Raw genomic sequence first — 71927 nt, forward strand, 5'->3', positions numbered from 1 at the left:
GAAGTTTTGTTGGGGGTGGGGAAAGAGGTGAAAAAATGAACCTAGAGAATCTGGCTATAAAACACATTACCTGCATTTATGGTTCTCGTGCCCCAAGGCCTGGGATAAAATGAAGAAGGAAAAACATTCCACTCTGGCTCTCAGTGACCCCTAAAAGAAGCCCCCCATGGAGTCGTTTAGGATAGTAATTTGAGTATGAACTCCAGTGTACGTTCCTAGCCTTCCCTCCATAAACTCAGGAGCCTCGTGGTGATCGGTACCAAATTGCTTGAAAATGTGGCCCAGAACCCTTCCAGATGAGGGCTAGGCTCAAAGAAATAAAAAGTTAAGGGCATGTTGCTATGGCATGAACATTAAGGGAGCATGCACGAACCTCAAACTGTGCACAGAAAATACGTTCTTTCTGTATGCCCTGCCCATGAAAAGAGAGCCAGCGAAAGTCATTAAAATGTCAGACAGAGAGCCAGGTGGGAAAAATGTGTGTTTAAAAGTAAACATGTAGCCTGTGATAATTGTGTTCCCTGAAAAGCTAAAGATGAGGGAGGGAAAGAAAAAGCATTGGGAATAAAGAGAAAGGCAGGGAGAACATGGGGCTGCAGGGGTCCTTCCTCGCCTGGTCTTCGCAGTCTGAACAAATGTCGTCATCGTAGTATCTCCCTGCATCTAATCAACCAGCAATTCCTGAGTCCCGCCTCACCCCTAAAATATTAGCTTGAACCATACAAAGTTGACAGTAGTATAGCTTCTTTGACCTTCCAAGAAAGGCAATTCCATATAGTTCAACCCATTTAAATCTCAAACCAGCCCTTTTATCCATCTCCACTGCCACTGTCCTGGTTCAAGCCACCATCAACACGTGCTTGGACTAGGCAGCGATCTCCTAACTGGTCTCCCTGCTCCTGCTTTTGATCTCTTTCAGCTCTTTATTCTTACTTTAGAAATTAAAGCAGATAATGTCCATCCCTTGCTTAAAATATCTGTGTTAAATCTGCAATATTTACAAAAATTACTGAGAAATTTCAATACCACTGAAAATTACAAAGCATTACTGAAAAAATTAAAAGAGCTCTAAAGAAATGGAGAGATATACCATGTTCATGGGTCAGAAATCTCAATACTCTTCTCTTCAAGTTGATCTCTACATATAAATTTAATGCAATGCCAGTCAAAACTCCAGCAGGCTTTTGTTTTGTAGAAGTTGACAAGCTGATTTTAAAATTCATATAGAAATAAAAAGGGCCTAGAAAAGCCATAACAACTTTGTAAAAGGACAGAGTGGAGGACTAACACGACTTGATTTCAAGACTTCTTAGAAAGCTGCAGTAACCAAGAGAGCATGGTATTGATGTGACGGTAAACAAATAGATGAATGGAACAGAATAGAGACTCCAGAAATATACCCACACATAAAAGGACAACTGATTTTTTGACAAAGATGCAAAGGCCATTCAGTGGAGAAAGTATCGTCTTATTAACAAATGGTGGTGGAACCATTGGACAGCTATATACAAAAATATAGACTCTGATTCCTACCTATAAAAATTTCACTTAAAATGAATTCCAGGCCAAATGTAAAATGTGAAACTATAAAGCTTCTAAAAAAATAGAAGGAAAAGCTTTTGATCTTAGGTTAGTCAAAGATTTCTTAGATATAATACCAAAATCATGATCCATAAAATAACAAACTGGATTTCATTAAAATTGAAAACTTCTGCTTTTCAAAAGCCACACAGTGGGAACAAATATTTGCAAATTGTATATCTGATAAAGAACTTCTATCCAGAATACATTCCCCCAAAACTCAATAATAAAAAAATGAAAACAAAAACAAGCATTCCAATAAAACATGGATCAAAGATTTGAACAGACACTTAGTTAAAGAAGACATAGGAAAGGCAAATAAACCCATGAAAGGGTGCTCAACATTATTTGAGAAATGCAAATTATCGGGAAATGCAGATTAAAATCATGAGATGCTACTACACATCTATTAGAATGGCTAAAATTAGAAAGACTGAAGCCATGAAGTGTTGGTAAGAATGCTGAAGAATTAGAACTCTCATTCATTGTTGGTGAGAATATCAGATAGGATAAGTTCTCAGGAAGACAGTTTGGCAGTTTCTGAAATGTTAAACACATACTCACTACATGGCCTAGCCAGTCTACTCTTAGCTATTTACCTAAAATAAACGAAATCTTATGTCCACATAAAATTGTGTACCTGAATGCTCATTGCAGCTTTATTTGTACTAGTTCAAAACTAGATACAAGTCAAATGTCCATCAACAGGCAAATAGATAAAAACAGTGCCATCTCTGTACAGTGGAATCCTACTCAGCAAGAAAAATGAATTGTTATTGGTACATGCCGCAGTATAGATGAATCTCAGAGTAATTACGCTGAGGGAAAGAAAACAGAAAGGACACATCTGCATGATTCCATTTATGTGGCATTCTGGAAAAGGGCAGCCAATCTATTGGGAGAGAAGCAGATTAGTGGTTTTCTGGGGACGGTGGGAGTGAGGGAGGGTAGGAAAAAGACAGGATGGATTTCAAAGAGCCAGGAGGAAACACTGGGTATGAAGCATATGTTCATTATCTTGATTGTGGTGATGATTTCACAGGTATATCAAATGTGTCAAAGGTATCATATCATACACTTTAAATAAGCGGCTTATTATAGGTCAATTATACCTCAAGAAAGCTGTCTAAGAATGCTTCAGCGGCCCATGGAGCAAACAGTCTCCTGGGACAAACCAATCCCTTCTGTGCCTTATCCCTGCCCCTCTTCTTTGCTTTCTGGTTGGTGCTAACCATTCATTTGGATGGATGCTTTGAGGCTCAAGTTCAAATCAACCCATGCAGCCTTTCTATTCTGTGTCTTCCCGAGATGTCTGTGCTTTTCTGGGGGGAAAGAGTGGTTCACAAAATCTAGCCTATGAGGGTGACATCAGCAAAAGGGCAGGCTAGGAAGCACCAAGCCTTCCTCCCTCATGGAGATAGCGAACAACAAACACAAACTGGCTAAAGTAACCTTATAGGAGCTTTGGAAAACAGTCAAAGGTCTATAGTAATCAAAAAAATTCCAATCAAGGGGGAAAAAAACCCTCATTCAAAATCATAGGAAATTTTACAGCATTTTTGCTTGCCCAGTGCAGTGCAATCTTGGTTGGGAGGAGATGGCCTCCCAGTTCCCAGTTCCCTCCCTCAACTGGAGGGAGCAGAGCAGTCCTTAGAAGCAACGTTCTAACCTGCCTGGTGGTTGCCTGAAAAATGGGTCTTTGTTTCTTCTAACACTGAGATGGGGACAAGCAGTGAATGCTGCTGGGAAAGCTGCAGGGAGACTAAGATTCTCAGATGCCTGGGGCAAGAGATCACAGATGGAGACATACGCCATCTAAGGAGAGATGGCTGAGACTCTTTTGTAAATTAAGACATTTAAAAGGAAAAGTGTATATAGGGAATTCAAAAAAGTCACACACACAGTTCTAGATAAAACTCCTGTTCAGAAAAGACCTGAGAAGACCTTAAGTTTTTTCCCTAGACTGATCCCAAGGTTCAGAAAATTCCCAGCTAATGAATGAAGGACCTTCTTGGCACAGCTCATTTGCAAAGACTTGGAGAGATAGCTGTTTTTTCAAACATCCAATTTCCAACAGAAATCACAAGTCAGACAAAGCAAGAGGAAAACATGGCCCATCAAAGGAAAAAAATAAAATGGCAGAAACTGTCCCTGAAGAAAGACAGACATTGACTTCACTAGACAATGACTTTAAAAGAACTGCCTTAAATATGCACACAGAGCTAAAGAAAACTGTGGACAAAGAAATAGAGAAAATCAGGAAAAAATATGTCAACAAAATGAGAATATCATCAAAGAGAAGGAAATTGTTAAAGGGAAACAAGTAGAAATTCTGGAGCTGAAAAATAGAATAACTGAATTGAAACATTTACTAGAGGGCTCAACAGCAGACTTGAGCAAGCAGAAGAAAGGATCAATGAACTTAAAGATAGAACATTTGAAATTACTGGGTCTGAGGAGGAGAAAGATACAAGAATGAAGATAAGTGAACAGAGCCTAAGTACATTGTGGTACATCATCAAACACACCAATATATGTATTATGGGAGTCCTAGAAGTAGAAGAGAGAGAGAAGGGAACAAAGAGCTTATTTGATGAAATAATGGCTGAACTCTTCCCAAATTTGAGGAAATAAATGGACATACAAAGTTAAAAACCCCAATGAACTCCAAGTAGAACAAACCCAGAGACTCACACCTAGATACAATGAAACTGTTCAAAGCTAAAGAGAAATAGAGAATATTGAAAGCAACAAGAGAAGAGTGATTTGCCATATACAAGGGATCCTCAACAAAATTATTAACCAGTTTCTCAGCAGAAAACTTGGAGGCCAAAAGGCAGTGAGATCATATATTTAAAGCACTGGAAGAAAAATAATCCCTGTTAATCAAGAGTTGTATATCTCGTTAAACTGTCTTTCAAAAATGAGGGAGAAATGAAGACATTCCAAGATAAACAGAAGCTGATAGAACTCATTACTAATAGATCTTCCCAACAAGAAATGCTAATGGGAGTCCTTCAGGTTAAAATGAAAGAATGCTAGATAGTAACTCAAAGCCGTATAAAGATATAAAGATCTCTCATGAAGGTAAACACACGGGCAAATAGAAAAACAACTATTATTGTTTTTCATTTGTAATTCCACTTTTTGTGTTTTTATAGGATTTAAAAGATAAATGCAGAAAATAATTATATTATGTTAATGAGTATCCAATATATAAAGATGCAATTTGTGAGATCAATAATATAAAGTAGGCCAGGGATAGAGCTGTAGAGTTTTTGTATGCGATTGAAGGCAAACTGGTGTCAATTCAGAATAGATTGTTATAACTTTAGGATGTAATTATAATCTCTATGGTAATCATAAAGAAAATATTTATAGAATATACATAAAAGGACATAAGAAAATAAAAATATATCACTACAAAATGTCAAGTAAACACAAGGAAAGCAGTAAAGAAGACAATGAGGGAAAAAAAGCTATAAGATGGGAAGAAAGCCAATAACAAAATGGCAAAAGAAAGTCCTTTCTTATCAGTAATTACATTAAATGTAAATGGATTAAATTCTTCAGTCAAAGGCATACGTTGGCAAAATGGATACAAAAACATGGTGAAATTATATACTGCCTAGAAGCGACTCACTTTAGATCTAAAAACACAAATTGATTGAAAGTAAAGGGATGGAAAAAGATATTCCATGTCAGTAGTAACCAAAAGTGAGCTGGGGTGGTTATACTAATATTAAACAAAATAGGAAAAAAAATCAAGGAAACCAAAAGTTGGTTCTTTGAAAATATCAACAAAATTGACAAACTTTTTGCTAGATTAATTAAGACAAAAAGAGAGAAGACTCAAATTACTAAAATCAGAAATGAAAGTGGACATTGGACATATTACCACTGATTTTATAGAAATAAAAAAGACTATAAGACAATACTATTAACAGTTTTATGCCAACAAATTGGATAACCTAAATAAAATGGACAAACTGAGAAATACTCAACCTACCAATACTGAATCATGAAGAAATAGAAAATCTGAATAGACCTATAACTAGGGAAGAGATTAAATTAATAATCAAAAACTTCCCCCCAAAGAAAAGTTCCAGACCAAATGACCTCACTGGTGAATTCTATCAAATATTAAAAGATGAATTAATACCAATCATTCTCAAATTTTCCAAAAATTTGAAGAGAGGAAAACACTCCCAAACTCATTCAATGAGGCCAGAATTACACAGATAAATAATGAGGCTAGAATAAAAAATTACAAGAAAAGTACAGATCAATATTTCTTATGGTTGTTGGTGCCAAAATCTTCAACAAAATAGTGGCAAACACAATTCAACAGCATATGAAAATGATTATACACCATGACCAAGTGGGAGTTATTCTTGGTTCAGCATATGAAAATCAATGTAATATACCACATTGACAGAATGATGGCAAAAAGCCACAGTATCATCTCAATTGATGAGGAAAAAGCATTTGACAAAATTCAACACCATTTCACTCAACAAACTAGAAATAGAAGGAAGCTACCTCTACATAATGAGGGCCACATATGAAAAACCCACAGCTAATGCCATACTCAACAGTGAAAGATGGAAAGCTTTACCTATAAATCAGGAACAGGACAAGGATGCCCACTTTTATCACTTGTATTCAGCATAATATTGCAAAGTATAGCCTGAGCAAATAGGCAAGAAAAAGAAATAAAAGGGATACAAATCAGACAGGAAGAAATAAAATTATCTCCGTTTTCAGGTGCGAAGATTTTATGTGTAGAAAACAGAAAAAATCCACAAAAAACTGTTAGAGCTAATAAGTGAATTCAGCAAAATAGCAGGATAAAAAGTTAACACATAAAAAGTAGTTGCATTTTTATATACTAACAATGAACAATTTGAAAAGGACTTACGAGAACAATTTTTTTATAATAGTGTCAAAAACAATAAATACTTAGCAATTAACTTAAACAAGATGACAAACTTCAAAACTATAAAACATTGCTGAAAGAAATTAAAGAAGACATAAATAAGTGGAAATACAGCCCATGTTTCATGGATTGTAAGACTTAATTTTGTTAAGATGTCAATAATACAGACAGCAATCTACAGATACAATGCAATCCCTATCAAAATTTCAATGATATTTTTTTCAAAAATGAAAAAACCCATTCTAGAATCTATATGAGATCTCAAGGGACTCTGAATAGCTAACACAATCTTGACAAAGAAGAACAAAGCTGGCAGACTCATACTTCCTGATTTCAAAACTTACTATAATACAAGCTACAGTAATCAAAACAGTCTGGTATTGGCATAAAGGCAGACATACAGACGGATGAATAGAATAGAGAACCTAGAAATAAACCTTGGCATGTATCATCAAATGATTTCTGATAGGGCGTTAAAATAGGCAGTGGAGAAATGATAGTCTTTTCACAAAATGGTGCTGGGAGAACTGGATATCCACATGCAAAAGAATAGAGTTGTACCTTTCCTTTATACTATATACAAAAATTAACTCAAAATGGATCAAAGATCTAAATGTAAGAGCTAAAACTATATAACTATTAGAAGAAAACATAGGGGAAAGCTTAAGGACATTGCATTTGACAATGATTTCCTTGATATGATACCAAAAGCAGAGGCAACAAAGGAAAAAAATAGATAAATTGGACTTCACCAAAATTAAAACTTGTGCATCAAAGGCTACTATCAACAGGATAAAAAGGCAGCCCACACATCAGAGAAAACATTTTCATATAATATAAATGATGAGGTATTAATATTCAACACATATAAAGAACTACAACTCAACAACAACAGCAACAACAACAACAACAACAACAACAAAAACTAGTTGGAAAGTGAGCAAAAGACTTGACTAGCCATTTCTCCAGAGAAGATATACAAAGGCCAATAAATCCATGAAAAGATGCTTAACATCATTAACTAGTAGGAAAATGCAAATTAAAACCATGAGATTCCACTTCACACCCTTTAGGATAGCTACTATAAAAAAAAAGAGAGAAAAATAGAAAAAATAAGTTTTGGGGAGAAAGTAGAGAAATGAGACTTTTCCTATGTTGCTGGTGGTAATGTAAAACCCACCCACTGTGGAAAACATCAGGGCACATCCTCACAAAATTAAATATAGGATTGACGTATGATCCAGCAATACCACTCCTGGGTATACGCCCAAAAGAATTGAAAGCAGGTCTCAAGGAGACATTTGTACTCCCCCGTTCATAGCAGTATTATTCACAATGGCCAGAGGAAGGAAGCAACCCAAGTGTCCATCAAGGATGAATGAATATACAAACTGTGGTGGATACATACAATAGAATGTTATTTAGCCTTGAAAAGGAAGGAAATTCTTCCTTGAACCTGGAAGACATGGTCAGTGAAATAAGCCAGTCACAAAAGGACAGACACTGTGTGACTCCACTTATATGAGGTATCTAGAGTAGCTAAATTCACAGACAGAAAGTAGAATGCTGGTTGGCAGGGAGGAAGGTGGGGAGGAGGATGAGGAGTTATTATTAAATGGGAACAGAGTTTTGGCTGGGATGATGGAAAAATTCTTGAGATGGATAATGGTGATGCTGTACAACAATATGAATGCACTCAATACTACTGTACTATAGCAAGGATTAACATAGTGTTTTATATTATGTATATTTCACCATAATTAAAAAAACTATCTTACAAAGAAAAAATTGTTTCAGTGGCTTCCCATCACACTCAGAATAAATCCCAGTTTTCTTATGTCAACTCTGAGGTCCCCTAGGACTTGGTCCCCACTGGCCTTTCTGACCCCACCTGGGACTATGCCCACCTTTCACACACTATCCTTCAGCCACATTGGTTTTTTTTTTTTTTTCCTGTTCTCCCAACACATGAAAATTATTCCTGCCTCAGGGCCTTTGCACTTGCTATTTCCCCTGCCTGGAATACTCTTCTTCCAGAAGGCTCCAGGGAGATCTCCTTGTCCTTCAGGTGTCAATTCAAACGTCATCTTATGATATTAAAAAAAAAAAAACACTTTTCTGAACAACTAATTTAAAATCACTCACCCCAAGTTACTTTATCTTTTTTCTCTATAAGTGTTTTCTACATTTCATCACAGTCTGCTCTTTCTTTCCTCTAAAGCATTTGTCACAATAAAAAATAGCCTGTTAATTTTTTGTTGACTTTGATTCATTTTGCACAGATATTGGTGATTATCCTGCACCAGGTATTATTCTAGGCTCAGGGTTAATCAATAGAATCCATACTACAGAGCTCCTATTCCAGTGGGTGGAGGGACACAGGCCTGTGGGATGAAGCAGTGAAATATGCACTGTGTTTGATTGTGGTAAGTAGTAAGGATGAACATAAGACAGGGCCAAAGTAGAGCCTGTTGGGGGTGCAGGTTTGCAATTTACTTATTTCTTGTCTGATCTAAAATGTAAGCCCCTGAGAACAGGAACCTTCTGCCTGTTTACCTGCATGTTCCCAGTGCCTGGAGCAGCGTGGGAACACGTCATTCATTTTTAATGTTTAATTTACTTTAAGACATGGTTTTGCCACATTGCTTAGGCAGGACTTGAACTCCTGGGCTCAAAACGTCCTCCTGCCTCAGCGTCCTGAGTAGCTGGGACTGCAGGCAGGTGCCACCATGCCCGGCTAATGTTTTTGAGTGAATGCTGTGTAGACCAATGAGAGTTCAACTAAAATAGGGGACTTACAGCTGGGGTGGATAGTGGGGAGAAGTATTTATGGAGAAAGCTTTTTTTTTTAATAGTGGTAAAACATACGTAACATAAAATTTACCATTTTAACCATTTTTAGGTGTACAATTCAGTGGTACTAATAATGTCCACATTGCTATGCAACCATTACCTTCATCTGTCTCTAGAACTTTTTCATCATCCCAAACTGAAAAACTCTTGTGCTCACTAAACACTAACCTCCCACTCACCCCTCCCCAGCCCCCATAATCAGCATTCCACTTTCTACGTCTGTGTCTTTGAGTCCTCTGGGCGCCCCCTGTAAATGCATCCTGCAGTATTCGTCCCCTTGTGTGTGGCTCATTTCACTCAGCACAGCGTTTTCCAGGTTCACCTGCAGTGTAGCATGTGTCAGAATGTCACTCCTTTTCAAGGCTGAATAGCATTCCATCGTGTGTTTGTTCCCAAGGCAGCTTCTTGCCTGTGTTAATATCCTTGGTCTGGTTTGTGATCAGCGACGCTGGCACAGCTAGGTCTCACACTCCTCGAGGGTGAAGGTCACGCTTACCTTGCTTGTTGCAGCACCCCCGGGCTCAGCACGGCATGGGGCACTTGTCCAACACCTTGACAGAGAGGCAACATATTGCTCCTTGACCTTTTGTTGACTTTCTAGGAATTGCCCACTTCAATCCTGGTTAATCCCTGCATGTCCCTGTAAGTGGAGGCCACAGAAGGGGAGGGTCTCCCCAGCAGCGTGATTCTATCAGGGAGAGACAAACTGGGTGACACTGATGGATCTTGATTTATTTCCATTCTGTCACCATCCCAAATGAGATGAAACTGGGAGGGATTGATCAGTCTTTGCTCATCATGGAGGCAAAAGAGCACCAGGGTTGGGATGAGAAAGAAAAGTGGAAACGAGGCTGCTGGGAGGTGCATATGGGATGCTCCTGGCACTGAATTTTGGGAAACTTTTTTGCTCATCACCTGTGCATTAGAGATGGCTCTGTTCTTTCCTTGTCTCCCTGACTGTGTCTCTCACTCCAAGTTTCGGCTTCCTTCTTCCCTGGTGTTCAGGGATTCAGGTGAGGAAGCGTAACTGAGGCTGCCCCACGCCAGAGCAAAGAACAGGATCAGCAAACGCGGCGGAGACATCATTTCAGACCTAGCCGAGCACGGCTGTCCGGCCAGGAGGGCTGGGGACTGAACCAGCCCGGAGCCGCTTCCCCAAGTCATGTTTACACTGTCACGCTGCGCAAATTGGAGAGTTTGTTTCCAGGAACATCTGGGAGGACCAGCTGGACACGTGTTTCCCTTCTCATTAATTTAGGCTCCTAATTAATCGTGCAAAACCCAAACCAAATAAGCGGGAATCAGGACTGAAAATAATCATTAGGCCCCCCAAACACACACACATTTTAATGAGAACTTGGCCCAGGTGATTGGGCTTCTCTTGGCTCGGCTTGTGGCTCCAACCAGGGAGTTCACCAGGGAGAAATGCATGGCAGCGGGCAGACATTTAGCCTAGGCTGGGCATCACACACGGACCTGGGGCCAACTCCCTGACAGTTCACAAAGTTTGCATTCCCCCCTGGTCAAGTGTGCCAGGGGCAACGGAGTCAGATGGTCTGTGTGCACACCCTGCCTGCAGTACTAGCTACTGTTCACTTCTCTGAGCCTCAGTTTTCTCATCTGTAAAATAGGAATATAATATTATCTGTTTCAAAAGGTTCTTGTGAGGATTAAATGAGATAATTAATTTCAGATGTTTACAGTTCTGTGTCTGGCACGCTGTAGACTCAGCAAGTGATAGCTACTGACCATCATTCTTATCTGTAATCTTCTCTGGTTATGATGATTAGTCACATCAAAAAGAAAGTAGGAGAACTGTCAGACAGAAAAGGTGATTGTGTCAATAAAACCCCAAACATATTTCCACAAGTCAGCTCACGCAGATAAAAATCCATGTCCTGCTCTCTGTTGTCATCCGTCTTGGTCCATAAGAGCCCAGTCGAGCACATAGTTGTGCTCACCTCATGCAAGGTACATCTGTCCTTAGGCTTTCTAGGACCAGAAAAAGAGGCTATCCACGTGTCCCCGTGGGCCACGGCTCCCCAGTCAGAGGGAAGCGTGGTGTTTGGCGGTTGGGCGTTCCGTCATGCCTGATGAGTAGGGTCTGGAAAATGCCGGGTTTTACAACCTAATCACATGCTGAGGACAAAGCTTCCTGCTTTAAGGAGAACTAGAGTTAAAAGGATTTATTGAAAGTATTCCAAGGGCGGCTTGAACATCAAACAGCTGGGAGAAGGGGGCTGATGACTGAAGTACAAGTGCATCTGAAACCCATGGCTTGTTCGCTTCTGCAGCACGTAAGTTTATAGGAGAGTATGTCTGGGGGTTTATTAATACGGTCCCCTTCACTACATCCCCCCAAAGAAAAAACCTTTGAAAAGCAGTGTAGAGATGTGTTTGGAATGAAATACGGGTAATGGCCCCTAAAAGGCAAATCTGATCGTGTCATTCCGCTTGTTAAAAACTACCCCTGAGATAAAATGTAAACTCCCCGCCTGCTGCCAAGGCCCTGTCCCTCCCTGGTGTCCTCAGCAGCTGAGCGTCCCCCCAAGCTCCCCGGCCAATCCCTCAGTCCCTCTCTGCCAGCGTGGACAGGTGTGACTCTGGACTCCCGCTCTGACTTCACCAGACTCCCTCCTGTTCCTGGAAATCTGCATGTTCCCTCCTGTCTCCTGACAAACGCATTTTCCCGCCTGTTCATTCCTGGCCTAAGGTTTCCCATCCCTGAGGTTTCAGTGTAAATGCCATTTCCTGCAGGAAGTTGTCCTGGAACCTGAGTTTGGCTGGTTTCTCCTCTTGTGTCCCCCACCACCTCCTGACAAAGCCTTATACATTTCCTAGACTGGCGACATCCATGTTATATTGCAATCGCTTGTTGAATCGTCTCACTTGACTGACAAGAAGGATCAGGACAAAGGCTGCGTGGGGTGTCTGTACTTTAACTCCACATCTGGGACAGATGCAGGACTCTGCAGCGAGACACTGGGGAGCATACGTGGGGTGAATGAATGTCTATCCTGGTGCTGCTTCAAGCCTTGACTCCGGGGAGGATAACAGGAGTCTTGTTCAGGGTGACCCAGTGCATATTCTTCATCCGCCCAACGCACCTCACTCTGCCTCTCTGTCCCAATGCCTCTCTTGCCTTCTGCCACCATGCCTGTCCTTTGCTCTCTGCTTGTATAAGTCTGTTTGCTTCCTGTCACTGTCCTTGGATCCTCTCCATCCGGGCCCGTGACCTTGAGTAGCCTCAAGTAATATTCCAGCAGGCTGGACTCAGGGTCCTCCCACCAGACTTCCCCACAGGGAAAAGAGCAGGACCTTGGAAAGTTCCCTATCCCATCCCACCCCACCCATGGGTGAAGAGCGCTTCCTTTGCTTCTCCTTCCCCAGGATTGAGGCTGCCTGTCCCATACGAAGACACTGGGATGCCATCTCATGTCAGCATGGACAGCAATCAGTTTGTAAGCTTTAGAAATGACCAGCGGCTACATCAGAAATGAAGGCAGCATGCCTGTGTCCAGGCAGCGGTGCAGAAGGTTTCATGAAAGGAAAACCTGTAAGGGATTTTCTGTGGCAAGCCAGGTAGATAAATCTGGCAGCTTAACAAGTTGTTATGCTTCTAACTGTAAATAACAGAAACCCCAACTCTGGGTAGCACAGGCGATAAAGGGCATTTGTTCACTCGTGTGATGGGAGTCTGGAGAGACAGGTTTCAGGTAAAGCTGGATCCTGGGGCTCAATGATGTCACTAAAGACCCAGTTTCTTCCTACAGTTGCAGGATGGCTTCCAGCGGGGTGCTCGAGGCTTCAGAATTCACCATTCACATCATTTGCATTGAAGGGGGAAGAGAGAGTGCCTTGCTTCTGGCATTTCCAGAAAATGTTCTGCTCTAAGGTTGGTTTAAGCTGCTTAAGGCTTATGTTCAAACTTAAACCGATCACTGCAGCCAGGGGGAGGGGATATGCTGATTGCAAAGCTCACAAGTTTCACTCCTGGAAGTGGGGTGAAATTGGCTTCTTTAGAACAACAGTGATTTCCAGGTGGAAATGGGGAAGGGAAGGTAGGAAGGGGAATCAGATGTTGATCTGAGTAGCCGCCCTTGGTGCGATGACGGAGGAAAAATGCTGAACCACGGCACAGGTGGCCAACTGCACACACCAGAGAACTGCAGCAACGTTTTACTCCTGGGAGGGGTTTATTTGGTTAGTGGCTTGCAATCTCGGCTGCCAGCACATGGACAGGTACGTGGATAGATTCTTGCACATGACTCTGGAACACACTGTGTTGGAAGAACTGGACTCCAGGGCCAAGAGTTGGCACCTTGCTCAGCCACTCATGGGGCCTGTTCCCCATTGTCCCTGTGGCAGGCGTGGCAGCGTGAGCGTCTCTCCCATTACATTTCCTCATAATCTGGACATTAATCCATGCTCAGCGTGTATAATGCTAACCCACACAATGGACCTATAACAAACGTCAGGCCTTCTTGTCGTCACAGGTTACAGGGCACAATCCCATGTAAGAGCTTGTTTACTTATATGCAATACACAGGTTTTACTTGGTTCAATGTACTGTGTTACAACAACCTAGCAATTTGCATGTTCTTCCTGATTATCTGGTAATTAAACCCAGTAAGTACAAACATACTGTAATTATCGTGTAACCGACCATCTGGACGGAGAGATGGAAATAACTGTGTATTTACGCTATAGCTGTCTGATAATTATGACGCAATGGAACGATCAGCCACGAAGGAGAAAAAAGATTTGCAAGAGTCACCATCATGCTTGGACGTGTTTCTAGCATGAATTCTAAAATTAATTTTCTAGAAACAGCTGGAGATGTAAGGCGACTTGGTTGATGAATCCCATCCGGGTGGAGGCTTTCGGGGCATAAAGAGCAACCAACGAGGAGCTACGCTTGAGCAGAAAGTAAATGTGCCCAATGATTTATTTGCTCTTTTTTACACTCCATTGGACAACACCTAGCATTGGTTTATTTGAACAGTTCTCCCATTTGCAACAGTCGTCAGTTGCAAATCAGTGCCTATCAGTAAAGGATCACCCATTTGAGTTTGGTTAACATGTTTTGTTTTACAGATACTAGATTTTTGAAAGATGAAATAGGGTGTTTGACCCCAGAAAAAGTTTTAAGATAATGGCATTTGTGCTATTGTAACATTATTTGTAAAACACACATGCCCTTTTGGATAGAACCACAAATAACATGATGACCATTGAATGTGCCAAACTTTATGGCTCATGGTAGTTTAGTTCTGATGCATACATATGACAGGAAAAAAAAAAGAAAATAGTGTCTAGTGTATAGGAGAGTGGCCAGTAGCAGCCAAAAGTAACAGTAAGTACAATAATGTGCACTCTTAGGTTATGAGACTTGAACTATTGAGTTTCTATCAAAGCTAGGATGTTATTAATACCAAGGTAAGGTGATTATAAATATTTCATATACCACTTAGAAGGCAAAAATGCCATCAAATAAATACCATGCCACATTTTCCTATTATTAGAATTTAAAATTAAGTTTAATGAGTTTTTGTACATGCATTTATATATGTATCATATTTAGATATGTATTATATACCCCTCTTGTGCAAACATAAATGACAAATAAATTGATAAGTCACTCCAAAACATGGTCACATTAAGAAATTAAGAAGCCACCTCTTTCAAAACACTTTTTGACTCTGCATTTTCTATGTCTGTGTTCTTCATACAATATTGTCCCCTGTGGCATTGTACACGTTGGTGATTCAGCATTTCCTAAAAGGGTACTCGAGTATTGTCTGTGGCATTTTCTTCCCAAGAAAGTACACCCATCCTGCAAATTATACAGCGTTCTTTGTGGCTTAATCATTTGTGATGGCTCTGAAATGGTATTTGCCATTCTCATTAATAGGTTGAAAATGTTCCCTCTGCAAATATTTGTATGAATATTATATGAATATTTATATGAATAAAAGGAATCTAGCAAAACATAATCCTTTTTTGGGTCACAGTTACTCAAGTTAAGATTCCTTCAATATGAGTCAAGAAACAAAATCTTGATTGAAATAGATTATAAGTTAATGGGGCACTATGAAATATATAGGATCTGCATTTTAAATATTTTCCATTAATCCCAGCAATTTTACTCAGTATCATTCTTTTAGATCTTGTTTATAGCTTACCATTGGTCCCAATAACTGTATATCCATTAAATTTTTACAGAGACAAGGATCTTAACTGAGTCTGACTAATTGATTGAGACTTGGCCTTTCTTTGCTGCTTCTCCACTTAAATTGAGTAAGAGTATCCCAAGGGCTTCCCAGAAATGTTGAAGAATAAATTAATGAAAATGAGTGAGGAAGATCACATGTACCTATTTAATTAGGACTCCATGATTAAACCTTTTAAACTAACTCAAGAAAGATTAAGCAACGATTAAACATTCATTGGAGCTACAGGACAGTGGGCATGTATGTGTTGGTTGCTTTCCAGATATGTATCCTCTTCCTCCTGCTTCCATCAAAAATGCCTGATTGTCTTTTGGGGAATGTTTCTTTCTCTCATCTTTAATCCTATGGTGCGGGAGGGACAGACTCCACCCTCCGCTCTGAGGGAGAGATTGATTGATTCAATCTAAAGAGCATATCCTATATCCTGTCCACAGTAATTGGTTCAGAGATGGCACATGGCCTAGTTTGGGCTAATGAAACTGAATCCCAGGACTTGTGCAAGGCCAGCTGGAAGGGATTCTCTCTTCCTTTGGATAGCATGGGTTATGGTGTGAGATCTGGTACTGCTGCAGCCATGTGACTACCACCAAGAAGAGCCTAGAGCTTCAAGGGACTGTGTGGTTCCTGAGGGTAAATTCTACATCACAAAAGGCAGGAGAGAGAGAGAGAGAGAGAGAGAGAGAGAGAGAGAGAGAATACCTGGGTCCTTGGTCATATTATTTCAGCTACCAAATCAGCCCTACCTAAATCAAGAACTACCTTTGGACTTTACAGTAACATTCAGTAACATCTCTATTATTAATATATGAGATCACTTGAGATAAATTTTCTTTCACTTACAGCAAAACATGAAGCAAAATAAGAAACTTTCTTTTTTGTGTTTAAAATTTTTATTTTATTTTTATCTTATTTACACATTTTTTTACTTTAAAATTTTTTCTGTATTTATTTAGTTAAAAAAATTTTATTATTATTATTTCAGCATATTGTGGGGGTACAAAAGTTTAGGTTACATATATTGCCCTTGCCCTCCAGCCCCGGCCCCCCCCCCCCCCGGGTCAGAGCTTCAAACGTGTCCATCCCCTAGACAGTGCGCATCGCACTCATTATGTATGTATACACACATCCCCTCCCCCCCACATCTGAAATCATATATGTATATATAGCACACATAGAAGTTCAAGGACAGGGATGTAGCGGGGTCCCAGGAAATTACTGGAAACTGGAGCTCAGAAGCTCCAGAGCTCTGGCTGCTTTACTCCTCTCCCTTCTCACACTGGCCCCCTCTCGTCCACACACCACAGCTCAGTGGCAGCCTCTGAATTCCCAGGAGGGAGATGTTAACTGGACCAGCTTAGGTCATGGGTCAACCTTTGATCCATCAATGCTGACCAGAGCGTCAGGGTCACAAAACACCAAGCTGACGCCCAGTCAACCCCTGAGAGTGGGAAGGCAGTTGCGGGGGAACAAAGTGGGGAGTCTGTTGAGAGATGCTCAGGCACCCCTGAAAGGGTCCACTGTCAGTGGCCTCTGGGAAGTCCCTTCATCTCTTGGAGCCAGAGTTTCCTGCTATAACATGGGGCTCCTAAACCAAAGGGTTGTCTTGAGCGGAAGATGAGAGAAGTAATGGGAGCAGCTGCCATAGTGGGGTGGTAGGGATCATTTTGACTGTCCTTCAATAACATCGTTTTGCTCAATGTCTTTTGTTATAAGGTTGATGAGTAAAGAAGTCTGTTCTGGGTGGGGCTGATGTCTGTGTGGGGTTTGCAAATCCTTCCCGTGTCTACATGGGTTTTCCTAAGAACCTCGCTTTTTCTCCCACATCCTGAACCTACATGTGAGGTAAACGGGCTTGTCTACGCGGTCCCAGTGGGAGTGAGCGTGGACGTGTGTGAGCGCACCTGGGAGGGGACGGTGGCCTGTCCGGGGTGGGCTCTCGCCTGGCACCCGGAACTGCATCCACAGGGGTGGATGTTTCTGATTGGTGGAAAGAAGGTCATGTGCTTCTGCCCCAGCTGCAAGGAATCCTGGCAAGATGGATATTCCACCTGCAACACTAAACTGGAGTAAAACGGTTGAAAGACGAATGAAAGAATCAATACGAATTATAAAAAAATTCATAAAGTTCATGATAATCCTACAAATGCATGGCAGAAAATGAGCCCACATTGTTTGTGTTTGTTTGTGAGCTGTGTGGTGGCAGGAGGTGCTCCGGGCACTGTTCGCTCCGCAAACTTTTATTCCTTGACTTAAGCCACCAGGGTGACAGCCGTCACTCACTCATTCAGCAAACGTTGGGTAAATAACCGGCTAACTTGTTTTTATTAGTCTTTCTTAAATGTATGCATAGCTTGCATTTATTACAATGTTTAATAATAGAAGTGTTTTAGTCTTTATTTAGAAGTTTTGTTTTGGCCTTTATTTAGACATGATGTTTCTGTGATCTGAAATATACAGTAGGAACTTAACTCTTATTTATTTATATCAATTAGCCTGTGGCAAGATTGGTTTCATTATATGTCGTTTTGCCTGAAGTTGCAGTTTCTGAGAACCCATCGACAATGGTAAACGAAGACTCACTGTAAGCTCCGCAGTGCTGGGCACACCCGAGGGGTTCAATAAATGCGTCACCTACGATGATGCAACTGCACGCCAGCGCCGCGCGGGGACACTGAGTAGCGGTGCTGTGAACAACCCATGCGTTGGTGGTGCGGTTCAGTACGGAGCATGTGCACCCACGAATGTCATCCACGCCCAGCCCTGTCTTGCGAGCCGGGGTCACTGCTCCCATTGTACAGATGAAGAAACTGTAAATGACTCGTTCAAAGCCAGTGGTTCTCAAAGTGTGATCATCACCTGGGAACTTGCTAGAAGGGAATCAGAAACTTCTAAATCAGAAACTCTGGGGTGGGACTCTGTAATCTGCATTTTGATAGCCTGCCAGGTGGTTCTGATGCCCACCCTAGGCCCTGTGGCTAATAAATGAGCCCACTTTTCCCAACTGTTTGCCCCCACCGGTTCCCACAGCAGTTCTGCAGTCTCGAAGGGGAGGTGACTCGTGACCACAGCACGTCTGTGGCTCCTGGTCTGGCTCATGACTTCGGCCGAATACTGCCAAAGGGGGGTTTCGGCAAATGTGTCAGGCTGCTTGGTTTTTCTTTGCCAGCAATCCTTAGGAGACCCTTGAAAACTGGCTTTGGCTTCTTCTCCCGCCACCGGGGTTTTTCTGGGCAGGGCCCAGGCTCTACTTGCCAGACTTTCCTGTGCCCTCCCACACCTTCGTGCCTGACTCTAATGAGGTGAGTATCTCATTGCCAGGAGCTCCTTGTGTTCCCTCTTCCTCTGCACCTCTTCCTCTCATTTCTCCCTCTTCCCTGGGGAGTTCGGGCAGCACCCCAGTGTGGTGAGTAGTAGGCAGAGCAGACACTCCAGGCTCCCTTGTGGCAGCCTGGGCTGCTTACTGTTGGCATCTCAGTAAGAGATGGCGACACACCCATTGATGCCAGCTGCTGTGCTACTCTGGCTTGGTCACTGTGGAAGAGGTTTCTTTATTGAAGTCAATAATTTGAAAGAATTAAAACTCAAATCCTTCCAGAACTTTAAGAAAGCTTTCTGCCCTGCATTACGGTATCAGGATTGGTTCTTAGCTGCACATAACAGAAACGGATTCTGGCTGCCTTAAGCCGGAAAGAAAATAATTCAAGGATATAGGTGGCTCGCTGCACGGCTAGGAGAACTGGACAGCCAGGCTCAGAGGCCACACAGCCAGGTGGATGCCCAGTCATCTCATGGGAAGGTCTGGGGAGGGCACTGGTGCCACCATTCTTGTGCACCAAATGCACAGCTGACATTGCTAAGGATGAGCCTGCCAGCTGCTCTCCTAGCCCTGCCACGGCTACCCTGGGGATTAGGTCTTGTTGTAATGGCCACCACTGTCCCAAGCATGCTTCCCAATCCCAACCCTTTTGTACCACAGAGATCCAATGAATAACCTTGCAGTGGGAAATGGGTGTTTTTGATTGGTGGGAGAAAGGTCACATGCTTCTGCTGCAGCTGCAAAGGATCCTGGGAAGATGGATATCTGCCATTTTTATCCTCTGCTCAGGAGGATGGACCCTGCTCCTTCCAAGACTCGGAAAATAGGAAATTTCCTCCAAATAAGAAGAGAGTTAAAAAGCTGGGTTATCAAAAGTATAATTATCCAAAACTACCCATTAAAAAATCATAATTACAAAAGCTAAGGGCATTATATTTAATCATCCAAACTGTTCCATAAAGTGGGATATGACTGTTATCCGCATTTTACAGATTAGGAAACAAAGTCTGAGAAAGGTTAAGGAACAAATGTAGTACAATTTGTAGAAGACAAACAGGGTTTGGATCCAGGGTTCTTACTACTAAACTCTCTTAACCTTTGGCCAATCAAAACATGGGTGTAGCCTTCAGTTTTGGCTGGTTTCACCTGGGCTTTTCTGTGCAATTCTATTAGAATTGCCTTCCCTGTACCATGGAAAAATGCCTAATCTACAATGACAGCAGACATCATTAATTGTTCAGCCTGCATTTCCTACTTAACCTAAGCATGGCCTCAGATTCTTTCTTTAACACAAATGTTTTGGGAAGCTACTTCCAACTTACCAGAATTGCCACATGGGATGCAAATGGTTTCCCCTCCCTGATCTAAAGGGTTGCATGGGTTCCAGGTGACATGAGCCAGAGGTACCTTTCTAGGGAGTCAAAGAAGCAGGCAGGTTGCCTTTTTTCCCTCCCTGAACACCTATAATAAGTGGTTATAAAAAAGTGTGATCATAGTAGTTATTCTCTTACAGTTTACTTTTGTTAACATTTATTCCTAACTTAACATAATTTAAGATTACTTATAACAAAAAGCACACAATCTTTGACATTTAAAAATCATTTTAAACCATGAGAACTGGAAGAAGAGAGAGGGTGATTTTGCCAAGAATTTTATGCAGTATAGTTACAATGCCTTAAAATTAAATTTATCCCCAAGTTTCCTGGCAGCCAGATAGTAAAGGGCAAGAAGATGGTTCATGTGAGTTCTCCTTGCCTGCTAAGAGACTCAAGGGAGAGTATAAACTGATAGCTTGTGGGTGAATCTGGCCTCAAATTTGCTTTGTTTAACTGTATACAGTTTAAAATCAGGAGAGTCCACCTGAAAATCCAGACTTGCTTTAAAGATGGTAAGATGTGGCCACTCCATGCTCATATCTTTCAAATTCAACAAGTAGCACTGAGGAGTGGTTGCCCCTTTAGACCAGCAGGCAGGCTCCTCTTGGCCACTCTCTCCACTTTTCTATACTGTTGTCACTTTCTGGCCCTCGTAAGCATCTGGAATGTGTGGTCTGGTTGAGGATATGAAATGTACACATCATCTTGGGTCTATTCTGTGCATTGAAGCCAGAGTGATCCTGTTAATCCCTACATCAGATCCAGTCACTCCTCTTTTTGCAACCCTCCTGTGGTCCCATTGCCTGCCCTCTGAGTAAGCATCTATGCCCCTGATAGAGCCCACAGGCCCTGCCTGATCTCCGCTCCCTCACCTGCCCCTCTTGATCCTCTTGTTGGATTTTGTTCCCTTTTGCACACTGCTCTAGTGTCATTGGCTCTTTCTGTGCTCCCACCCCCCCAAGATGTCCCTGCCTCCAGGCCTTTGCACTTGCTTTGCCATCTGCCTGGCACACCCTGCCTCAGCATGGCTGCCAGCTCGGGTCTCCGCACAACCGTCTTCTTACCAGGGAGGCCTTCCCTGATCACCCCAGAGAAAACAGCACCCCTCCCCGCAACCTCCTCCACCTGCTCCATTTTCTCCCTGGCATTCATTATAATTTGACCTATTTCCATTATTACATGTGTGTTTATTTTCTGTTTTTACACCCAGCAATGTAAATTCTCTGGAGAATGGGTGGTGGGGGGTCAGGGTGGGGTTCTCGTTTGTTCACTGCCTCACACCCAGCGCTAGAGCAGTGCCTGGCACGTAGGAGACACTGAATGCAGGATACGACTGCATAAAAGTCTACGATCGCGCAACGTTAATCTGGGAGACACACATATATAATCTTCCCAAATAAAGATATCTTTCTGTAAATATAAAGATTAGAGATATAAAGATGCATTGTTCTATCTTGGGCTGTAAAGACACAATGCTATAGAGACAGCTATATTTATATCTATAGTGTGTCCGGATTAAAGGCCAAACAATGACCAGTAGTCACAGAAGGCAAGGACAATGGGATGCTGTTTACAGTTTCCTTGCAAACTGTTTCTGTGAGCTCCTTTTCTTTATACATGCCATTAACCCTTTGTGTGACTGTTACATTCTTTCTTGCAAGAGCCCCAGTTGGCCAACTCTTCTCTGACAGGTAGGAATCCAAACACAGATGCTCAGATTTACAAAGGGCCCTTGCAGGTGGAGGGGTGAGCAGGCCTCCGCTCAAGCAGCCGCGCCCCTCCCCCAGCTGCACCTCTGCTCCAGCTGCTGGGTGAGGACAGCCCAGACCGCACGTGCCCGGCCTCGTTCCATCAAAATTCCCTGCAGACACGCCGTATGCCCGCCCTGTGCGTCTCCACGGCCCTAACGCCGTGCGTTTCCCCTCCGACTCCCACTGACAGGAGCCCTTCTGGACCCAGAAAAGTCTTATTTGATGGCCATCAAGCCAGAAATGTGTCCTTCTCCAAGGCAGGGCTGGTGCTGTCTGGGGCTCTGGGGAAAATCCGCTGTGGTTAGGACGCCCAGCCTGATCTGAGCCCACTTTCCCTGCCCGGAGTGGGCTTTTTGTCATTCGCCTCCCAAAGCAGACATAGTTCAGCCTGGAGGAGCTGTCAAAAGGGGGAGGGGCATTGTCTTGGCCTGGAAGCTCATCTCCCTTTCCCCAAGCTCCTTGTCCCTTCCCACCTGCTGCCAGACACCTCCCAGCGCAGCCCTGCCCACCTGCCACCTCCCAGCCCCCCACTCCCTCTCTGATGAAGGCCGGAAAAGGACTATGGCAGCTTCTCCCATTTTGAGGCCGTCCTCCGGTGCCAACAAGTTTGGGATGTCCTTAGTGTCCATGGTGAGGGGGTCATTTCCTTCCCAAATCCTACAAGATCCTCCTGCCAAGGGAAAGTTTCTTTTCCTCCCTTGGGAAGCCACTTCTGGAGGCAAGCAAGCTTCAGGAGAAAAGGAAAAGCAGATGTCAGCCCCTGACACAGAATAATCGATTTGCTCAGTGCTTGTATTTTCCTACCAATTTTGTATTTTTCAAAAAGGACAATAAAACAATTGTACTCTCGGCTAATTAATGACAAGCTGGTAAAAGCATCTCCTCATTGTTCCATTTATTTCTCCATTTCTCCCAGTTAACAGCCCTGTCTCTGAAATGAATCAATGTCGTTTACACAATGCTGTCACCCCATTGTTCCTTTATCATCCTCCATTTTCATAAATCGGGGTGTTAATCCCTTAATGGCTTTTCTCAGTGCTTAAAAAAAAAAAGAAAGAAAAAAAAAAGAAGGAAAGAAAAAAAGCCCAGCCCCTGCTCACTCTTAATCCGCCTGTAGACAATGGGCGTTTACACAGCAGCAACCCTGCAACGTGTTTACTCAAACAAGCAGGTCTGCTGCGGGATTTAGCCTCTTCTTGCTTGTTGGCTAAACAGGAGGCCCCTTGGGGATCCACCCCTTTTCCAGGTAGGGTTGCCCCAGCCCCAGCCTGAGCCCCTTTGCCGGGCTGTGATGCAGACCCCCGTCTTTGCCCCAATGGCCCGGGAACAGCTTGTGCCAGGCGGGGGGACAGAGAGAGAGGAGATGGGGTAGAACTTCCTGTCTGTACTGGGCTTTCCAGTCCACACTTCCTGTCCCTGCTCACTCACCCCCCACCCAGGGCTGTGGTCAGCAGGGACCCCTGGATCAGCATCACCCAAGAACTTGTTAGAAATGCGAGTTATCAGACCCATCCCTGACCTGGTGAATCCGGAGCTCTGGGTGAGGTCCTGCAATCTGGGTGTAAACAAGCCCTCCAGGTGACTTCTGGTGCGCTCTGAAATTTGAGAACTGCTGTCCTAGGGGATTTAATTCTAAGATTAAAAAGTAAATATACAGGGGCAAGGGCAATATACGTAACCTAAACTTTTGTATCCCCATAATATGCTGAAATAATAAAAAAAAAGTAAATATACAGAAATGAAGCTGATTTCATTTAACAAACAGTGGCTGCCTCACTTCTGCTCTCCGTTTGGCAAGACTCCAGTGTCTAACCTGCGTCCATGAAGTTGTCAGTCTGCCCTCAGGCCGGACCCCTGCCCTCACCTCCTCTTCACTCCTCAGGCCTCTGCACAATGACTGGCACAAGGTGGTAGGTGTTATCACTACCCAGAACTGGGGCATCAGAGATTGCCTTATAATCAGCATGAGCATGGTCACAATCTGGGCCATGAGGATGAAAGGCACCCAGTGCTACTGAGGAGGTAGGGAGGGGTGGGGAGGGAGCCAAGAGCCCTGGCTCAGCCTGCTGCCCAGGAATCGGGGTTTCAGTGGAATCTCACGTTCCATCACTCAGTGAGCATGTTCTGCCTTATCTCTTGCTTTGGGCCAGGCCATGTGCAAGCACTTGTGGGCTCAGCATTAAATCAGAAGGTCCTTGCCCTCAAGGATCTCATAATCCACTGAGTGCACAAATAGCTTGTGCAAACAAATTTCAAAATCCCCTGCAGATTGTTGCAATAGCCCTTCTGAAATAGCGCAAAGAAGGTACCATCACTCTAGTGTAGGTAGTGGCCTAGTTGGTGGTGGAGGTTGTGGAGGTTGTGATAGCAGTGATAGTGGTGGAGGTGCTGGTGGTGGTGGTGATGGTGATGATGGTGGTGGTGGCGATGGTGGTGGTGGTGATGGTGGTGGTGACGTTGGTGGTGGTGGGGGTGGCGGTGATGGTGGTGGCAGTGATGGTGGTGGCAGTGATGGCGGTGGTGGTGGTCGTGGTGATGGTGGCGATGGTGATGGCGACGGTGGTGGTGGTGACGGTGGTGGTGGTGATGGTGGCGGTGATGGTGATGGCAGTGGCGGTGATGGTGGTGGTGGTGGTGATGGTGGTGGCGATGGTGGTGGTGGTGATGGCGGTGGTGGCAGTGGTGGCGGTGGTGGTGGTGGTGGTGATGGTGATGATGGTGTTGACGGTGGTGGTGGTGGTGATGGTGGTGGTGGTGGTGATGTGGTGGTGGTGGTGATGATGGTGGTGGTGGTGATGGCAGTGGTGGCAGTGGTGGTGATGGTGGTGGTGGTGGTTGTGTTGGTGATGATGGTGGTGACGGTGGTGGTGGTGGTGATGGTGGTGGTGATGGTGGTGGTGGCGATGGTGATGATTGGTGGTGACGGTGGTGGTGGTGGTGGTGATGGTGGTGATGGTGGTGGTGGTGGTGATGGTGGTGATGGTGGTGATGGTGGTGGTGGTGGTGATGGTGGTGGTGGTGGTGGTGGTGGTGATGGTGGTGGTGATGGTGGTGATGGTGGTGGTGATGGTGGTGGTGGTGGTGATGGTGGTGGTGATGGTGGTGGTGGTGGTGGTGATGGTGGTGATGGTGATGGTGGTGGTGGTGGTGGTGGTGGTGGTGATGGTGGTGGTGGTGGTGATGGTGGTGATGGTATTGAAGGAGGTGGAGGCGGTCGTTTGCTGGCAAGTTTTCCAGAGAAGATCCTATATTTGAACCTTCCATCTGAGGCAGGGCTCCCCCGGGGGACTTGAGCTAAAGAAGAACATTCAGGGCAGAATAATACTATCAGTGGTGGAATTATGGGTAATTGTTATTTAGTTTTTTTTAACTGGGTGGCAATAGAGCAGAGACAGAGACAGACAGACTTGCATTCAAGTCCTGCTTCTCATGTTTCAAAATAGGGGATGTGGGCTGCGCATCTGTGCCCTCACAGTTCAGAGTCAGCAACTGTAAAGTAGGTCTCCTGGTGCTTTCCTAACACTCACGAATTGGCATAGAGTGGTAGATGTTATTGTTACTATTATTGCCTCCATTGTCTAGCTTAGAATGAGCAGGTATTACTTCTATGAGAACCAAATCCACTACCCCACATGGCTTACTGTTACAGTAACATGACTTTCCCATCCCATTGTTGTCATCAGCATAACTTTATTGGCCCAGCAGTCCTCTTGTCCAATCAGTTAACTTTATTCTTCATTACAGGAATATCCTAAAAGACCCATCAACTCTTCAACAGAAAGCATTCAACACTTTATGCTCTAAGGCTCTTTGAAATGCTCTTGTCAAAACCCTCACCTTGCTGTTTGCACTAATCTAAAACTATCACAACATGATCCTCACTGGATTCTAACCAACACCCCTTCCCAGGCCACCTTGAAAACCCTCTTTAAATCAGACTTCAGAATCTCAGTAAAAGTGACCTTGCCCTTCCCCCTTTAGGATGCTACCTGTCTTAGTCCATTTGTGTTGCTATAAACCTGAGGCTGGGTAATTTATGAAGAAAAGAGGTTTATTTGGCTTACGGTTCTGCAAGCTGTATCGTAAACTTGGCACCAGCGTCTGTTTCTGGTAGGGGCCTTAGGCGGCTTCCATTCGTGGAAGGGGAAGGGAAGCAGCTTGTGCGGAGATCACACGGCAAGAGAGGAAGCAAGGAGGGGGCGACGCCAGGTTCTTTTAAACAACCAGCTCTCCCATGGGAACTAATAGAGTGCAAACTCACTCGTTACCATGAGGACAGCACCAGGTCAGTCATGAGGCATCTGACCCCATGACCCAAACACCCCATTAGGCCCCGCTTCTAACACTGGGGATCAAATTTCAACATGAGATCTGGAGGGTCAAGTATCCAAACCGTTGCCCTAGCAAAGCTCTACTGAGGTAGTGTTCTCCCTCCTTCAGTGACCAGTAGACTCAAATTTTCTTTCTCGATAGGTCTTTGGTGATATTTGGAGAGCCAGCATCTGACATCTGTGATACAAAGCTGTAGAGCTACAGAGCTATGTTTTTGCATGACCTTATTCAGAGGGCCCTGGAAGCTTCTACCACCATAAGGAACTTCACCCTTGTTGCTTTAGGAAATGGAAGCAGCTGGGTTTAGTTGAAAACACAGTGGCTGGGAATCTCAAGACAATTTAAAAATCTTTATTATAACTTTAAGTTCTCTATTTGCTGGGATCATTTGTTTAATGTCTTTCTCCAGGCTGAAGCCGTCACACCAGGAAGGGAAGTCATGCATCCCAGTCATCCCTGGTCTCCAGCTTCCAGAGCAGTGTCTGGCATGCAGTGAGCGCAGTATCTGTCGAATGAATGAATGGATGGGGGGAGGAGGGGATCTGGGTTATAGTCCTGGATCTGCTGCTGATGTGCTACATGCCTTTGAGCAAGTTCATTCTCTTTCTGAGCCTCAGTTTCCCCACATGTGCAATACTGGGTAACATGACTCCTGGAATGCCGCAGCTATGTTTACAGGCAGTTATGGTTCCAAAGGTAGCAGGCAGCAGCATCCCAGGCTTTGAGGGAGGCTGGGCAAGGTGGCTGGTGACTGCCATTTTGGAGGCCTGAGGTTGGCAGCTCCAAGATCCATGGCAATTCACTTGCCATTCCCAGGTCTAGTGTCTTTCCCAGTCCCCAAGACTTGGCAGGATGAGTGGAGGCCAGAATGTTTCCTATTCACGAGGCACTGGATTCATGTAAAGTGCTGACTTCTCACGTTTTCCTCACTTCCCCTTTGGGGAGTGTGTGGGTGCCTGGGTGCAGAATCTGTGACTGGTCCTCGGTGCCCTGTGGTAGTGGGAGCCTCCAGCCCCCTTTCCTTGTTTCTTTTTGTGGTCATGTCAGCAGATCCCCAGTCCTGGCACAGCCTGCTCTCTACAGGGGAATATTATCAGCCACTTACACCTCCCAGGGTATTTAGATCCCATCTCCCTGCCAGAGACATTAATGATCAGGCTCTCCCATTATAAAACAAAGAGGCCCATTCTAACTTTACAGGTGGCTCTCGACTTACCTGCAGTGTGACCTTGGGCAAGTTATGTAGCAACCTCTTTATGGTTCGATTTCCTTTTCTGCAAAATGGGCACAGTGCTAGTAGCTGCCCCACTGGGCTGTCGAGAGGTTGGATGAGTTAGTGCAGTAGAACATAGGACGGAGCTTGGCGCACAGCATGCACGTCGCGGCCACTACCCACTGTTCTCATCCCATAAAGTGCCTGGTACATGCCTGACCCCAAGTCCAGGCTCCACGACGGAATACTACTCAGAACAAAAGGCAGCGAACTATAGATACAGGCAGGGAATTGGCTGGGTCTCAGAGGCACTGTGCTGAGTGGAAGAAGTCAGTCTCAAAGGGTTACATACTGTATGTGACATCCCCCATTTATGTGACATCCCCCAAAGACAGAGCTATCCTGGTGGAGAACAGATCTGTGGTTGATGGGGATTAGGTGTTAGGGATCAAGGGAAGGTTTGCCTTTTTAATGGGAGATTTTGGGGTGATGGACTTGTCTCGTATCCTGATTGGGCTGGTAGTTACATGATGTGTTAACATTCATAAAGCTGTGATCAAAACAAGTTAATTTTTTTGTATGATAATTAAAAAATGTTGGGGCTGGATAAATGTTCTTGGCCTTTACTTAGCAGAATGCTGTTACCTCCTTTCTCCTGGCAGGATGAAAAAAAGATAACACATCCTGAGATGTTCTGGAAAGCAGAAAGTGCCCTGCAAAGTGCCTCATTGTAGGGAAACTAGCCTCCAGTCTGAAACCTGCTCCGACCACGCGTGGTCTCTGAAGGAAGGCCCGGGCAAGTGACACCTCAAGATCAGAACCCAGGCGTGGGGGGAGCTATTTAGAACTCCGGCAGGCTATTTAAAGAGATTTAAGTGCGCCGTTTCCTAGTTATTCTGAGGTGCAGCTATAATTGCTGTTCTTTCCAAATAAATCCTTCAGATTAAATGGATATCGAGTGTGTAAGTTCAACGATTGCTCATGGCACGCGAACCTTGTCCAAGTTCAGAGTAAGTCAGTCTAGCTTAACAGGGGGAAGCTGGCAAACATTGTTTTAGTCATAACACTATCATTTTGTGCCCGTGTTGAATGTTTACATTTTGGGAAGAGAAAACTCGGGCCAGATAAGGCGATCTGGAGCAGCACCTGGGAGTCAGGAATCTTCTCTTGGCAACAGAGTTTTATAATTTAGGGGGAGTCCCTTCTCTCTGAACTTACGCTTTTCCACCTGCTCTTTGGGAGGAGTGTGGGTTGAACTTTGATCACTTCCAAGGCTCTTTCCCATCTGGCTGATGGCTGAGACCACCCCCCTTCTTTCTGCTTTTGGGGACATAGATGTCCCCTCTTTTTCCACTAGCTTTCTCCAGTACACGGCCTCTGTTTTGAGGACACCCCACAACGTCACCAAGGCAATCCTAAGCCTGTTTTGAATTTGATGAGCATCCTTTACCCTTCTGCCTGCCCAAAAGGGATTCTCCCAGCAAACTTGTGCACAAATGTCAACAGGCTCCACAGAGCATCCGAGAAACGTGCCCAGAGGTGCCGTTAGGATGTTGGAATTATGAGGTGAGCGGTAAGAAGCCAAAAAATCAGGGAGCCACTTGAGCAGAGAGTATAAACATAAATATCCCCGGGCAGGCCCCAGCACTGGGTTTTATGTTGATGTGCTAATATGTTACCCACTAAGGGTTTATTTATGCCGTTTTGGTGCTCCCTGCAATTCATTTATCTGCATAAGGAAGAGGCGCTAACAGGACAGTTCCTCATGAGCGGCGTCCCTGTGTGATCCCCACTGCTGTTTATAATCCTTCATGCCCAGATCTATAATTCATGAGCGGATGGCCGGGTGGCAGTTTCCATAAAGGCCATACCGGGCACCCAGTCGTTAACGCTCGCACTGTCACGCATGGAATCGAAATAAGCCCACTCGCCTTCCATTCATCACGACGCCACCGACGTGTGGGCAATGATATTATCCAAATATTATTAAAACTTTGAACCCTGTCCCCATAAATTATGGCCGAATGGCTCCGTGGCCATTAGGAGAGGGGGATGGATGGGCTTCAGTTGCCGCCGAGTAATTATGTGCTTAAAAGGAAGCGTGGCCGAGCATCCCCTAGTAAAAAACAGAGAAGCCGGATCGTTAGTTACTGCTGCGGCGCTCGGAGCCGGACGGCTCAGGCAGGTCAAGTCAACCTTACAGAGGACAATTATCTGCCTCGAGAGACCAAACATCTGTTATTAAGTATGTACAGGCATCAAGGCAACATGCTAGAAATCTTGTCCACTTCAAACACTTGGCGTGTTCCACACCGCACCCCCTCGCCTTGTGTTGCTGCAGCAGTCGGCTTTGAAATACGCCCTCTTCCTCCCCCGGCCCCGGCTTTAATGCACCCACAGCTGCAAAAGCTGGTGCTGTAACTTTAGAAGAACCTTGCTATCTTCCTCTGGCTCTCTAAGTAATAATAACAATTTTTGTCATTTTTTTTTCTCCCAAACGTTTTTTTTTTTTTTCCATTTATTAGTTATTCAAGGAGTATTGCTGTGGCAGAGATAACGTACAGTTTGAAAGCACAAGGTCAGCCCGTGTTTACAGGAGAAGCCGAATCTCTCTTTGATTCATGGATCTGCAGTAACGTGTAGGCTGGTACGGTGCACTGGAGAGAGATCGTGCTCTACCGGGATGATAAAACGGGAAAGAGAGTTTTTCAGGCTACTGCGGTTGTCTGCACCACGTGTGTGTGTTAGATTGCTTGGGGTGGGATGAGGGACCCTAGAAATCAGGCAAGGGGAGGTGTCCGGCAGGTGAGAAAACAAGGCTGCAGGGGGGAAGTGGGCAGAGATGGGGGCAGCGGGGTGCCCGGGGAGATAACACTGCAATCACCCCGGCTGAGCATTTCCAGACAAGAATAAGCAGAGTGCAATTTTCCTCTCATAAAAATTCAAAGTATAATATCAAATGAGGAGAGTTGGACCATGTTTGTGGAGGAGGAAGGGCAGGACTCTCCTCTGCTAGGTGACGTAGTAATAACAGACCAGATTCCTTTCTTCTCAAGGAGAATGGAATCTCTAGCTCTTGCAGGGCCTTGCAATCTGAGCATCTTAAAGATATATGATGCCTGGATTCACTTCAAAGTAGCCCAGGGTAGAGTGAGGGTGGGCGGGGCTGTAGATGAAACAAATTGGCCCCGAGTTAATCATCGTTGAAGCCCAGGAATGGGCACAGGGGGCTTATTAGACCGTTCTCTACACTTTGTATTATATTTGAAAATTTTCCATAATTAAAAAATATCTCAAGGAGCAGAACTCCTTTCTGATGTGAACAATCAGCGGAGCCAGCAAAGAGCCCATCTCCCCAGGACTAAGGTCTGTGGACAGAAACCCAGAGCCCAGAAGCCAAGATTGACTCGTTGGCTTAGATCATGGAACTTTCTGCTCTAATCCATCCTGTAAACACTTTTCCCAGAAAAACATTCTTTTTTTTTTTTTTTTTTGAGACAGGGTCTCACTCTGTAGCCCAGGCTAGAGTACAGTGGCATCATCCTAGCTCACTGCAGCCTCAAACTCTTGGGCTCAAGAGATCCTCCTGCCTCAGTCTCCTGAGTAGGTAGGACTACAGGAGTGCGCCACCATGCCCAGCTAAATTTTTGTATTTTTTTTTGTAGAGATGAAGAGTTTTGCTATGTTGTTCAGGCTGGTCTTGAACTACTGGCCTCAAGCAATCCTCCTGGCTCATCCTTCCAAAGTGCTAGGATAACAAGCATGAGCCACTGCTCCTGGCCCAGAAAAACCTCCTTAAAACTCTGTTTCATTACTCCCCTACTCAAGAGCCCATGAGAGCTTCCTGACTCAACTGTACCAGCCTAATTCAAGAACTACCATGACATGGCCTTGTCCTATTTTTCAGGCCCAGTGTCTCATTTTTCCGCCTGCCTCCCACCTGGATCCCAACCGGCTGGCAGGAGAGTCAGGTAGTGGTGGTGGAAGAGGAGAAATAGACACAGGCCTGGTGGCACTAAAACCGGTCCTGGGACTTCCCTCTATATTCTTTACTCATGTGTAGTGGTATCAGTTCCAGTGGCCTGGACTTTGGCCCAGGCCTCCCTTCCCTTGGCAAGTGCTGAGAAGGGGGCAGCTCTAGCATAGCTACTTGAAGTGACCACAGAGGAAAGAGTGAAGGGCATGCAAACGACCAGGATCTAGTTCCCTTCAAAGGCACAGGCAATTTTTTTCTTCTCATAAGGGAGTACACTGACCTTCTGGAGAGTTCTGCTAGAACCAGCCACACCAAGGAGTAGGTCAGAACTGGAAGGAGATCTAAGAACCAAATATCTCCATCAAATAGGGACAAGTGCTTGGGGACCATGGTGGACACCTGGTGTCTTTGCTAGCCCAGAATCCATTCCTGCTTTTCCTGGTGAAAGCACCCCAAGTTTCCTTTGGAGGACCAGCCCTCTTCCACTCTAGGTCCACAGACTGGACCTCTATCCCCAAATCCCCATTCCATTGCAGGGGCGGTCACGGGACCCAGACATGGCCCACTGGAACATCCCCCGGCCCCAGTGATTGGCTTAGAGATGGTTATATGACCCAACTTAAGCCAATCAGACTCAATTCTGGGACTTCTGTCAAAACTATAGCTAACGAACAAGTTTGGCTTTGACTGGCAGCCACTTTTGCCATCCTGAGGGGAGAGTCTACAATGAAGTCACTACAGAAGAAAATAGACTTGAGAGAGAGAGAGGTTGAGAAATCTGCCCCTGAATGGTTCAGTTAAGTGAGTCAGTTATTCCTCCTTTTTTGTTTGTTCAGGTAGAGCTGGATTTCTGTCACTTGCGGCCACGAGAGTCCTGATGGACGTGGTAGCGGAACAGCCTGGACAGAGGTGAAGAGAACCAGGCAGCCAGCCCCGCCCGGTCCTGTGGGCTTCAGCTGTGGGGTTGGGTGAGATGCTGGACCTGTGACGGCTAACCTGTGTCTTGTGCCTGTGGGGACGTCAGTGATGGACCAGAGCATCTTTCCTGGTGAGTCCAGATGTGATCCCAAGTCCCCTTCCACCCAGCATTGCGGTTGCCATCATAGACTCAAGGACACGTCATAGATCTGGTTAGAAGAGCTAAGCTTGATGGCGAAGCCCCTAAGCTTCCTGAATGGAGACAGAGGCTGGGGGCATCATTTGGGCTCTGGGCATCCTCTCAGGAGTGTTCCCCGAGCTGACTGTTGTAGATGGACGTGACTGGCACCAAGTCCCCTCAAGGCCTTGGGCGACATTCTAGTCTCCTTACTAGATAAGTAGCAGGGCTTCCAGGGCTGAAATGCCTGGGTTTGAAGCCCAATTTTGCTCCTGTTTAGCTAAGTGACCTTGGCCAAGGCACTAAGTTTCTCTGGGCTCAGGTTTCTTCATCTGTAAAACGGGGATAATATTAACACTTACCACCCTGGGTTATAATCAATATTAAACTAGCTTTCTAGGGAAAGCACCCAGAACATTGCCTGGAAGATATTAAGTGCCAGATTTTTGCTAAGGAAACAAATACATACAATCTCCTTTATTCTCAGGGGTTCAGCTGAGGGTCTTACTCAGAGGTAAGAGAGTCAGTGAGGAATTACTTCTCCTGTTCAGTCCATTCATTCTCTCACTTCCTATCCCATTTGTTCAGCAAACGTGTTAAGCACTGACCTTGGGCCAAATTTAGGGATAGTTTCATCTCTAAATGACCTCTCCAGATTTCTTTTAGTTCTTGGATGATACAAACCTCAGCAGGTCTTCTAGACACCTACCCCAAACCTCAGTGCACACCCCAGGCAGCTTCAGAACAATGTACTAGGACTTTCTTTCCATGTGAGCCACACTGGTCCACTTTCTTTGCCCAGTGGATCTTCATGGAGATGAGGTCCCTACTTCTTAGATCTGGGACACTGGGGCTCTGGGGATGATATAACTTGTTCAAGAACCAACAGGTAGGACGTTGCAAATCTGGAGTTGCAACCTGGGTGTGTCTGACTTATATTTACCTCATACTGATGGGGGCGACCTCATTCTCAACTGTCTTGCTTAACACGATGCTTTGCGGTCAGTTTGTCTCACTCTTCTACTACACTGGGCCACTGCTGGAAACCTGGACCTTGCTTCATTCACCTCTGCCTCTCCAGCCCCTGCAAAGCACTTGAGGCAGAGTAGGCACTCAGAACAGCTATAGAGTTGTATCACCAGGGAGTTTACACAAATTGCCCAAAGCCACAAACCCAGTTAGCAGCTGGAGAAGTGCTAGAAATATACCCCATCTTTCAAAATCCCCGCAAGAGCCTGCAGCGTGCACTCCTTGTTTGGTTGCAAGAGGATGCTCATTTCCTACTGAGCTCCTTGTCCCTTTCTCTGACCTGAAAGGACTATGCCTGGGATTATGCTTCTGGGGACAATAGGACAGAGAACTCAGTGAAGGACAGCCTCAGAATCTCCCCTCTGGGCAGAACTCCTCTGACAGCGGTTCAGCAGCTGGGCCAGCCTGGCCTTAGCGACCAGTGTCTCCACGGAGGGCTGTTGATTGTCGTTGCCCAACAAAGTCCCCCTCTTTCCTGGGAATGGGCCTCTCCCTTTTTGATTTCCTGTCCCCTGACCTCTCCCTAATTTATTGCTTCTGTTTATGAGTCAATGTTAAATGTTTTCAGCTCCATTTTCTTAAATTCCTCCCCCCAGCTACGGCCCCAAGTTATTGACTGCTGGTCTCTGAGCGGCAGGCTCCCGGAAGCGAGGGAAAGGCCAGCCCGATGAGGCCTCCACTTTCTGCATGAGCTGGGCAGGCTGGTCTCAGTGCAGCCATTTCCAATCACGTCTGAAGAGCTTACACGTATCTGCGGCTTCTGGCCGTAGCGCCCATTCATTGGCTCCGCATAGTGCTGACATTTCAGACACACTCCAAAGCAAGAGGGCAGAGACAGAGGGGGGTGGGAGGAGTCATCCGGGCCCAGCAGGGTGCGAGGGCCTGGAGGTGGTGCACAGGCAAGGGGAGAAAGGGACAAGTCTGGGGACAGAGGTCTGGAGTGGGGCTGGCTCCAGATTGGCAGCTGGGGAGAGCCCAGGCATCCTCGGAACTCCTGTCCCTGGGGAACCATTACTGCAGGAACAGAGTCTGTTGGGCAGATGGGCCCATTTCTGGATCCTGACTTCAAGGTCAAGGTCTACCTGGAGTTGTTATCTGGCTTCTGGGCAGGAGGAAGAGGCTTTCAGACCCCAGATAGGAGGGGCACTGGGAAAAACACATCTTTGCCATTGTCCACAGGAATTTGGCAAATGCTTTTTGAAATAATGACTCCTTTTGTTAAGCAAACAATTCTCCAAAGACACCTCCTAGGGCCAGAATGTTTATGTTTGTGGACTAGTTTGCTGCAGGTGGGTCACCACTGTGTCAGTCAGAAGGGCTCTTAGCTTTATTCTTCACCTGGGGCCATGGAGGCCACCTCCAAGCATCCTCTCTCCGGAGGTGACCCAGGGACTTGGGGTGCAGTGGGTGAGGGACAAGCTGCTGTTGTCTTCCCGGTTGTGACAAACCTGGCTAAGTTTACAAACTTGGGTGCTTCCTCAACTCTGCCCCATCCTCACTCCCCACATCCACTCCAGCCTCCATCCTAGGGTTTATAAATTTCACCTTATTCATTTTGATGTGTCATGGTGCCTGGCAGGACCCCCTGTAACCATTTGGAATTCCAGAATATTTGTGCATCTCTTGTTTACCCTGTCTGATGTCATAATTCAAGAAAATCAAATAAAGAGAATTTCAGAGAAGAGTCCACAAGTGACTGACGGCTGTTTTTCTAGGAACTAACTAATTAGCTCTGCAAAGTCAAACTGGGGAGAAAAGAGCGCTTGCCAGGACTGGACATGCTAACAATATTTTCCTGGGCTTGTCTCCTGCATTTGAAGTGATGCTTTAAATTCTCTCTAATCCTTTCTGTAAAGAGGAAATATAATATCATGAGTAAATGTGAAATATTAGAGGCTGCCAAGATTTAGAGAGTGTGGGGGGAGCAGAGAGGAATGAGAGGGGCTGTAAATCCAGGGGGAAGATCCCAACGGACAAAAGACTCATCTGATGACATATAAACTCACTGCATTTCCTGCAAGCTGTTTTCCCTCCTGTCATGGCTGAACTGTGCACATCTCCCCCCGCCCCCCAGTAGGTATGTTGAAGCCCTAACCCCCAGCACCTGGGAATGTGACTGTATTTGGGGATAGGACCTTCAAAGAAGTAATTGAGTGACCACAAGGGTGTTAGGGTGGTGTCCTTAGAAGAAGAGGAAATCAGGACACAGACACATACAATGAAAAGACCATGTGAAGACAGGGAGAGGACGGCCATCTATAAGCCGAGGAGAGAACCCTCAGAAACAGCCAACCCTGCTGACACCTTGATCTTGGACTTCCAGCCTCCAGAATTGTCAGAAACCAATTTCTGTTGTTTACACCACCCAATCCATGGTATTTGTTATGGCAGCCTGAGCAGACTAATGCACCTGCTTTGGACTTAGAGCACAACCTTTGCCCAGGCATCCGGTGGTCAGAACAAGTGGTAATGACTTTGAAAATGAGCCTGGCTGTGGATGGGATGATTTTAGGAAGAGGGACTGGACCAGAGTAGACTGGAGCTGAAGTAGATCCCAGCTTGTGAAATTCTAAAGAGTGATTCCTCCCTGTGCGACCTAAATGCTGGCCCATGTCCCCAGGGGCAGGGGGAGGGCGTGGGAGTGATGTTTCTGTAGCACTATTCTGTTCTCTGCCAGGGAAGCTGACCTCTCCTCTCCCATCTCCTCCTTCTTCTCCTACAAGTCAGACTCCCCCCGCCCCAGTTCTACCAGTAGAACCTTCCAAATCTTAAGGCCGTGTGTGCCAAATCCACTAGAAAATCGGATTCACCCCCGAATGCTGTATAAAATGTGCATGTCTGGCTCCCCTTCAGACTCACCGAATCAGTGAGGTTTCCAAGGTTTCCAGATTAGAAGGTGACGTATCCCACATTTGGAAGGTGGTGGGCTCTGAGTGTGTGGTGGGTGGGGGGTGCTCTTCCTCATCTCCAGAGATTCATAAAGTCATGAGGAGCCTTTTGGGTTCCGGGGAAAGTTGTGTAACTCTCCCAGGTTCCCGTTGTAGAGATTAAGCTCTTACCGCCTAGACCTTGGGCCTTGGCTGGTCCGAGATGGCTGTGCTGGGTGCTGGGTGCTGGGTGTGCTGTCCCTGCCCAGATCACTTCCGGAATATATGGAAGCAGAGGGACAGTGGCACCTGCCCCCATAGAGCAGATCCCTGGAGGAGGTTATCCCTGACAGGTCAAGGATAAAGGGTAAAGGAGATGGCACGTTTGTGGGAGGCCACTTTAAGGGACCTCATCCGGTTACTTGTCTCTCCCGGCCTCAGTTTCCTCTGCTGTAACATGGGGACAGTATAGTGCTTTTCTTGTAAAGATGTTGCCAGGAGTCAATGAGGAAATGCATGTGACACTTTCAGTGGAGCTCAGGTAAGCACTGATGACGTTGGTGATGATGACAGCAGTGTTGGCTGGGTTTCCAGACATTCCTCACGCTTTGGCACTGGCCTGAGCACACACACATTCCGAAAGATCATCTTCTCTTCTCAGACAGTTCCCTAGCCCGGGAGCCAGGAACCTTGCGCTGCCTGCGTCCTGCAGTGCCCCACCCTACCCTGACATCCCACGGTCCATCTCTTATCTAATTCTTCCCTGGAGAGGCTGGGCTGGGGGGACAGAGAGAAAGAATCAAAGCCCACCTTCCCCACGACTCCGATAATTGATAGAACATCTGGTGAGCTGCAGGTGCCGCCTCAGTCTATCTTTTGCTCCTTGATAATAGATGACCTAATCTGTCTCTCTCCTGCACTTCCTTCTCTGTGCAGGTGACAGAGATGGAGCGATCCCATCCTTCACCTGGAGGAAACACGACTTCCCAGGGTACGCGCTCTGTGCTGCAGCAGGCTGAGGGTGGGGGGTTCGCCCCGCTGGCTGCATGCAGCTGCGTCACTGGCTAGACCACCCACCAATGGCAGGACATCCCTGGCCAAGCGGTGAGACATTGGAAGTTTTTTCTAGGTTCATGCACAGTCTGATTTCCGCTCACCCCACGATACCCCAGTAGCATTTCTTACAGAAAGCAAAATACTTACTCTTCCTCCTCCTCTTTTAAAATTATATTATTCGGAAATATTTCAGGCATGCAAAAAAAAAAAGCCATAGAGAATATTTTCGTAAACATTAGTGTACTCAACACTAAGCTTAAGAACAAAAACATCACAAACATAGCAGAAGCCTCTTCCTCATGCAATTCCCTTCCTTCCCTCCCGGTGGTAACCACTTTTCCAAATTTTCCCATGCGTGATTTTTAATTTTGCTACATTTGCATATGTCCATATGCTCTTGAACTTGTAAAAGACAGATGTTACCCTACTGTTGGTCATCTCCAGCAGCTATTTTGAGCTATTTTTTTTTCCCAGTGTTGTTTTGATGGTTCTCCATATTGTTGCCGGGACTTCTGGGGTTCTAGTTCGATTCCACTGCCGGCCAGCCTTTCATAGCATGATGATCACGATTTATTTCCCATTGTCCTGTTAATGGATACTTAGTTTGTTTCCATTTTGTTCCATTTCATGCACTACAGCAATGGATATTCTTCTATATGACTCCTTATGCAAATGTGCCAAAATTTCTCCCCATCCAGGTGGGTGAGAACACACAGCTTCAGCTTTGTAGATGTCAGCAAATCACACTCCTGAATGATTTCACCAATTTCTACTTGCATCACAGGGGTAAGAAAGTTCCCACTGCTCCACTGCCTCATCGGCATCGACTTGTCAAACTTTTAAAATGTTTTCCAACTGATCTCATTGGAAATGAGGCACCTCATGTGGGTTGACATAGCATTGCAAAGTGATTTAAGATCACACATGCACACAAGCATTAAGCATCAAGGCTTTTGCACTTGCATAAGTCAGTGGGCGTCTCCTCTGCATGAATGAAATTCAGAGCGATAAGATTTGAAAGTGGTGTGGTCTGATTGCCATGGGGGAAGGACCTGCTTCCCACTGCGGTGTGATTTGCATTTGACACCCTGCACGTATGGACTTGCAGCTTTGGCTAGGTGACTTTACTGCTCCAAATCCCAGCTTAGTTCATCTGTAAAATGGAAACAATAATAAACACCTGTCTCAGAGGGTGGCTGGAAAATTAAAAGGTGAAGTACGGAGTGTATTTAGCCCAATGACTGACACAGTAAATCCTCCTTCTCTCCCTCCCTCCCTTCCCCCTCATTTATTTCCTTCCTTCCTTCCTTCTTCCCCTTTTTCCTTCCTTCCTCCCTTTTTTCCTTCCTTCCTTCCTTCCTTCCTTCCTTCCTTCCTTCCTTCCTTCCTTCCTTCCTTCCTTCCTTCCGTCCTTCTTCCTTCTCTCTCTCCCTCCCTCTCTCCTTCCCTTTCTTTTACACTAATCTAATGGAAAGGCCTTTGTGTTACCTTTAAACACAGACAGAAACTCTGATAGGGCTGCCAGCATTGCATAGAGTGCACGTCCTTTGGAGCTCCCTGCTGTAACGGATTGTAATTAATACATTGTTTGTAAGTAAATAGGTTCCTCTATAGTGCTGCAGGACACCTCTATTTCCTAGATAATGGCCTGCTTCCTTGAAATGTCATGATTTTGGTTCGCTTATTCAGAAAACTTTCCTTTCAGAGGGGCCAGAGTAGACCTCAACCAGCTGAGTTGAGCCATCGTGAATTCCCATGGAGTAGACTCCCGAGAGCCAGAGCTCCCTGCTAAATGGCTGACAGGGGACAAGCCACAGGAGAGGGTCTGTCTACAGATGGATGGCTTGTATTTCCACAACTGCATTTCTGGTCTATGCCCAGGACTAATTGTTGCAAGAAGAAGCTGTGTCTGGTTCCAGACCTTTGCTAAGTGATGTTTGCATTTCATAAATGTGCTTGAATTCCACGCCTTTTATTTCACAGTGGGAAGGCACTGCTAATCAAACCTGTCCCTGGGCTAACATCTCTGACCAAGGCAGCAGGTTTTCCGCAAACGATTAACTTTCAGGATTAAAGTATACAAGAGCACAATTAATTAATTTGATATTTTTTTATCTTTGATGTACATTAATCCCCATTAGTCTTCTGCCCCAACACACACACACACACACACACACACACACACACACACACACAACCATGCACCCCCCCGCCAATTAACTCAATGACTTTCCATTGGATGCCCATTCTGCCAAGCTTCGCCAAGTAGTGAGCAAACAGATCCTGTTCTAGCCTCTCAGAGCCCAGGATCTGATGGGGGAGACAGACACTAATCAGATACCCCCACAAGTAAAGTACAGTCTCAAGTTGTAATAAGTGTCATGCAGAACAGGGTAGGGTGCATTGGGCGAGAATAAGAGAGTGGACACACTTTGGAGAAGATGTGGCCACGCCCCTCTGGGGAGCGGTGTTTGCGAGGGAGAAGGTGGGAAGGGCTCAGGCAGGTGAGGAGTGGAGGGCAAGAGTCGGGCAGAGGGAAGGGATGAGCCAGGCCCTGAGACGGGGAATGATAAAGCCACCGGGGATGCAGACGGAAGGCCCGTGTGACTGGGCCACAGCAAGTGGAGGGAGACGGGGGTGGGGGAGGGACGGGCAGGAGGAGGTCATGGGGGCCTGGCACTGTCTTGCTGCGTTGCTGCCCACAGCTCGGTCTTGGTCCTGCAGCTGTTCCTCTCTGAATGCTCACGTCCTGCCATCTCTGTGTCTTTGCCTGAGCTGCTCTTTCCGCCTGAGAAGGATTCTCTGTGACCATCTTTTCTCTGCAGGAAAACTCGACGATGCATCCTTCATAGGTCCTGCTGCCTCCCGCATCCCTTCCACCCCTCCAGGAGGAAGGGTCTCTCCCAACACCTGTAAATAGTCAGTGCCCCTCTTCGGGGCTGCAGGCCAGCCCCGGCCTTGCTCGCAGCTTCCAATCAGCTGTTTCTCCTGCTTGAAGGTGAGCATCTTGGGTGTGAGGACCTGTTATTCTCATACTCACTTTCCCCTTCCCTGTCCAGTCCCAGCCCTGGGAGGTCAGTATGTCTTGAACACCTTCTCCACGAGTGAGTAGACTGAATTAGTAAAGTACCCTGTCCTGGATTCCTCTTCCAAGGCATTAGCCCTTGCGGCTGAGACTGCTGGTAGCCTTTCCAATATCCATTCTCTTCTTCTTCCTTACCAGTAGTATCATTTGGCTGGGAACGGGTCTAGCAAAACATTGCATTTCCCTGTAGGCACGGCAAGTGAGAAGCAAGCAGATGTTGTTGGGTGGGGCTTCTGGTGTCCCCAGAAGTCCAAGGCATTAGCCCTTGCAGCTGAGACTGCTGGTAGCCTTTCCAATATCCATTCTCTTCTTCTTCCTTACCAATAGTATCATTTGGCTGGCAATGGGTCTAGCAAAACATTACATGTCCCTGTAGGCACAGCAAGTGAGATGCAAGCAGACGTTGTTGGGTGGGGCTTCTGGTGTCCCCAGAAGTCTTTTGATTCTTAAAAGTGGCTAATTCACTTAAAAGTGAGTAATATACCATTTACCCCCTTGCTCCCTTTTCTAGCATGCAATGTGGGTGTGATAGCTGGAGCCTTAGCAATCTTTTTGGATCATGAGGCAACTTTGAGGATTGAAGCCAGTCATGAGCTTGGTGGAACATAAATATAGACGCTTGGTTTCTGATAACCATGAAGCACTGTGCCAGCCTTGGATGGTCCACATCAGGACTTCCTATCTAGCTTAAGTCATTGCTTCTTTCTCTTAACGTGTAGCCAAGCCTAATCCTTACTGAATAGCCTCTCTGTTAGCATTCTCTCTCTTTCTAACCTTACCATTTGTTTTCTACTCTTCTCTAAATTAAACAAACAAATCTCCACTGTGTCCTGAGTGCCATCATTCTGGAACTGGTTTCAGTCATTCATTCATCAGATATGTACTTAGCAGCATACGATATGCACCAGGCACAGAGTTTGGTCCTGAGGATACAGGAGTGAGCAAAAAATCCCATTTTTCTGTTCTCAGAAACTCAGGGGATAGTGGGAGAAAGAGTTTTCTTACCAGATAGAGCAGATTGTTCGAAGGCCTGAGGCAGGAGAGACCATAGAATGTTTGAACAACTAGAAGAAAGAAACAAGAGCAAGGAGGAGAAGGTCAGACCATGCAAGCCGTGGAGACCATGGAAAAGATGTTGCAGTTTTTCCTGTAGTATCAGGAAGCCACTGTAAGGTTTTAAATTGCAAATTACACTAAGTTCTTCATAACCGGAATTGGCTTCTTAGTGACATTTGACTCCTAATAGGTACATGCTTGAACTCACCAAAGGAATAAATCTCTAATGGTGGAATTTATGGTTCTGATAGTGAAGGTATTTAGAAGGTGGGCGATCCAGGAGTACTCTTGAAAACACACCATGGGTATAGTAAATGCCAGCCTTGCCTCAACCCAAGGGGAATTATCAGAGGTCCTTGGATGTGGCTAATGCTTCTATTGCCTTTATCAAAACAGCTCTTTTTTTAGTGAATTGGGTGAAATAACTATCCCTCCTGCCTCCATTGTTATAGGTGTCAAGGTGCTCCAGTTTGTTTTACATTGTCATGGACCCTTTCTGCAAACTGCTTTGAGCTTAGAAGAAATTAACCCTCAGTGATCTGAACCCATGAAATTTACAAATGACACTGCATGGAAAATTATCGGGTTTACAGAGGACACGAGTACAGTTTATAGTGCCTCAGGAAACTTCCAGAACACTCTGAGAATAGTTCCTGAAAAGTGAACAGAGGTATAATAATAAAAATTAAAAAAAATAAAAAGGTGACCTCCACTGATCATCAGGTGGTGACAGGCCAGGCTCTGGTTTTTGTGTACTCTCTTATTCAACCCTCTGGCAACATTGTGAGGAGGTGTGGTTATCCTTACTTTTCTGATGAAGAAACTGAGGTTCAGAGAGGTTAGGCCATTTGTCCAGGGTCACACAGCTGGGAAGTGGTGACACAGGAACTAGAGCTGGGGCAACACCACCCCAAAGGCCATTCTTTCTATGATACTTTCCATGTCACTTGGGGGCTTCTGCAGCCTTAGAAGGTCCTCTTTGGGTACAGTGAAGCCACCAACAGGAGTCCCCTGGTGCATTAGTTTCTCAAGGCTACTATAACAAATTTCCACATATTTGGCTCCTTACAACAACTGAAATTTATTCTCTTAGAGTTCTGGAGGCCAGAAGCCCCAAATCAGTTTGACTGGACCCAAATCAAGGTATCAGCGGGGCTATAGTCCTTCCAGAGGCTCTGGGGAGAATCCGCTTGTTGCCTCCACACCTTGGCTTGTGGCCACATCACCCCAATCTCTGCCTTCTTCTCTTTTGCCTGTGAAGTCTTCCTCTACCTTTCTCTTATGAGACACTTGTGATTGCCTTTAAGCCTCACCCAAATACTCCAGGATAAGATCTTTAATTCGATCAGATCTACAAATACCCTTTTTCCAATGAAGGTGATATTTACAGACTCCAGGAATTAGGACTTGACGCCTTCAGGGGCCACTACCCAGCCAGCTACACCTGGTTCTGTGCCCAGCTGGAGGGGTGGCTCCCCTGGCTCAAGATCGGTGTGAACAGCCCGAATCCGTAGCGGGGAACATCCCCTGTCCCTCCGCTGCCCTCTGGGTCACCCAGAGCATAGCTGGGCTGAGGACCGGGTAAGCATTTCTCCCCAACATGACATAATGTTTGTCTGAAGGTAATTCTGCCTGTAAATTATTTGCAAATGTTCCTCGCATTCCCCCCCCCTCTCTTTTTAGGATTCAGAGCCAATTTGTAATAAGCAAGAGCAGTTTGACCCAGATTAAAAGATACAATTAGTCTGTCTCCTTGGTAAACCTAAAAAAGTACTACTTACAACAAGTTATTGTTTTTTTGACAAAGGGAGATGTCCTGGCAGAACAATAAAGCCCCCACCACTGATAAGAGCCTTGTAATTTACTCAAAACATGAAAGTACAAGAGACAGAACAGCCGCTGGGGACCCGGGATCTCAGCACGGCGGGCTGTTGCGGGAATCAGAGGTGACCCCCAGCCGAGGAGGTGACTCCACACTGTGCAGAGGGGAGGACTGTCAATCCAGGGCTGGGGACCCCGCGCCTCCGCCTTTCCCTGGAACTGCTAAAGGTTGCTTCCCTGGACATGCGAGCCCTGCGGGACTGCCAAGAATGTGGGGCCACCCTGGATTGTAGACAAAAGTCCCACTGGCAGGTGACAAGCTGTCCTGACTGGAGGTGGGAGGGGAGCATGAGGCCCAGCTAGTGCGTTGTTGAGTCACGTTGGTCCCACTGGCTTTGGGCAGGAAATCTGGTGGAATCATAATCTCAGGGACCCCAGCAAACTCGAGGGGCTGAATACTAACGCATCTTCCTTTTATGGGCCCTGAGTTTGGCCTGAGCCCCAGGGGTGTGGAGCTGCCTCTCACGTGATCTCATCTGATGGATGAAGACACTGGAGTGTTACAGGGTTGAATTGCGTCCCCTTCAAATTCCTGTGTTGAGGTTCTAGCTCTCAGTATCCTGGAATGTGACCTTATTTGGAAGCAGGGTGTGTACAGAGGTGATCAAGTTAAAATAGGGTCATGAGAGTGGGCTCTAATCCAATACGACCAGAGTCCCTACAAAGAGGGGAAATTTGGAGACAGACATCACACAGGGAAAACACCATGTGACGATGAAGGTGGTGCTTCCACAAGCCAAGGGATGCTGCAGATGGCCAGCAAACCCCAGAAGCCAGAGGTGAGGCCTGGAACAGACTCTCCCTCTCAGCCCTCAGAAGGAATCAGCTCTGCCAGCATCAACCTTGGACTTTGAGCCTCTGGAACGGTGAGGCAATACATTTCTGTTTGTCAAGTTCCTGGGTTTGTGGCAGTTTGTTGTGGGAGCCCTGGCACATCCTGCGCGGGGTGACGGAGCTCGTTTCCTGCAGCGCACGCAGGTAGCCGGCTGGCCTACAGGTGGGTGGTTCCCAACGCTTTTCCCATTTGTTGTCTTCCGCTATGAAGACAGGAGAAGTGAAATACCTGTTTTCCCAGTTTCTCTTGATCCGGGGGTGAGACCTAAGGCTGCTGGAAGTTTCTGGGAAAGGTTTTGCTCTCCTGATAAAAGAGGCAGGCAAGACTCGTGCCCCAGCCCTGTCTTCAGCAGGTCACCTGGTGGCAGGTGCTACTCCTGGCACTACAGCGGCCGGCGTGCGATAAGAAGGGAAGGCCCAGAGTCTCAGAGTTCCTGGACAGAGTTCCTGGAGCTTTTAAGATTGAGCCACTAAAGCTGGACATCTTGTAGGAAGGAAAAATAACTGATTTGTTTAGGTCATGGCAGGCATATTGTACACTGCTCACTGCTCAGTGCGCTGCCAGCTGCTCCAGCGTCCCAGGTGACCCACCTGGAGAGTGACCGAGCTCTGGTTGGACCCCGTTCACTCTGGCTGCCGTGCCTGTAGCACAAAGCCTCTGACTGCGGAGAGAATCAGGCCATTTCCTAGAGCTAAGTGGCTTCATCTCTGTCTCCCCGAGGCACCGGCAAGAGGCGCGAAAGCAGCAGCTGCCCAGCGCCATAAACACAGAGCAGGAGGCAGAAAACACAAGAACACAGTGCAGGGGGCAGCGCGGAGTGGAGAGAGTACAAGGCGCCTCACAGAGCCCCATTCATTCTCATCCAACTTGGCGCTCAGGCGCAGGAGTGAGCTGCGTTGCCTTTTAACTCCTCTGGGGTTAGGAGGGGAGGGCAGCCAGCGGCTGGGAGGGGACCAGAACTTTCTGGGAGGAAGGACGTCCTGGGGCAGGCATCACAGAGGCACGTCCGTGCAGTGGGGCTAGACACCACCTGGCTATGCCTTTTCCTTGCTCCACCTCCTCAACCCTCAGTGCCCTATCTGCTTGCCTGTTCTCTGGATCCTTCCGCAGTGCCAGGCACAGTGTCTTCCATACAGTGAGGACTCGGTAAATGATTGCATAAAACTTGTAACATGGGGAGGCTGCCTGACTCACAATTCCTCTGACCTCTGTTCTTCCTTTCTGCTGGATCCCACCCAGAGACTGCAGTGATTGGTTCAAGGGAAGACATGTGACTCCAGCTGGGCCAATAGAAAGTCTTCCCTGGGATTTTAAAAATTAGAGCAGAGAAAAGGACATATTGTCTCCTCTGGTCATGAGGCTCTATGAATATGAGGTCACAGCTGCTGGAGTCCACGCTACCTGGAGTCTAAAGAAAGGCCTTGGGCAATGTGATGTGCTCTGGTCCAACCTGCCTGCAAGCCATTCCCCAGACACAACTTAGACCAGAATTATGACAGTGATCATAATGGCAGTTTTCATTTACTGAGCATTTAGGGTGGGTTGACCTGTGCTCATGGTGCCCTCATTGTTGAGCTCCAAGTGAGCTCTCCTTTCTGTGACCTTTCAGGGCACCAGGCTTGCCCTTCTTTTACAGTGATTACCACATCCTGTGCTGAATTGTTCACGTGCTATCTTTCCTAAGTACTCCGCATGTGGAAGCCACTGTACTTGGCACTGGGGAGGGATGTAGAAATCTGTAACGTGCTTTTATATTAGATTACAGGATACACATGCATGATTTCTGTGTTAGGCAAGTTTATGCCAAAACAGTCTGAAACAAACAACTTGAAATTTTTAGGGGGTTATAACTACAAATGTTTATTCTTGCTCATGTTTCATAACCATCGTGAGGGGCTTGGGACTCTGTTCCCCATGGCCTTTGTTCCAGGACCCTGATGAATGAAACAGCAGCACGTGCAGAACAAAAAGAGAACACAACGTACTGACTCTTGAATCCTCCACCTGGAAGTAACCAATCACTCACGCTCACAAGTCACATGGCCACGCCTGAGCTCAGGAGATGAGAAAGGACAATCCTTCCAAGGAGAGGTACCAAACCTTTGTGAGCAGAATACTGTCTAGTCCTCCCTCTTCCCTTGACAGGTGGGCTGACATCCTGTTACTTCTGTAACCTCCACAGTGGCTGGCCTTGCACTGGCACCTAGTAAGTAAGTACTCAGGGATCATGTGCATGGTCTCCTTTGTACCATGTACCACAGTTGTGATAAATACTCAGGCCACTGTCTCTTTAATGTCTGTTTCACTCACTGGACTATAAATGGCCTTGGGGGAAGCCTATGTCTGTCTGGTGTTAAAGTAATTCAACTGAATTTAAATAAAGTCCTGCTTAATTGCTGTAACCCAGCACTAGACCAGTACCTGATGTGTACTAGTACCAACAAATGTGTGTTCCTGAATAGATGAGTGCGTAAGGAAAGAACACATGAAGGAATTTACGCTGCTTCATTGGTTTTATATTCCAGCTCTCAGTAAACGCCAGGCCCTGTTCTGGAGCCAGCGATGGAAAAGTGATCCCACCCCACTGCCCCGCCCTTCTCCCTGGGTTGGTGGCTTGGGCAGCATCTCACCCAGCCTGCACCCCACTGAACCAAATGAAATTGCTAATAATGAGCTGTGTCTGATCAATGAAAATGGCGATTTCATATGGTTCAACCCAATGCTAAACAGGTGAGGGCTCTGTTTGAAGCTGGGAGGGAACCTATTATTCGGTATTTCGCTATCCCTGCAGCACCCCGCAGCGCACACTCACAGAACCCTAGCATGAAAGTCTCTGGATGAAATGATCTCCAAGTTCTCAAATTCTGCATCCCTGACTTGAGCCCTAATGCAGGTCTCTCGGGCAGCACAGCACACAGACGAGATACACCTGAGGGCAAGTCCCCCTCCCCAGGGTCTGCACATGCTGTGGCACATTGTCTTGTCACAGCCTGTGCCCAGGGCACTGAGCCCTGCGCTAACCAGATGAGAAATTGCGGTCCGCTTTCTTCGCGTGGCTCTTCCATGCATCTCTGTCAATGCTGGTTTACGTTCTGGGATTGAACTCATTTGTTTCCTGTTTGCTCCTGGCTGCAGGCTTCAGGCAGCTCAGCTTTGCTGCCCTGTGTTTGCAACTTGCCAACCTCCCACCCCTTGCCTTCCCCACCCACAGCAAACCACATCTTAAGGCAAAAGGATTAGCGGGCTCAGTGTGATGTGATTCTGGCACTCGTAGCCTGGACGCTCCCGCTACCACGGCGAGCTGGGGGTGGGGAGAGTGAAGCCTCCAGTTGCTTCATGGGAGAAGAGGGTGGGGGAGATGAGCCTTCGGTGCCCAGCGGGGAGCGTCCCCACCCTGACAGCCAGCAAGCCAGAGTGGCCACAGCAGTGGTGCCGACTGCAGCTCATGTTTGCTGAGGATCAAGCGCCAGCCCCGGTACTAACCCCTGTTCATGCATTTTAGACCATTCTCTCCACAGCCTCTCTCAGGGACAAGATATCTCTATTCTGCCCATTTTGCAGTCTGAGAAGCCACAACTGAAGAGGTGAAATGATGTGCCCCAGATCCCCCAATAGGACTCAAGCTTCAGTATCTGGTGTATCTGATTCCAGAATTCCCGTCCTTACAAGTGCTCCATATTCCTCCGTCCCCCAAATCTTGATGCTTACAGCTAGCTGCCGAAAAATAAACTTCTCCCCACTGCCTGAAAATGGTAGGGATGACGTGTGGATTTCTGGAAACTGGAGCTGAGACACATCTTTGGGGGGATCAGAGATGGCATTTGAGACACTCACAGTCCTCTGGGTGTCCCCACATGGCACGTTTTAATTTTAAAGGGCAGATGAGTAAGATGCTTCCTCAGGGCTTCCCTAAAGGCCTGGATATTGGCTGACCAGAGGGCCGGTTTTCTCACTGACGTTCTTCTCTTCAATAGACTACAAAATTTCAGCTGTAAAAATATTTATTTTTAACCCCGCCTGGGACTCTCTACAAACGATTTTCGTATTGAGTATAAAAAAAGTCGAACCTGTAACTATTTTTATTTTGGTCTGCAGAACATCTGCTTAATATTTTCCAAAGCTGGATCTGTGCACACGCAGCAGCCCACCAGCTCCACGCCTGGCAAACACCGAGCGGAAGTGGGCGTGTGTGCTCATCAGGACGTATGTTCCGAGCGGTGCCGACAGCCCCAAACCGGAGACGATGTGAAGGCCCAAGGATGAGAAGGGAGCTACGGTAGAGCCACACAGTGGTCTACTACATGGCCCTGAGAGGGGACGAACTTCAGCTACCCCCGGGGACAGGGAAGATCTCACACCCATTATGCTGACTGAGCAGAAGGAGTCAGACACAGAACGTATATCCTGTGTGATCTGATGCTTAGGATGTTCAAAAACAGGCAAAACTGACATCTAGCATTAAAAGTCAGGATCATTTTAGTCCTGGGGTGGTGAAGGGTAGTGGCTGGGGGTGGGGAGTATTCTGGGGTGCTGGCTTCACTGGGGCGCTCACAGTGGGAAACATGTGGAGCCTTGTGCTTAGGCTTTGTGCCTTCCTCCCCATCCAGCATACCTAAATAAGACCCGGCTTCAGTACACCTGAGTAAGACCCGGGTCCGGTATGCCCGAGCAAGATCCGGACCCAGTACACCCAAGCAAGACCCGGATCCGGGATCCAGTACTCCTGAGCAAGACCCGGATCCGGGATCCAGTACACCTGAGTAAGACTTGGATCCAGGATCCAGTACGCCTGAGCAAGACCCGGATCCAGGATCCAGTACGCCTGAGCAAGACCCGGATCCGGGATCCAGTACTCCTGAGCAAGACCCGGATCCGGGATCCAGTACACCTGAGTAAGACTTGGATCCGGGATCCAGTACGCCTGAGCAAGACCTGGATCCGGGATCCAGTACGCCTGAGCAAGACCTGGATCCGGGATCCAGTACGCCTGAGCAAGACCTGGATCCGGGATCCAGTACGCCTGAGCAAGACCCGGCCTGAGGAAAGGCTGCTGCCCTCAGCTGTGCTTGAACCTTGTCTTTTACGCAGGTCCCCAGAAATGGAGTGGGTGGGGCCCAGGCAGGCTTCCTCAGTTTCCTCCACAGCTTCCATTTCAGCACTGAACCCTCGTTGTTAAATTGAGAGTTAACACCAATTTGTAACTAGAAAGTTGGCTGTAAAATTCATTGAGTGGGTCTTAACCAGCATTTTAAAAGACCAAGTATAATATCATGTGACATAATAACAGCAATCACATAAAAATACATAGGTAGTCACGGTAGGCATTGTGTGATGACATGAAACTTTTTATTTAAATTTATGTACTTACGTGTGTACTGTGTGTGACATTTAATTTTTTTTTCACTATGAGTGTAGGTTACAAAGTTGAAAGTCGGCAAATTTCCCCTAGGGCAGCAGGCCGCGGGTTTGCCATTGAGAGTCACACCATTTGGGATCTTACTTTCTAGAATCCAGGGTGGGGAGGTCAGGGGTCCCCTCATCTGGCTTCTCTGTCTCTCCCTGTCTGAGGAAACCCAGGAAGCCAGGGGCTCACCCCGAGGGGACTGCAGACCCTGAGCCACTCTGGGGGAATGATTTGTCCCCACTCCATGGGGAGCTCTGTCATGATCATACTCAGAGCCAAATTTATCCCCAAATTCTGAGACCCTCTGGAAGCCCATGGCTTATGGGAGTCCAGGCCTGACCCTTGAGGACACCCCAGGACCTCGGGCTCTCTACTCCCTTGGCTGTGGGTACTGTGGCTGTCATCCCACTGCCCAGGCCTGGGGGTTAATTCCTCCACTGGTGGCACCTTAAAGAGATGGGGCCATGAAGCTGGCTTCAGAAGGCACAGCCCTGCCTTGGTGTGGTCCTGCTTGGACACTGGGCTGGGGCCATGCACTGCCACCTAACCCGTGTGGGGAGCAGACACTGTGGATGCCCCATCACCACAGCCCACCTGAGCTCCCCTGCAGCGTGTGCTCCCACCTCAGCCACACGGGTCTTTCTTCTTTACCGCCCAAGGGCTTTCTTTGGCAGCACGGAAGTGTGGGGGAGTTGCCAACTCGGGGGCAACAGTAGCCAACAGGGAATGGCTGTCAGGGGGTAAGTGCTGTCCTCCAGGGAACGTCCACACCATCCTCAGACGGTCCCCAGCGGAATGCGCCCTGGTCACCCACAGTGGTACCTGCTCATCACTGCGTCTTTCACTGTCCGTCCTCTCTTCCTTGCCCGGCCCCTCCCTCCCTCCTTCCTCACCTGTGCTTCCTGGCCGAGCTCCCAGGTAACGCCCCTGCAGAAGTCCTTGCTTTGGAGCCTGCACCGAGGGGCCCACGGACTGAGACACTGCGTAATTTATTTCTTTGTTGTGTCAGTGATTCACTGTTTGGATCCATCTAGAGCCTCCACGAGCCCTGGGATCGTTGTCTTGTTCACTGTGTCCCAAGTGCCTGGAACAGCACCAGACAGATTGTTGACAGTCAATAAGTACTTCTCAGATGTTGAAGAAAATATGCAGACATGTCCAGGGAGCCAAGATCTAGAAAGCACTGGCCTGCTCAGAAGCTGTTTCACTCAGATAAAAAGGAACAGAGAGTCATGATGATGGAGGTCCGTGATATATGTGTTCCAATCTCACGATGGCGCTTCTAATAGTTATTGTCTTCACAGAACAGGCAGGTATGTGCGCTCTGCTCTCTGCTGTGTTGAAGCCTGGCAGAGGCAGAGCATGTCTGCCTTATTTTTCTGTAGCCCCAGGGCTTAGCACCTAGTCAGGCCATAGTGGGGGCTCAACAGATATTTGCTGAATAAATAAATGAGTTTAAGCATCTAGCCTGAAGTCACAGCTAGAAAGTGTCAGAGCTTAGATTTGCACCGAGTTTAGTTTGGCTTCAAAGCCCAACTGTGATCTCCGGCCACACCAGGCTGCTGCTCCAAGGTGGATAGAAAACTTCCCTGCCGTCTGGTGTCCTTGTCCCCACAGACTCTCAGGGTCTCTCCCAAGCTATTCAGCTGAAAATGTCTACCATTTAAAAATACAAAACACACAAAAAAGCCTTCTATAACTGAGTTTTACAAAGAAATCTTCTTTGTGCTGGGTGGGCCCAGCCAGAAAGTGGCTGAAGGGTGGACCCCAAGACTCCCTTGCCCCTGGTATTTAAACTCCCCGTTGGAATCAGTCAGATGATTGTAACTCACCAAACCCTCAACTTGGACAAAGAAAGTGGTGCCTGACTAGGCCATCTAAAGTCGGGGATTGCAATCTGGATTAAGTCTACGGGCTCACTGGGGCTTAAGAAGGCTGGAGGTAGGACAGTAAGGGGGTCTCACTGGCAGGAGATCTCGGAACATCTCCCTAGAGCTCCATGAGAACCTGGCCCAGTTCAGAACTCCCTCAATTGCTCAAGTAGTTGAGTAACAAAACATCTGAGTGGGGACTGCTTGGCTCGTCCAGGATCAGGCAAACACCCCTGATGCAATTGGCTGTGGCTCAGGAGTGTGAGTGACATCAGATAGGTAAGAAGGGGTGTCTTTCCCAGGGCTGTGAGCACAGCAAATTAGCTAGAAGAGTAAGCTGAGTGTAGTAGGAAGTGGAACAACATCTTCCCCCAAATATGTCACCCTATTCTCCTTGGCCTGGTTTTCTAGGCTAATACGGCCAGAATAATGTCCCTGGGAGTGAGGCACCTTATGGAGGTGACGGGAGTGTTTTGAGGGAATGCAAAGTTGGAATTAGGGTAGACAGTGAAAAACGAGGTCATAAACCGGAAGGACCTGAGTGGGGATGCGGGTTGTTAAGCGAATGTGATGGGAAATCACGGCAGTGTGGATCGGAGGTAGTCCGGCCCGGCAGGGCCCCTGAGCTGGTGCAGAGGTGGTCCCGGCCCACTGGGAAGTACACGAGGGGTCCTGAAAGCCCCATTGTCCACCAGGTGACATCTCCCCGTCTTGGGCGAATGCTGGGCGACAGAAGGCCTCTCTGGTCTGACGGGCTGGGAAGGCCCCTCTCTGGGGTCGGGCTCTTCACATCCTCACGCCCAGCAAGGTTCACCGTTCCCTCTGCGTCTTTCTAGCTGCTTCCCTGGGAGCCTGCTCCGCCGAGGAGATGCTCACACCTAGGGAGAGCCCGGGGAACCCAGGTCAGTCCGGAAGGCAGGGAAGGCCTGCATCGGCCCCTGCTCCCCTCTGCGTCTGGGTTAGCTCAGCACCAGACTCCGCCTGAGGAAGAGACTTCGCATCCTGGGAAGGAACCCCTCACCCTTCTCCCTCTCCTGCTGCGCCTCTGTGAAGGCCACGGACGCACCACTCTCCGCGCCCGCTCCCGTCACAGCAGACGCGCGGAGCACGCTGCCGCCCCAGCCCGCCCTGCATCTCGTGCACGTGCACGCGCTCACGTGTGGCGCTGGGGTCTTCAGCCCCTGCTTTCTGCACGGGGAGGCTCCACTGTGTCAACCGCATCCACGGGTGCTTTCACTTTCTGGCTTCCAGGTTGGTTTGGCCAATTAAAAGCTGGCGGGACATCAGGTGATTCCCAACATCCTCCAAACCTGCAGAAGGACGGCCTGGAGCAAGAGGTGACCCTGAGAATCAGAGGACGATTAAAGGACCTAGTCTTAGACATTCCACAGCCCTCCTGATATCTGCGCTGCAGTTTTCACTGCCAGTGAACCTGTCTATGCAGTAAAAATGGCCAAGACACACTGTGGATGCTTCCTCTCTAGCTTTCTATTGATCAGAAACAAAAAACATATAAGGGGTAGGTATACAGGGGGAGTGGCTACATTAGTTATGGAAAGAGTGTGTGTGTGTGTGTGTGTGTGTGTGTGTGTGTGTGTGTGTGTGTGTGTGTGTGTGTCTGGGTGGTAATCACCTGGTTGCTTCCTGTGACAACTTCCCTGAGCACTAGACTCGCCTGGGCCACACCTCCCCTGGCTCAGAGCTTCCGGTCCACGGTCATGTGGTGGGAAGAGTCTCTGCTTTCAGGGACTCACGTGATCAGATGGGGTCCGCTCACCTACTCTCCCCCTGCCAAGGCCCATGGTGTCGTACCAATAATCACAGCAGCAAAGCCCCTTTGCCACACAAGGTAGCATATTCACATGTCCTGGAGATTCGGGCATGGTCACCTTGGGGCCAGGAACAAAAACCCAAAACTACAGGACTTGCTTCTAGACACAGAGCCCACCAGGCTTCATCTGGGTCCTGGGGCAGGTGTTCCTCTGCCTGCCACCTACCTTTAATCTCCCTTCTCCCCTCTCATCACCAACTTCATTCCAACTCCTCCCTACATTTCAGCTCGCACATCCCTTCCTCAGACATGCTGCCCCTCACTGCAGCCGCCCGACCAGACTGAGCTCCTTATGAGATCCTTAAACCTTTCCTTCACAATATTAACCACAGTTTGTAATTATTTTTCATGAGGTTATTCCACAAATGCATTAGTAGTACAGTGTAGTGATTCTGAAGCCTGGGTTAAGGTCCTTTCTCCTCCAATAACTAGTGGTGCAATCTTAGGAAAGCCATTGGATGGCTCATGATCTCAATTTCCTCATCTATAAAATGTATTTATCACATTATATAAGATTGGAAGAGTTCCTATGTGTAAAGTTCTTAGAACAATGTCTATCAGATAATCACTGAAATATAGGTATCATATATCAAATATATGTTTATAATTTACTTACATATATTTATATATTTTATATATTTACATAATATAGATACACATGTTAATACAATATGATATATAATTATATATAGCATTAGGGGAATAGTTTTAATACTACTTTACCTCTAGTGCTTGGGGTATTGTAGTTTCTCGATAATTCTTCACTAAAGGAAGGAAGGAAGGAGGAGGAGGGGAAGTAGGAGGGAGGAACGGAGGGAAGGAAAATACAGAGATCTCTGCCCTCTAGTAGTTTTTCTGACATCTCCTCAGTCTGTATTGTGCAGGCAAAGTAGCCATAGCCAACAGCAGAAGTAACACAACACAGGTCATTTTGTGAGCTTCGAAGATCTATTTTCATGAACTCAGACATTGCCCCTGAACACATTTGCTCGATAAGCTAGATCTAATTGCCGAGAAATGTAGAAGATGCAGACCACCTTGGCCGGCACGAACACATTCTAGTAGGTGCAAGACTGTTGCCACAGAGCCCGCCAGTGTTTTGTCTGTAAGTGGGCTTGGATGAAGAAATTAACACAGAAGGAAAGAACATGCTGGAAAACAGCTACTCTGGGATAGCTGAAGACACAAAACAGCTCACCAGAGCAGACACTCTGCTGCTTGATAAAGCTAACAAAACAGTGGACCTTATTGACGTAGCTGTTTCCCTGTGCAGAAGCATCACAGAAATCTGTCCAGACAAAACAAACAAGTATGCAGCCCTGGCAGAAGAGTTGACGCGAAGTGTGGAAACTGAGGAACATCAAAGTCAAGGCCGTTATCATCTTGGCAAGAGGGATGTTGTCCTCTGCGCTGGCCACACATCTGGTGGTGAGGGGCTTGGCCTGGGCTTACGTAGGAGACGGTGCTTGTTTTTCCTGCCTTGCGTCCATCGCCCATTTTGTCAACAGCACCCTAATTTTTTCCTGGGGTGCCAGCCCTTACTACTCACTGCAGCGGGGGAAACTGACCCCGCCCCTGGCTATAGAAATTAGTCCTTGACCCGGGCCTGGCCAATGAAACTGCCGCACGTTCCTGGCCACGGCGATTGGTCTAGAAACGGGGCTGTGACACATCGGGGCCAATGAGGCTCTTTCCCTAGGAGTTTCATGGAAACTTATGGGGAAGAGACACTGTCGCTCTAGAAGGTTGCTAAACTCGTGGCTGTATCCCTGAAGGTCTCTGTGGCCATCTTTGTCATCACTTGGGGAAAACGTGGATGGAAAATAGAGCTGATAAGGTGGAAAGAGGAGCAAGGTTGCAGAGGGAAGGTCCTGAGACCTTGATACCCTCTGCACTTGCCAGAACATGAGCCAATCCCTTCCTCTTAGGGAGGAAGGGCCAAGTGCAACCTGCATACGGCTGACGGGCACAGGAGGTCCCCAAGCGGCGGTGGCCTCTGGGTGGTCCCCTCACTTCAAAGTGGGAAATGGAGCTTTGCCTCAGGAACCGCTTCGCCTTAGTTCCCCAGATGTCCCCAGTGACACTCATGTCACTGAAGTCCTCCTGTCCCTGGCAGTCTGAGCCTGTTTGTCCATTCAAGCTTTTCTCTCTGCCGGACTGTCCCCCCTTCCCTCCTCCTCCACTCGGCGACTTGCTCCTCAGTCTTGAAGGCCCAGTGGAAGGTCCTTGGTTTGAGGCCTTCCCTTCCCCTTGCCCACGGAGCCGGTCACCACTTTCTTCCTGTCACCTCAGAACCCTTGCAGCCCTTCCCGGGGGGCTCTGGAGATTCCTGGTCACCGTCTGGGTCCCGCACTGGGCTGGAGCTCCCTGAGCGCGAATCCCACGGGCAGAGGCAAGGAGGGTGCTCGACGTGCTGTCTGTGCCCTTTAGAAAGGCCCAGGAAAGCACAGAAACCAGCGACTCAGCGTCTGCAGCGACCAGGAAACGGATCCGGAAGAACAAAGCGGGCCTGGCAGGGCCTGGCAGGAGCGACAGAGAACAGTTCTGTCTCGGAGGGGCGGCTGCTTCCAGCTCCCGCTCCGACTGCTGTGTGTGGGTGCCGGCTTGGGTGACTTTAAGAGAAACAAGAAATCTTAGTTTTGTCTTTATTGAACATATCCTGAATTTAAAATGCTGGCAAAGAAAAATTTTTTTAAAGGATCCGTCAAACAGGCATTGGTGCCCTTTACAAGGGAGAAGGCCCTGGTGAAGTGTCCTGGGTCTGGGGTCCCCACATGCAGACCCGGGACAAGGGTCTGGATGCGAGGGATTTGTCAGGATGTGGATCGGAGGCCCTTGCGGCGGGGCGGGGAGGTGACACGGGGAGGGAAGGCGGCCACGGAAGCCCGTGCCCGGGAGCAGGGCACCTGCGCACAGCGGGTCGGTCCCAACGGGAACCTGGGAGGCCCCAGGCCGCGCCCCGCAGCTGCTGCACTTGAGGAATGAGGAGGCCGAGGAAGCCGGGCATGTATCTGCCGCTCCCCTCCGTCCTTGGCTGAGAGTTGCTCCCGGAGGATGGTCACGCACTGGCATTTCTGTTCAGCTTCACGAGACGTGAGCATCCTCTCCTCCCTGTTTGAAATTGTCCTCAGACACAGTCCCAGCTGCTGGCAGGAGACAGGAATGGTGGGTGCTCAGGGCTTCTGGGTGGGGCACTGAAAATGTCCTTGTATCCCGCAGTGACGTCGGAAGCCTTGACTGTTCAGGTCTGATTGTGTGCCAAAATAGTGCTGCTTCTCCTTAGGTACTTGGAGACAGGCCAACACTTTGAGAACCCTTCCAGGTAAGAAATTTCTTTCTGCAGGGCTATGGCTCCTGGCGTAGTCAGGCCCCTTTGGTAGTCATCGTTGGCGGCATCAGCTGCCGCCGTTTCTCCTGTGACATTTTGAATTAACATTCTGCCTCGGATGGCACTATTTCCCAGTGCGTCAGGGCTCCTAGGCAGCAGGAGATCTGAGTCTGGCAAGAGGCTTTGCTCCGGCACTCGAGTGCTGTGTGGTGTGGGCAGGTGCTGCCTGTCTTTGAGCCTCAGTTTCTCTGTCTTCAAAAGGCAGCTGTCAGCATCTCTCATTGTGACTTTGGGGCTTCCAATCTTGCCTTGCCCGGGGCAGGACAGCCCGGGAAGGGGCCAGTTGATGCCATTATGGGGACAGCACCTGACGGTCATTTGGTGAGAGCACACCTAGCTCTGCCACCCAGATCTGGAGACCCTCTGCAAGGCAGTAGGAACGGGGAGCTTGGGTTGTTCTGAGCAAGGCAATCTCTGGTTTTGCTTATTCACAGGGAAGTCAAGGAATTTATGAGCTGTGGCAAGTGCCGCAACCTGGGAGGGTAAGACACAGACTCTGAGCAAAGGTTCCTCTTCCCTGGGAAGGTGTTGATCTGGAAGATGCTTTGATTCATGATGTCATAAAGGAAGTTAGCAGCCTACACCCGGCACCTGTCACATCTCAGGCTTTGAACAAGGACTGGTGATGGCTAGGGAACTTCTCTGTCACCCTCGTCCTCAGATGATGTCAGGACACCCTGCCCATCCTGCCTCGCCTTTCATTTTCTCACCCGTCTGCGTCCCTGTGCCTTTAATCAAGGCCTCGGAGGTAATTGCTCCGTGGACAAACAGCTCGCGGCTGAGTGTGCAACTAACAATTAGTTTAGAGGCTGTGATCTATAAATTTTGAAGAGAGGGAAAGACGATTTGGTGCACTAGGGCTATCGTTTCTAATGAAGAAAAATAACACACCGGAAGGGACCCGGAGTGTTATTGAAGCAACTTAATATCATCTGGTGGTGATTTGTAGGCCTTGATAATGTCTTGTGATCTTGGGGAAAGAAGGAAAAAGGGGGTGAGAGAGCGAGTTGTTGTTGTTTGTGTTTCTTAGGGGAAAAACCCCCCTCACTCCATGTTTATGAGATTTACAACATGCGGCCCACCATCTGTATAAACCCGGCCAATCTTCCATCACTGTCTCCCCTGCTCTGTAAACCAGGCTGGCCAGAGTCGGACACCATAGGAATGTCATCCTATTTATTGTTTATAAAAATAAACTGGCTGGCCGGAGACGTATGTGAGGAATTTATATTGAGCAGCTGCACAAGCAAGTTGCGCAGGGGAGGGGGCTGAGGAAGTCGCGGGGGAGGCGGTGTGACCCCAGCACCGCCAGGCCCTCTCCCATAGGCCGGGACGCGACCACTTTGGGAGATGAAAGGACAGGGGGGAAGGAGGGAGGGAGGGAGGGAAAGAGCCAGATTCAATGTCCAAGCAGGTCAAACCCCTTTTCTCTTTGTCAGACCAGTAAGTTCCAGCGTTGGGGAGGCTGGCCCCGAAGAGACACATCCTCCTTCCAAGAGGAGACACGGGGATGGCCCTGAGGGGCAGCCATGTGTTCTTTTTGGAGAACAAAGAGCAAAACAAGAAATAAAGCCTGATCAAAGGCTCCCCAGCGAGTCCGTGTTTTAAAAGCTGGGTGCCGCCCGCCTTTTGCTTTGGCTAAGGAGCGCATCAAGTAGGTGCCGAGCCTCTCATGGAGCCAGTGGAAAAGGCATGGTGGCTTCCAGCGGCCCGCCCAGCCACAGCGTCAGAAAGCCAGCCTGAGCCTTGCCACCTGCATGTCAGCTGGGCTGTCTCAGGGAGGCCAGGCAGGCGGAGGGCAAATCTATTGTCTTTAAACCCAAATGACAAGGACAAGGACTAAGATTCAGAGTTTACGGAGTGTCATGGTTGAAATGTCCTGAAAGATGTCCCCATGGGCCCTCTATTTTATAAGTGGGAGGATGGAGGCCCAGATGGGAGAGCGACTCATCCTTCTTGCAAGTGGTCAGCAGGGGCTGAGAGTAGACCTTAGGTCCCCGGGCTCACAGGAGCCATCCTTCTTGCCAGCCTTTGCCCAGTCCCCGTCCATGTGGGGCCTCCCTGACCCTATAGTCCATTCTCCAGACAGAAGCCAGAGTGACCTTTAAAAACATTAGGCCAGTCCCCTATTCAAAAACATTCTGTGGCTTTTAATAGCAACTGGAATGGCACCCAGAATTCTTAGACTACAGATGTCCCCAAACTTCTCATCCGAACCCGTTAGCTCTAGGCACAGTGGCCTTCCTTCTGCTCCTTGGCCATACCAAGCACCCACCTCAGGGCCTTTGCACTTGATGTTTCCTCCATCTAGAATCATCTTCCCCATAATCTTATTGTTACTACATCCTTCCCACCATCAAGCTCTGCTTCAGTGCCCCCTCCTCAGAGATGGCTTCCTGGCTACTCATCTAACATCCCATCCCTCTGCCACAAGTCACTCTCAAGTTCATTGACCAGCTTTACTTTAGAGGAGAGAAAGATGTTTTTTCCTTAGAGCATTTATCACATTTAGAAATAAAATAATCTATTTAGCTATTTATTTATAGTCTGTCTTTGCTCAGTATTTGTTTGCCTTAAGAGAGAAAGGGCTTTCTCACTTGTTCTATTTCCTATCGTCAGTGCCTAGCATTGTGCCTGCATGGAATTGTCATTCATTCATTCACTCACTCACTTATTCAGCTATATTTGCTGGGTTCACTTGTAACTGATGTTCCCCCCAAACCTACATTCTAGTGAAGAAAGTAAAACATTAAATACATGGGCAAATAAGTGATAGACTATCTCTTAGGACAGTGGAGAGTATTAAATTTTAAAAGATTAAAATAGGTTATCAATTAACTGAAGGTTGGAGTGGCTGTGGCAATTTCTTAAAATAAGACAGCAATGCAGTTGGCCATATCGGTTAACTCTGCCTTTCATGAAAGATTTCTCTGCAGCATACAGTGTTGTTTGATAGCGTTTTACCCATGGTAGCGCTTCTTTCAAAATGAGAGTCAATCCTCTCAAACCATGATGTTGCCTTATCAACTAAGTTTATGGAATATTCTAAATTTTTTGTTGTCATTTCAACAATGTTGATAGCATGTTCACTAGGGGTAGATCCCATCTCAAGAAACCACTTTCTTTGCTCATCCATAAGAAGCAACTCCTTATCTGTTCAAGTTTTATCATGAGATTGCAGCAATTCCAGTCACATTTTCAGGCTCCACTTTTAATTCTGTTAATAGTTCTCTTGCTATTTCCACAGCATCTGCAGTTCCTTCCTCCACTAAAGTCTTGAACCCCTCAAAGTCATCCATAAGGGTGGGAATCAACTTCTTCCAAACTCCCATTCATGTTGATATTTTGACATCCTCCCATAAATTACAAATGTTTTTAATGACATCTAGAATGGTGAATCCTTTCCAGAAGGTTTTCAATTTACTTTGCCCAGGTCCATCGGAGGAATCACTATCTATGGCAGCTACAGCCTTATGAAATGTATTTCTTAAATAATAACGCTTGTAGCTAAAAATTACTCTTTGATCCATGGGCTGCAGAATAGATATTGTGTTAGCAGGCATGAAAACAACCTTAATCTCCTTGTCCGTCTCCATCAGAGCTCTAGGGTAACTAGGTGCATTGTCAATGAGTGGTAATATTTTGAAAAGAACCTTTTTTTCTGAGCAGTAGGTTTCAGTTGACTTAAAATATTCAGTAAACCATGCTGTAAACAGATGTGCTGTCATCCAGGCTTTGTTGTTCCATTTATAGAGCAAAGGCAGAGTAGATTTAGCATAATTCTTAAGGGCCCTAGGATTTGCAGAATGGTAAATGAGCACTGGCTTCAACTTAAAGTCACCAGCTGCATTAGCAAGAGAGTCAGCCTGTCCCATGAAGCCACGCACTGACTTCTCTCTGGCTATGAAAGTCCTAGATGGCATCTTCTTCCAATAGAAGGCTGTTTTGTCTACACTGACAATTTGTTTAGTGCAGCCACCTTTACCAATGATCCTAACTAGATCTTCTGGATAACGTACTGCAGCTTCTCCATCAGCACTTGCTGCTTCACCTTGCACTTTTATGTCCTGGAGACGGCATCTTTCCTTAAACCTCATGAACCAACCTCTGCTAGCTTCCAACTTCTCTTCTGCAGCTTCCTCACCTCTCTCAGCCTTCGCAGGATTGAAGGCTGAAAGACAGCTTCCAGAAGAAACTGGTCATATATGCTTCTTTATTAATGCCTGGCCAGTGAAAGAGATCTCCAAAGACCTCTTGGAAACCTGGCCAGATTCTCTTTACATCACTTTGGCTTGAATTTTGGCATATGCTCAATCCCGTCCCGAGCATTGGCAAAGAGGAAAAGATATTTTGGAATAGTTTCCAATGTTTCTTACATAGGGAACGTTTGGTGTTTGGGGTTAAGATAATTCCTCACTGTAAGCAACTGCTCGTGCATTTCAGGACATACAGAGCCACTGGTATCTGTCCACTAAATGTTAATAACACTTCTTGTATTCGTTTTCTATTGCCGATAATAAATTACCACAAATTTAATGACTTAAAATGACCCATACTTATTCTCTTACAAATCTGGAGGTCAGAAATCTCAACAGGTTATCCCCGCCTAGTCTCGGCCCTCTCTGAGTTTACCGTGTTATTTCCTTAGCAGGGAGATGAGGAAGATAAAAGCGTGTGATCCCTCTACCACTTTGAACTGAAAATCTATTGGCAAGTTTAAAATGCTATTATATCCTCGGTTCTTAAGCATCAAGATTGTAGAAATCCGGTCTCAGCTGGAACACCTTCTTATAATTTTATATGAAAAATAATGAAATGATTAAAACTGGGAAGGCTGATAGTGACAAAGCATCTGGGCATGAATGAAGGCAGGGGAGCCCTGCAGCCTCCTTGGCCGGCTCTGGTGGATTTCCGGTAGAGGTGGATGCATTTCTCCTTCCCTCAGGAGTCACCACGTGGCCACCAGAAAACAGAACATTGGGCTAGGGCAAAAGGAACTGGCAAGCGGCAGAGAGCAGACCTACAGAGAGTGACTCCAGGGGCCCACGTTACAATTTTCCTACAATCTGCACAACCAGCCCAGAGGCCAGCTGCCCTTTCAGATTCTGGAACTTCTTAGAGCTGGATCTATCCAATTGCCCTGGGGAAGTTCGCTCACATTCCATCTGCAAGAGCAGCAGCCTTGCAGTCTCCCTGCAGTCTTGAGGGGTGATGTGGCTGAGGGAGCGTTTTCTGTCCTCATGTGCCCCCCATAACCACCGCGTGGTCTAAGGCAGCAGCAGAAGGCAGGGTCTGGGCTGGCCGGCCTGCAGACCCTGCTCATGGCCATCCGTCCAAAACTTCTCCCACAACTGCAGGCCCAAGGATCCGGGGATGAGAGGAACAGACCCGTGGATTCTGGAGGTTTAGCCAAGAGGGGCTGCAGGTGAAGGTAGAATGCTGGGTGGACCTCAGAATGGGGAGTGGGGTGCACACGTCTGCCCTGCCAGTGTCTCCCCAACTCTTTGTATTTTTTTCTTTCTGCTGATTATCTTTTCTCAGTGGGTTTTATTTTCAATCTGTTAAAATTGTACAACCAAGTAACCAGCATAGACTTCTATGAACCCTCTACTTTGTATCCAAAGTCCCTCATGTTTGAATAAATAAATAACTTCATTCTTCGGAGAGCACATGCTTTATCGAGCACTTCATACCCTTAGCAGCAGGAATACTGAGTACTCAGTGAGTCATCGCCGTTAGTATTCATCAGTGCTCTCATCAAGCTGTCCACTTTCGTAAGAAGCTCTCCGTCCCACTTCATCGTATCCAAATGAACCGTCTCCCCACCACAGTCTTCAGATGTGCTGCAGGAGCCATTGTTGGAATTTCCAATCTACTTCAGTGAAACTGGGGACTCTGGCTCTTATCTGATTTTCTCAAGAGAGAAAATGCTTGCTATGAGAGACTGTTTTTTTTTAAACACATGGTATAAATTATGAAGAAGATGGGCCAGGTGTCTTGGGAGGTGGAGTGGCTGCTGGTTTAAAGAAGGCCATGCAAGTCATGGAGACTGGGTGACAACAGGGCTCTGTGGACAGGTGGTGGAATGTTGGGTTCTTTGGTTTTCCAGCAAAATCTTGTTGATGATACCCACTCCCCCCAAATACACAAGATGATGTTTCAATGTCTAAAAATTCATGCTAGTATCCTAGCCATGAGATGATGTGTTAGATTGCAAAAAATGGCCACAAGTTCCTCCTATCCCTATATGCATGCCCCTTTGCAAGGTGACTTTGCTGCTACCCCATCAAGAGATGGAGACTGTTTTTCATCCCCTTGAGTCTGAACTTGAGACTTGCTCTGATCCACAGAATGTGGGAGTTCTTATCATAAGCCCCAAGGTATTACAGCTTCTGCTCCTGCTCTCTTGCTGCAAGGTCTCTGCCTTGGTTGCTGTGAGGCTCAGACAAGAAGCCTGGGCAAGCCTCCTGGAGACTGGGAGTATGTGGAGCAGAGATGGGCTATCCCAGCTGAGGACCCCTAGGCCAACCAGCCCCCACCCAACATATCTGTCAATTGCAGCTGTAGGAGCAACTTGGGTGAAATAAGCAAAAAACCATTCAGCTGAGCCCAACCCAAATTGCTGACCCATGGAATCATGAGCAAGTAAAATTGTGGTGGTTTTAAGTCACTAGGTTTTGGGGTGGTTTTTTATAAGTATAGGCACCAGTAATCAATGCACATATTCTCTACCTTTTCAATTTGCTTTCATCTTCAAAGGCTAGGTTACACTGCAGTAACAAACAACTCCAAAGTTTTAGCAGCTTAGAACATAAAAATTAATGTTGTGTGCATGTCAGTTCGGGGTCAGCTGGGGGCTTTGTTCTCTTCCTCTGCAATCTGACATGTAGGCTGATGTGTCAAGTGTTCTGGATGCTCTGGTAGAGAAAACAGATCTCTAAAGATGCTTTCCATAGCAATTACATTTTCTCTGTTGGAAATGTCACACATCATTTCTACACACGACCCATTGGTGGGAACTAGTCATGTGGCTTCACTCAAACACAGGGGGCCAAGAAACACAGTCCACAGTGTTCACAGGAGGTGGAGAGCCAGACATATTTGGTAAACACCATCAATAACTACTTATAAGCCAACCCAGTAAGAGGACGAAATGGTGAAAGTTCCACTACCCAAAAGGAATGGAAGAAGGTATAGGCAGGCAGTGCACTCTCAGTGGTGGGTAGTTAAGTATGCTGAAAACTGCTTAATCTATTATCCACCTAAGAATCTCCAGGCGATGTCAGCCGGAGACCCAACTTTTCCCTTTCTTAGTTTGTATCTAAAGTGTACAAACCTCTTAGTTCTAAGTAACGTTTTGTCTCACAGTTAAAATTGAATTTGGATAGAACCAAATGGTATTTCAAGGATGAAGGTGATGCTCTTCTGGAGGAAACAGATGGGATGCTTCCTAAGAGCTCATAAGGAGAGATGATCTCCCTAAAGATTTCACTTCAAAAAGAAGAGTGTTAACATTCTAGGAAAGCAACCAGAATCCATAGTGAGGTGTGTCCACACTGTATGAAAGCTCTTACATCTTCTTTGTAATTTCATTGCATGGTATCTAAGTGGACAGAGAAGCATCACCTTCTTTTTAAAAAGTTTCTCCTCTTAAATATAAATTCCATGTCTATAACATTTTCAACTTTTGCTCCTCTCCAAATCATTGTTCCATTTGACCCATATACCAACTCAAGGGGAACAGGGCAAGTAATATCCATGTCACCTGTGGGAGGGGCTAGAGTCCAAAGGTCACAAAACTGCAGTGGTGCAGACAGAACTTGTACTCAGGTCTCCAGAAGCTCATTATAGTTCTCTTTCTAGAAGACTCAGTTGCCTTGCCAGGGAATAGGTGGATATTCACTCTTCAGCTGTTTTCTATAATTAGGTGAAATAGTTCTGAGGACTGCTTTTACAAGTTTTATATCACATTAATTGATCTATTTGGTTGTTTACTTGTATTGGATCAAAAGGGTATGAGGCAGCCATAGATTGCCAGAAAGAGCACTGTAAAGAGATTCATTCATCTAATGAATTATGCATTTATTGAGCACCTAGTAAGTGCTAGAAACTTGGTCTACTGTGCTGTGTAAGAAAGACACAGACCTTGCACTTACTTCATGAAAGTTACTAAGGGGTGTGTGTGTGTGTGTGAGCATTTCATGTGCACACATCAGTGCATTTTAGGGGCATCTTTGTCTGTTCAGACTGCTATAACAAATACCTTAGACTGAATAATTGATAAACAACAGAAATTTATTGTTCACAGCTCTTGAGGCTGGGAAGTTCAAGACCAAGGTGTGGGTGGATAGCGTATTTGGTAAGGGCTTGCTGCTGTTTACTTCTTAGATGGCACCTTCTTGCTGCATCCCTGCATGGTGGAAGGGGCAAGGTAGATCCCTCGAGCCTCTTTTATGAGGGCCTTCATCCTATTCACGAGGGTGGAGCTCTCACGACTTAATCACTTCCCAAAGGCCCCACTTCTTAATACTATCACATTGGATATTAGCTTCCAGCATAGGAATTTGGGGAAGACAACAAGAGGGTAGGAAATAAATTAACAGCAAAAATGTACATATGTGTATGTAGTACATACACACACGTTACGATGATAAACTGTGGTGAAGAGCTATTAAAATATCTGATTTCTGATCCTAGCTTGCCAACTGACTTGCTGTAACCGTGGATGAGTCATCCCTCTCTCTCTCCACCTGTTTTTTTTTTTTTTTCACCTGAAGAATAAGGCTGTTTTTCACAGGTTGAATTAAACATGCCTTATAGAGTGTGTAGCACTGTAGTAATCAGAAAAAAGACAGTAAGCACTGGGCAGATGAAGACAAAGACGAAGAAGAGGGGCAGGCGAAGGTAGAATAACAGCTTGGATCTTCTGTAATTTCTGTCTGAAACTCTGCTGATTTTCCTGCCAATCTGTTGGATTTTTATATATTGTTTGCTTGATTGTTTTGACGTCAGGGCAACTGAGAGTATGTTCTCTTTTGCAATGAGCCTATTTTTTATACACAACAAATCGTGGTCTCTGCATCTCTGGGGACATCTGAGATAAAGAGAGTTGCACACGTTCATATCTCCATAAATGTGCAAGAGCTTCGACACTGAGCTTACCTTTGTCCTCGTCAAGAGCACTTCTTTATCCCTTTCTTCTGCTTCCTCAAAACCATTTCCATCTTGGCATTAACCCCCTTGTGTTCAAATATCTTATGCTGACTTTCCTGGCTTTTGTGTTTTGGGCAAGTTGTTCGAACATCTTTTTTTGGTTTAAAATTCTTTAAAAATGCCATGTGATTTCACTGATCTTACCAGAAACCAATAAAAACACATTACTTTAAAAATAACTCCCATAAAACCTCTTACTTGTGAAAAGCTTTCATTCTAATAAAAGTGGAGCTAACCAAAACCTTTTAAAACTGCTCACAGGCATACATGGGGCTTGGCATGTCCAGATTGCACTACCTCTGGCGGTGATGAAGATACCAGATCTCTATTCTGTCTGTAGGAGTGTTGGTCCGAGAGAACGAACTCACGTATTTTAGAAAAGAAAATATCCAATATGAGAATAGTAATCCCACCTCTCACCCTCCAGAAGTCCACTCATTCTGCACTTTGCCAACACAGCCATTGGGATTCTACAATCTTTTCCGTCATGTGTGAGGTTGTGGTTGAGTCTTTTTTCTTTTCCCTTTCCTTTTAGTTTCCTAAATATAGAATTAATGGGCTGTAGGAAAAGTGAATGATTGCTCTTACTTGAGTCTGGAGAGTGGAAAGAAAATACCCCTTTTTCTGTAGGCTTCAGAGCTACCTTTGGGTTGGTGCCATCATGTGCCAGCTTCACTTCCAGGTGAGACTATGTCAATGGCTGTGACGTCTGTGATGGCAAGAAGATGAACGATGGTGTCGCTGGTACGGGGTAGAGCGAGTGGCTCCCAAATGTCAGGCCTTGGTTGGCTGCGCCGGGTTGGCTGCCCCAAACTTCTTGGCGGAAGATTTTTGCAAGCACAGACTCCTGGGCTGCTATTTCCAGGGGTCTTGGGTGGGGCTCCAGAATTTAAAAAAAAAAAAAATTTTCTTAAAAGATGCTCAGATGACTCAAATGTGCAGCCAGTGTGGGAACCAGGGAACAAAAAAAAAAGCAACAACAAAAAATAATTAAATAATCGATTTCCACTCGAGGGCCAGGAAGGAGAAACGATTTGCTGATGGATCAGCACTGCTCGTGTTGGCCCCTTCTAAGACGTATCCTCTGTGTCGCGAGGCCCGTGAGGAAAGAATCTGGGCTCAGATAAACATGAGAAAAGCTCCACACCACATCACCCTCACCTAGACTTCCAGACACACTGGAGAGTACACAAGACGCGCCCGCATCATCTCCAGTGAAGGACCTGTTCAGCAGCATTTCACCTAGCGCTTCCCGGATGAACTTGGCCATGGAACCACTTTTTGTTAATTAAATATTAACATCTTTCAAGACCTAAGGAGCATATTTATCTACCTGATGCCCTCCTGGTCGGCTGTGGCAGTGACATTCCCATAAGGAAGGACCAGGGTACTGCCTCTCGAGTGACTCCCGAAATGCATCTTGAGAACCACCTTTATTCCCGCAGAGCCCTGCCCTCTGCATGTTTCAAGTGAGCGATCTAGAGGGGACGTCTCTGTATTCCTTCCTGAGAGAGAGGTTACTTTATTTTTATGGCTGAAGGTGTCAATCAAGGCATTTCAGAAATGTCACCGCGCCTCCACGGAGTTGTTTCTGTTGGGGAAGCCACGCTGCTCCGCTGAGGCTCCCGGAACATTCAGTGGTTTCCCTCAACCTATATCCTGGTCAGCGGGAAGATGGGAACCGCAACATGCTGCTTCCATGTAGCCGCTGATCAACTTCGTGTTCTCTGCCTAGTAGTTGCCAAGCACGATGCAAATGGCTCTCAATTACTGTCTACTATTGCCAGATGCAGCACCGATATTATTTCCAGTCTTTACAATGCCCTGAAAATCAGCCCACATCTTACAGAAGAGAAAACTGAGGCACAGAAGAGTTAATTATCTTGACCACTTGGTAAGTGACAGAGTGAACTGGTTGCCTTAGAAAACAAGGCTCGTTTCTTTCAAAACAAGCCTCAAAAAGACTATTTTTCCCTTCCTTTCCCCACAAGAGGTTTCCCTCCCATTTTCTCCCCCAAGTCCTTAGGTTTGCATTGATTTTCTTTGGTTATCTTGAAAACAGAGGGAAGGAGAGGGTAAAGTCATTTTTTTCTCCAGGTTTTTATTTCAGTTACAATCAGATGCTTTGCTTGCTAAAGAAGTTCTAGATATTAAAAGAGGACTCAGACAACTTGGTCCAAAAGCCCAAAGACCACGTTCTTTGAATTCCAGAAGACTCTACATCCATACCAGTGAGCTTAGTCTTGATAAAGTCCAGCATCCAGCAAAAGAGTCAAATCGATGTCTTCATGTTGCTTGAAAAGGTCTCTTCCTAGAAACCTCTCCTTCTTTTGTGCTCTGTCCCCAAGCCCAGGCCTGGAAAACCCAGCATTCTGTATATTCCTCCAAAGTGGTGTCTACTCCTAGTTTCAGACGCTTGGATTCCAGCTAGCCCTTTGTGGAAACATGGTGGAGTCAACACTGGCCGTGAGGGACTCTGGTCTCCCTGCAATTCACTGGAAGAGCAGAAGTAGAAGGAGATGAGGCCCCAGGTCGTGACTAAAGAGCCTTTTTTGCCGGGCAAAGAGGATCCCAGGTTCATTCTCGAGAAGAACAAAGCCAGTTTTCAAGATGGAGAGTCATTGCTTTCTCTGGGCCATCACACCCACCTTACGCGCTCATCTAGACCTGGTCCCACCGGCAATGGCTGTGGACCTCGTAAAGCTCTGGAAGACAGTATTTAAGCAAGCACCGGACATCCATGCTGCTTCTTTACAAACAATATTTCCAAAATCCCATTTTTTTCTGTACCTAAAAATTACATTAGTTCAAAACCAAAGTGGAACTTTGGTCACTGTTCCTGAGAATGTAAACAGAAACTACCTGAAAATGTCACAGCTTCCCACTGAGGTGGAGAGGGCAGGCACCATGCACCCCGACACTCAGGAGGAGAATTAGTACCTCAGTCCAGGTCCCCACGAGGCCCTGCTCTGCCGTCCAGGGACCCTCTGTCCGGGTTGCTGCTGCAGCGAGCAACAGGGAGCTTTGTCCTCTGTGGTCTTCCCTTGTTGACACCGGTCACTTTTGCCGACAGAAGCTGGCAAGCTGAGTTGAGTCCCTTTGGCTTGTGTGTCATGCCAGGCTCTGGAATCCCAACACTGCTGCCATGTTTCTTGACTCTCTTGTTAATATAGATTTTCAAGTCTTAAAATATAAATATATATATATATATTTCACGTTCTCAACAGCTTTTCAAACGACTGTATTATTTATTCACTAGTATTACATTCAGAGAGCAATGCCTCATGTTACTTGAAAAAATAAATGAAAGAAAAGCAATATTGCTCTAAATCCTCAATTTACAGCTTTCGGGGAGCCTGGAACAGTTCCGTCGTATAGCTCTGTCCTGGCTGGCCTGACGTGTCCCCCTCCACTGTTTATCTGTCTCTTTATCACCCTATCTGCCCAAGACGGGCCAGCCTAGTCATTTTGTGGGCTCAACAAATATCTTGATCCATTTTGTGAATGTTTTCAGTTTGGCTAAAACTTAAAACACATTTTCCCCAAGCACTTTTTTCCTCTTAATTTTTAAACTCATATATTTTAAGGAAAATTTAGCCCATGTGTTTCTCATTATTTCTGATTCATTTGCACTTAACTCATCAAAATGTTGCTTTGCAAAAGTTGTTTGCTTTCCAAGAAGACTCCTGAAGTTCTTTTTTTGTACATTGAGTCTGCCCCTATCTTTCCTCTCTCTTCTTCTTCTTTTTTTTTTCTTTCAAAGGCACACTTTTCTTAGAAACAGGAATTTTTGCCCCCAGCAGCAGATATATTGGCATGTCGTATGAAAAGCTGACACCGGTGTGGACTGAAGCTTCTAGTCCACTTGTACCTTGCCAGGTCTTCGCAGTGTTTGCATCCAGGAGAAACGTGTGGTCCTGCAGCACCAAACAGTCATTTTCTGTTTTCTTAGCAAGATGAATAAATGTTGGACACAAGAGAAAGGTGGTTTAGGATGCACGTTGTGGAGTCAACCTTTCTGAGTTACCTCTTTGGATTTCACTTTTCTCATCTGTGAAATGAGGGTGACAGTAGTGACTATTGCACAATTGTAGTGAGGATTAATTGATGTACTACTATACATAGGGCAGAATAATACATGACAAGCACATAGTAAGTGCTCAGTTATTACCATTTTAGTTTTGCACATGAGGTCCATTCCTACCCAGAATCATGTATCCTTTCTCAATGAAATACTCAAGATTGCTTATTTAGGTTACCCCAGAGACAGACCCCAAGACCAAGATTCAAGTGCAAGTAATTCATTTGAGCGGTTATCCTAAGAAATTCCAGTATAAGAGTGGGGAAGTATACATTAGTCAGGGTTCACCAGAGAAACAGAACCAATAGGGTGTATGTGTGTGTGTGTGTATATATATTATATATACACAATAAATATGAATATAATTATTTTAAGGAATTAGCTCACATGATTGTGGAGGCTTGGTGAGTCCAAAATCTGTTGAGACTCAGGGAAGAGTTGTAGTTCAAGTACAAGGGTATCTGTTGGAGAACCGGGAAGAGCAGACACTGCAGGTGAAGGCCAAAGGCAGTCTGCTGGGAAATTCCTTCCTTCTTGGGAGAGGTCATCCTTTTACTCTACTCAGGCCTTCAACTGACTGGATGAGGCCCACCACAATCTACTTTACTCAAAGTCTACAATTTAAATGTAAATCTTATCCAAACACATCCTTCAGCCCTAATTCATTCTTCATAGATACATCCAGAAAAATATTAGGTCAAATATCTGAGTGCCATGGCCCAGCCAAGTTGACACATAAAATTCACCATTTCGGAAACTAAGACAAGGAGAGGGAGGGAGAAGAAGGAGGCAATGTTAAACAGGCTGCCTCTGTGGGCCACTGGGGCCTCCCCCCCCCCCCCCCGGGAGCTGAGGAGGCGTTGGCTGGGGGCTGCTCTCACACCGCGTGGATGCTCCGCTCTTGGCCTGTTGCACGCACAGGTGGAGTGGCTCTGCCTGCTGCTCGAGAAAGCCCTTAGGTAACAGAAGGCAGGTGTTAGTGGCGGGCAGTCGTGTGGGTGTGCCAGGAAATGGCATGGGACCAGATCAGGGCGCCATCTACGGCGTCCATCACAGGGTCCCTTCCTCTTTCAGTCTCTGACTGATACACCCAGGCCTCCCCCTTTTCCCCCTCACACTTGAACTTCTCACAACTTCAGAGTCAGAGAGAAAATAAGTTTAATGTTAGCAGCAAGAGATTCAGAATAGGGCCTTAGCGAGAGGCTCTCTGGGTCTTTTGTAGACGTTAAATACATGCGGAGAGAGAACAGGCGCAGTTCTTAGTTTAGGAAGTTGGTGTTGGCTTAGAAGCATGTTTTGCATTCACTATGTATCGGGCACAAATGATCATTAACATTACTCCATTCCAAATTGGCATGAAGGGCTCATCTAAGAATAAAGAATAGTTTTATTTGACTTTTAAAAATAATGAAATACATTTTCAACTATAATTTCATTAACTTTGAAATAACTAAAAAAAAGAAACATAAAACTTGCTTTTCCTGTGAGAAAAGTATATTACTAATTTGTTTTTTTAAACTCAAAGTTTAATATTATAACAAAAAAAATACTGTCTGGACTTCGTTTCTAGCTTAGCTAATTCTCTAAGTCAGTTCAGGGTCATTTTTTCAAACAGCTTTGTTGAATTTTAAATGAGATGACTTGAAATCATTATGAAGTTTAAA

General features: G+C 46.4%; 1 protein-coding gene across 11 annotated transcripts; it reads left to right on the plus strand.

Moving 5' to 3' along the window:
* The first annotated feature begins 44237 nt into the window (after nucleotides 1-44237).
* On the plus strand, nucleotides 44238-49800 carry LOC123624972 (S-antigen protein-like). 11 transcript variants are annotated; one of them, XR_006730324.1, is made up of 4 exons: nucleotides 44238-44637; nucleotides 45196-45361; nucleotides 46406-46685; nucleotides 47001-49800. XR_006730324.1 is itself a non-coding variant. In XM_045533123.1 (3 exons), exon 3 carries the CDS (start codon nucleotides 49136-49138, stop codon nucleotides 49649-49651), a length of 516 nt encoding a protein of 171 aa, XP_045389079.1. In that variant the 5' UTR covers nucleotides 44238-44637; nucleotides 46621-46685; nucleotides 47001-49135; the 3' UTR covers nucleotides 49652-49800. The 11 variants fall into 11 exon arrangements, 8 of the variants coding, with proteins under 8 accessions (XP_045389079.1, XP_045389082.1, XP_045389077.1 ...); XR_006730325.1 differs by lacking the exon at nucleotides 45196-45361; XM_045533123.1 differs by lacking the exon at nucleotides 45196-45361 and having other exon boundaries at nucleotides 46621-46685.
* Nucleotides 49801-71927: the final 22127 nt, after the last annotated feature.

The sequence above is a fragment of the Lemur catta genome, chromosome 20 (genome assembly GCF_020740605.2).
Source record: "Lemur catta isolate mLemCat1 chromosome 20, mLemCat1.pri, whole genome shotgun sequence".
In the NCBI taxonomy this organism is placed as follows: domain Eukaryota; kingdom Metazoa; phylum Chordata; class Mammalia; order Primates; family Lemuridae; genus Lemur; species Lemur catta.

What these genes read in the sequence shown, in the direction of transcription:
- LOC123624972 (XM_045533123.1), top strand. Translation starts at nt 49,136, where the DNA reads ATGCCCGAGCAAGATCCGGACCCAGTACACCCAAGCAAGACCCGGATC.